At 37.0% G+C, this 72,089-nt stretch overlaps 4 protein-coding genes across 4 annotated transcripts in view; 2 read left to right on the top strand and 2 right to left on the bottom strand.

Annotated features, from left to right (window-relative positions):
• Window positions 1-2,944: 2,944 nt before the first annotated feature.
• On the bottom strand, window positions 2,945-19,809 carry LOC121407185 (aqualysin-1-like). Its single transcript, XM_041598140.1, has 8 exons — window positions 19,498-19,809; window positions 11,648-11,788; window positions 10,995-11,124; window positions 8,439-8,554; window positions 7,125-7,266; window positions 6,579-6,763; window positions 4,989-5,160; window positions 2,945-3,780 (listed from the first exon to the last, which is right to left on the bottom strand). Exons 1-8 carry the CDS (start codon window positions 19,609-19,611, stop codon window positions 3,641-3,643), a joined length of 1,140 nt encoding a protein of 379 aa, XP_041454074.1. The 5' UTR covers window positions 19,612-19,809; the 3' UTR covers window positions 2,945-3,640.
• Window positions 19,810-40,773: 20,964 nt separating this feature from the next.
• Window positions 40,774-46,910, top strand: LOC121407186 (glycogen-binding subunit 76A-like). The gene is made up of 2 exons (XM_041598141.1): window positions 40,774-40,878; window positions 41,000-46,910. The coding sequence occupies exon 2, from the start codon at window positions 41,150-41,152 to the stop codon at window positions 42,416-42,418; it is 1,269 nt and encodes a 422-aa protein (XP_041454075.1). The 5' UTR covers window positions 40,774-40,878; window positions 41,000-41,149; the 3' UTR covers window positions 42,419-46,910.
• Window positions 46,911-54,348: 7,438 nt separating this feature from the next.
• On the top strand, window positions 54,349-56,294 carry LOC121407187 (glycogen-binding subunit 76A-like). The gene has a single exon (XM_041598142.1). The coding sequence runs from the start codon at window positions 54,546-54,548 to the stop codon at window positions 55,620-55,622; it is 1,077 nt and encodes a 358-aa protein (XP_041454076.1). The 5' UTR covers window positions 54,349-54,545; the 3' UTR covers window positions 55,623-56,294.
• A 12,391-nt stretch (window positions 56,295-68,685) lies between these two features.
• Window positions 68,686-72,089, bottom strand: part of LOC121409382 (uncharacterized protein K02A2.6-like) — a 3,975-nt gene continuing 571 nt past the window's right edge. The window contains exon 1 of the mRNA XM_041601316.1: window positions 68,686-72,089. This exon is cut by the window's right edge and continues 571 nt beyond it. Coding sequence (XP_041457250.1) covers window positions 68,686-72,089 — 3,404 coding nt within the window.

The raw sequence follows: 72,089 nt of genomic DNA on the forward strand, positions 1-72,089 counted from the left end.
CAACGCGACGCATTCTAGAACACAGATGTATTAAAGATGCCCGTCAAATGACAATGAACAGCTGGAAGGTCTTTTGTCGATTATTGGGAAACTGAAATAGCAATTTCGGCTTGAGTTCTGGAGCTGATGTAGATTTACAAATACAAGGTTTGACCAGAGCTCTTTACTGTGTTGTTTTATTCACCAATATTTCCGACAGTCTTCTTGGTCGCTCTTTGCCACTCTTTGCCATGAAGGACATTTAACAATTTATTTTCCCGAATATATCGATTTTTTTCATCGATAGTCAGCATGGTTACTGGATTCCATATATCGTTTAAAACTTAAGTTTTTTATACTCCAAACCTCTTATTCCGTCAAGAGAAAAACTTTTACTTTAATTTGTCAGCGTAGTGAGAGAATTTTCTTACGTGCCAGAAATAAGGTTTCCCTAATTGATATTCATTATGGCCCAGGGTTAATGTTAAATCATACATTTTTATATATTTTATATATAATATGTATGATTTAGAATCACCTGCTTCTCAATTTTGCTGTAACTCCAAATATGAATCATGTTCCTATACAGGGCATCAACCCCCCCCCAAAAAAAAAAAAGCTGTCCCTGGAATGGTCAGAAACGCCTAGCAGTCGCTTTTGTCAAAACATCCCCGGGGGGGGGCACTTCCATTCACGAGTGGATACCATGCGCGACCATAGGGTCTCGAAAAGCACCCTAAACACGTAATTTCCATATTCTGAAAATGCACCCCTTAACAAGTATTGGCGTGTGAAACCCTACCCTTAACAAGTATTGGAAACAAAACGATACTCTTGGCAAATATTCCCTGAAATGAACCCCTAAATAAGTACAATGTTTTATTGTTACGGGTCCTTCGGTCGTCGGCTTTACCATATTTGGTTTAGTACGACCCCAGCTTCTACACCTCGCGCAAATCGGACTCTAAACACGAAGTGTTGGGGCAAAAAAGACATCCTTAATAAAATATTTTAATTTTGTTTTATCATCCCCGCAAATTCGACCCTAAACACGCAATTTTCCTAGCGAAATAGATACCCTTTTTTCATTATTTTTGTGTTTTTGACACCCTTATCACGTTACGTACGTAACGTGCCCTATCGTGAAAAAGACATCCTTTTTACGTGTTTTGGTCGCGCATATGGTATCCACTCGTCAATGTATTATAATCGGCGGCGGATCTTTTACCACCTAAGGAAGAATCGCGTTCAATGTCCATCCATAATAGATCCATTCCATTACCAATAGTTGAGCAGAAATCGACACACGCACACACCACACCCACCCTCCCCCTCACACACCATATTGATAGGCAATTTTGTTGTAAGAAAACCTTTCAATACAGGAGGCATTGCTTTGTTCAGAAACATTGACCGAGATGAGAAAAAATTATCTCATTCTTAATTCTCATTGGCAAAATTTAACCCTAACTTCGGTGGGATGGAGGTCTAAAAGAAGAGGAAAGAAGGCCCCAAAAAGCATGTTTTCCCCTGTTGGTGGTCTTTCTTCCCAATGCTCCTTTGGACAGATTTTATACTTTTCCTTTTAAATGTTCCTTTATCATGTTTATCAACAACGCTTAGATAGTTATATTCAATAAAAAAATCTTCATAATATCCTTGGTGTCAATAAATATTTGAAACTGTTATATTACAATCTGATTTGTTTTCATATTGTTCAAAAGACACTGATTGCCCATTCAATTTAAGAATGCCCTTTCACTCGTCGGTTTTTAGTTGATTTTGAAATATGCTCTTTAAAAAGTGCAATTAAGTTATCTTTTAATGATTTTGTATTTGGCATACCAGGCGGAAATTATTCTTTTAATTTTGGTATTTTATATGCTAAATATTATATACCGTCTCCTCGATGTTTAAAAGGATTTTAATCGTCTCCATTTAAAAAGATATTAAGATATTAACATGAGTTAGAAAGCATTATGAATGTTTTAACTAAATAAGTCTATTGTATGTATTGACGGATCCAGGCATATCGAACTTACTTAGTTCGTCTGATTTGTTCAATACCTATACATTATTTGTTATGTATTGTACATGCATTTTGCATTTGATTATAAAAATATGATTTGCTGAAAAATAATAGTCTTTCTTTGAATTTCTTTTCTTCTTTCTTCTGTTCCATTTCCTTCAATTTTTTTGTGTTTTGCTGACGATATTCGCGAATTTGCCGTCAGGCTATTATTAAGCATGATATGGAGCTGAGGGCACCCACACGCAACACATTCCCTTTGGCATGTATTGCACATGTTACATTTTCAAAGAATAAATGTACACAGTCAGTTGGATACTATAAGGAATTTATTAACTTTTTTGTAAAAAAAAATGATCGGTTAAAATATGAAAGTAAACTAAATTTAATTATGAACATGACCAGGGCCATTTTATCTAATGACTCATGATTTCTTACTTGCGTTCAAATCAACTCAAGAACACAATCACATTTAAAACCCGATTAGTATATGAAAATCTCACAATACAATGTATCAAAAGTAAATTTTTAGAAATTTTTACCAAAATAATTTCCTCATCTAGAGGAAAAGACTACGCGATAATGGAAACACAATTGTGTAATTTAGACGGATCGTAGCGACCGGGGTATAAATGTATAAATCAAGCGCCAAAATCACGACTACATACGATCATGAAAACATCTATCTATAATTTTCTGAAGAAAAAAATCTTGAAGTTTGATTATTCATCATTTTTCTATATCACATTCTCTTATCAAATTGCCATTAATATGAACATAATAATAAACAATTCTAGGAAGCAGAAGATAAACATCGCTAGGAAATTGTAACAATGAACAAAATAATTGTAAAAACAGATAAAATGATTAAAAAGCGAAGACATCATTTACCAGTTAAAAAAAAGACTATGAAATGCCCAACATTTCTTTTTTTTAGCATCATGTCAACTTGTTTAATATTGTGATTCGTGATGAATTACAATAAAACCCTAAATATATAGATATAAAAAAATACCATCAATAAGTATTCTGAAAGGTATCCCCATATATACATGTTAGTAACAGTAAAAAAAAATCAAAAGACAAATGATTATTTTGGAAGCCTAGTTTTGATGGGGTTATACGCGCAAGTAAACAAAATTACCTCGTTGCCTTTCTGTCATCTGATCATATCAAGAATTGTAGTGAGTGTATATTTCTATCCAACTGGCTAAAATTTTGTTTCATATAGTACACTTGTAGCCCAGAGAGGGGGGGGGGGGTCAATCTTAAAACAGACTGCTAAGCACCGCGTCCAAATATATGCCTCGATATAAAGGGTGTTAAAAGTGGTTGCTTTTTCAGCAAATTCGCCGAGGCTGAATATAAGATGATTTGAAATGAATTGGAAAAAAAACATCCAAACAAAACACTGGAAATTTGATCAAAATCGGATGAGGAATAACAAAGAGTTATGGCATTTTAAAGATTTGTAAGATCGTAAGTGGTGTATGCATTACTCGTGGTGTATCATCATTGGATTACATCATTCGTATGGTGTTTGGCTCGTCTGGTGTTTCTTTTATGGGCTGTATGGGTTGGTCCTTTAAAAGTATATAAGGGTCGCCAGTTGGAGACATCTATAGTCCACATCTAGGGAGCATAAAGGAGACGATTCGGAGAGCCAGGTCCGATATTCGTGATGACATTCTTTGTCGATTTGTTAATTACCCTCTTTTTTATTCTAGCGGGTGTTAGATTTGGCCTCTTGGCTAGACGTAGTGCTATAGCGCCTACAAGACAGTGATTAAAGGAGAAAGATAAAAATGATTACAATATAGGCCTATACAATTATGTACGGCCGTTAGAGTGGGCGGTTGAAACTAGTATGGTTCCCAGAGTGACGCCGGAATGCGACTGCTATAAGTATATAATTATCCCCGAAGTAATAGTTTCACGCCCAACTATCGAAAGCCGTTTATAATATGCTTCACATCCGTCATCGGTATTATTAAATACAACAGATGAGAAAGTGTTTTTGATTACATAACTATGAGAAATCCCAGTCTTCGAGTAAGAAATTTAATAAAATGTGATAAAGGTGAACTGCGTGTATACATGCGCACTGTATCTCCTTATAAGCCCCAACCGTCAAGCCGTAAATAGTTTCTGGGCCCCGTCTTACAAAGAGTAACGATTGATCCGATCAATCTCAAGTATATGGAAATATCATAATTCTTCCTTAGGAAATTTGCTCAATGTCCAATGAAAATAAAGAGAAACATACTGAATTTTTAAGAAAATAGTGAATGTATTAATATACATCTTTTGAAGAAAATATTTTGAAAAACTTGTAATTTTAGATGTTGATGTTGTTGGCTTTCCATAGTTGCGACCACTGGCGGCGGAAGCCAGAAAATTTAGGGGGTGTCCACCAGAAATTTTGGGATGGACACTGGTAAAAAATTTGAAAAGCGCCCCCCAAAAAGGTTTTGAACCTAAATTTTATGAGTTGTTAACCAAAATTTTTTTGACAAGCAAAAAAAAAAAAGGTCATCAACCTAAATTTTAGGGGGGGACAACACACGTTCCAGGGGGGTCCACGTGAATTTAGGGGGGACGCAGGAAAAAAGTTGACAAGCAAAAAAAAATAAATAAATAAAAAAAAATTAAAAAAAAAGGTTATCAAAACAAAATTTAGGGGGGGACCGTCCCCCCAAGTAAAATTTAGGGGGGACACGTCCCCCCGCTTCCGCCGCCTATGGTTGCGACTGATCGGATCAATCACAAATCTTATGTCAGAAGGCAGGTCTCCGTCTTACAAAGAGTTGTGATGAGTATATGATACATTATTTTGAAAACATATCGGGCAAAGTTTAACATGCAGTTTAGACGTTGGTGGTGCTGCTGACTTTCCATATACATGTAGTTGTGGGTGATTTTTTTTTTGTAATCAATCGCAACCTTCGTTGTGAGGCGGTGCGGACCCATAAGAACTCACCTGTAACATGAGGGGTAGCCATGGATGTACCGCTGATCGTTCTGGTTTCCTCTGTTCCTCCTATCCAGGTGCTTGGTATATCAACACCAGGAGCATACACATCCACACACGTACCATAGTTGGAGAAAGAAGCCTCACTGTCGTTTATGTCTGTTGCACCAACCGTTATAGCCTTCATACAAAAACATCCCACCAAAACGAATAAAGAAATACACATAGGCCTATTTGTGAACATGAGCGTCGCTCCAAACTTCAGCTTCTTTTTTTAGGGAGGGGGGAGGGGGACAACTCGTCGGCTTTCCAGCTACTCACATACTTTACCTTTTTTTGTTACAACAGGGGTGGATGCAGTTTTCGCAAATAAATTAGGTATGTTTTCAGTGATAATTGATTACTCTTATGTCCAAGTTTCATGAATCAGATCCATAAACTTTCAAAGTTATGATGGGAATTCAACAGATACCCCCATTCGGCCAAAGTTCATTGACCCTAAATGACCTTTAACCTTGGTCATGTGACATAAAACTCATGCAGGATGTTCAATGATACTTGATAAACTTTATGTCCAAGTTTCATGAACTAGGTCCATATACTTCCTAAGTTATGATGACATTTCAAAAACTTAACCTCAGGTTAAGATTTTGATGTTGATTCCTCCAACATGGTCTAAGTTAACTGACCCTAAATGACCTTAGACCTTAGTCATGTGACATGAAACTCTAATAGGAAATTCAGTAATACTTGATTAACCTTATGGCCAAGTTTCATGAACTAGGTCCATATACTTTCTAAGTTATGATGTCATTTCAAAATCTTAACCTCAGGTTAAGATTTGACGCCGCCGCCGCCGTCGGAAAAGCGGCGCCTATAGTCTCACTCTGCTATGCAGGTGAGACAAAAAACAGCATCCTTGTGAGATGTTGTGAGCTCGAATCGCGAGCTCAATCTTTTGGACATTTCATGTAATAAAACAAGAAAATTAAACGTTCCTAGCAGTTTGTCCCAGTTTGTGTGATCATGAAATAGATGTGTGTATAGCCAAGGAATTAATGCGAGCGAAAGCTGAAATTTTCAACATACCGACCAGAAAAGGAACTTTTTGAGGGATTGCATTTAGTGACTCATGAGTAGATTATATATCTCACCAATCGAATTATGCGAGCGCGAAGCACGAGCCGAAAATTTGTGATATTCCATCCTTAAAATTGAACATTCTAAGCAGTTTTCGTTTTTTTCTTTTTACCAGGAACAAAATTAAGTACTTTGATGAACAAAAATTGATGCAAACGAAGAGCGAGCCAAAATGCTTGCGATTTTCTAACCGAAAAATATAATTTTCCGTTTGAAAAAAAGGCATTTTTCCTTTGGGGAATTTTTTGTGGGCGAATGCTTCGTTGCCCATTCCCCCCCCCCCGTTCCGACACCCATCATGCCCATGTTGGAAGTTTATATCATACCACTATGTCCTAATGCTTTGCTATTAAAAAGACAATAACCCGATCAACCCTATTTAGCGCGGGCTATTTGCCCCCCTCTTGTTGAATTCGATTGCTAAATGCATGGGACCTATACTTATCAGATAGAACTCACCTCACTAACTCGAGCAGGTGAATAACCGCATGCATTGTCCGCAGAATTTCCGGCGGCTACCACGGCGGTGACGCCAGACGCGATCATTCCTCTCACTGCATCATCCACTGCAGTACTAGCTCCACCTCCAAGGGACATTGATGCCAGTGCTGGTCTGTTTCCATTTTGTGCTACATAATCACATGCTGAAAAATATGAAACATAAAAACAGAGTCCGAGCACAGTCCTACCATATCGTTACGTTATAATGAAAACATACACGGCCGCGGAAGGGTTTTTGAAAGTGTGAGGCTGACCCCCGGCTGACCATAAATTATGGAAAATTACAATCAGACAATCAGATAGTAATTTTAACGGGGTTTTTTTTGGAAACGTTTATTGCCGGTGCCGGTTCCATGGTCCTGACATAGGCCTTCTCTAACTACAAAACTTCTGGAAGACTATAGCTGTATCACTGACACGAGTTAAAAAATATTTTTGACAAACGTATACACATTTCATCATTTTTGCTCTTTATTAATCAGTTGGATATTGCGTACAAATTACCTGATATGATCCCACTCCATGACCCGGAACCAGCACAGTTAAGCACTCTCAACCCAAACAGTTGAACATTTGCTGCTACTCCGTACATACTAGCTCCTACTGTTCCCGCACAGTGGGTTCCATGGCCATTACAGTCTACTCCCTATAGAAAAGCAACAGTAAAACATGGTTAATTGCCATTATGTTCTGTGAAAAGCCATTCGATTATAAAAAATATTCATGAATATCTAACTAGATGCAATCGTTCATCCCGTTACTGTCTATATCCGATCCGCGATCACGGGGGGGATAACAAGGAGCTGAAAATTCTCTTTTTTTAGGAGGGGCATCCCAACATCAAAGGGATACTGTATTTATACGCTGGATACATAAAATGTATACATAATATACTATCACATGTGGTGATGACAGCTTATCACGATCTTTTTTTCGATGGCTATTGTAATAGTTTTGTTGTGATAATACGACTATTGAATTACAGTTGGATCGACAATCTATATCAATATGCGAGCGAGCAAAGGAAGAAAGCAAATTTCCAGTGGTTGAAAGACTGAATGGCGTGCAAGGCAAGAGACGTGTTATTATGGGAGATAAAACCTTGTATTTTTTAATGCAAAATTGGGCAAACTCAATGCCACCCATAGTAGTATCAATCATTTTGTTTCTAGAATAGGTTCAGCCATCATAACGCCTATTCTGGCATTCCAGGTACGCTCTCCACTACCCCCCCCCCCCTTAATTTAAAGTACTGTTAAACGTAGAGTAAGCCTACGCTATAATGCTGTGCCCCTTCGCTGTAGCTTTGAAACGGCGCCAGGCCCGCCGTTCTGGCATCTGACGCAAGGGGTGGCGTAATTCGCTTGGGGTAGCAGTTAAGATAATTATCTCCCCATCGAGCAGCTAACGCTGAAAGTTGCGTTGTAATGGCGCCCCTTCCAACACCTGGTGCTCGGGGTAGCGTTTACTATCTCATCCCTTCACTTCCAACGTCCGATCCCAGTATCTTCCTTGGCTATTCATTCTATACATCTACCAACGGCTTTTGCTTTTCCCTTTCCTCGCTGTTCCCCTATTCCCCCTCATTTTGTTTCAATATCGAGTTGGTCTGCAATTTACATCGCAAACCTATGAAAAAAAAAACACTTTTAAGCGAATTTTGGACTGATCATATCTTAAGAACTCTGAAAAAGGCTGACAATTCCGGCATCTCGCGCAATATAGGTTTGGTAATCAGAGATGATATTTTTTTTAAATGAGAATTTATGTTTAATGTATATTTTGATAAAACTATGTTTTAAATGCGTGCACACTTACAAAAGGCCTGCCGTCTCCGATGGAATCAAAGACAGGGGTTGCTCGACCTCCAAAGTACAAACTTTCTGGATAGATTCCTGTATCGATGACATACACGTTCACACCTGACCCATCACCTGTATAGAAAATCAAAACATGACAGATGGAGTGGCGGATCTAGCTCTTTTTCCGAGGAGGGGATTTGACCAAGGAATTTGACAAATAAAAAAAAAGGTTCACTATAAAATGAAGGAAATTTGCCAAGTAATTTGGGGTTGGCTCCGAAATGGGGGTCATTACTTGGCAGTCCAAGGGGGGTAGACCCCCTACCCCCGCCCCCCGTAGATCTGCCAGAATTATACTAATATCCAAATATTGGTATTGGCTATGCGGTTTATACCATTACTTGTCAGTATCATCCTCACAATGAAGGAAACTCCACCCTACATCACGTACATTAAAAATGTAAACGAAAGACACCTTCATGTGGTTCTTTTTAAATATAAATTCTTTCAAAGTGAAATTCCGCTTGCAGAATGACATAAAGGCCTGGTCACACCGCCCGAGCGTTGTTGGAGCGGTCGTAGAGCGGAGAGAAAAACCATCACCGCTCGTTACCGTTCACCATTTTTTATTTCGATTATCATTTTTTTTCTCGATATTTTCCCCAATTTTGTGAGCGAAATTCGACCCTCTCTCCCTACCGCTCCACGACCGCTCCAACAACGCTCGGGTGGTGTGACCGGCCTTAACCGTATATAGCAAGATCATAGGCGGAGTTCCTATACTGGCAACCAAAACGAAATTCGTACCCCTCACTTCTTCTGCTTTCAACAGCTGATTTTCCAAACTTAAGTTCCACCTCTCAAAGATGCGAACCCCAAAACCATTTAAATTCTATCTGTCCAGGATGTGCACCTCCCAATGCTCAAACCAGCTTGCACCCTTGCGTAGCAATGGAAATTTGAGAAAAGTGATCAGTTACGATCCCGGGGGGGGCACTCGACCAAAAAAGTGGTGGGGGTGTGCCGCGGGCGAGACAAAAAACGGGGGCCTTGGAGCGGGCTTATTGTAAAAAGGAGGGTCCTCGGAACGGGCTTCGGAACGACAAATGTTTGTGAAAACGGGGGTCCTTGGAACGGATCGCCAGCGTGTGAGTGCGTATGCATCCCTATGGAACGGTCATGTGTGCATGATGCAGCTAGCGCGGCCTCCGCCGGCGGAGCTCTGCGGCCGCTTTTCACCAAAATTGCGGCTCATTCAATGCGATCGGAGCGGTGTAACGAAAAATATGCGAAGCTTTGGAGCGGATTTTTCTCTTCTTTTTTCTCGATAAAAAGAAAATGCTATGCCTTGGAGCGGCTTTCTTTGTTCTTTTTCTCAACAAGGAAAAAATGCTATGCCTTGGAACGGAAATTTGAGTGTGAAAATGGGGGTCCCCTCCGCGGCACATACCCATGCATTATATACTGAGTGCCCCCCCCCCCGGGTTACGATTTGGGGACAAGAGCGACCGTCCCCTGCGAAATTTCAAATCGTGAAAAAAGGGAAACGAGGAGGGAAATAAGAGGCGAAGAGGAAAAACAAAGAAAAGGGATATTTTGGGGGTAATTTAATTGTAAGCACCCATATCTCATTCAACTGTGATAAACGGTCGTCACCTTCAGCATGTAGAACTCGCCCCCCCCCCCCCCTCGATAATAGCGAGTATTCGCAACCACTACTCAGACACTTTGTGAAACGTTGAGCGATATATTGAAAACGCTTATCAAATTAAAATGAACGACTCAGAGGTCACTTTCGAATAAGCCAGTTCGCATATAGTTCCACTCTGCGTATGATCAGAGGAAGGTCATTTATACTAAAGTGGCATGGTGGTTTAAGATATAACGAGATAAGCACTAATTTTGATGCTTTGATTATTCATGTTCTTTTGAATTGTGTTTTTCACTTACATCAACAAAACACAAAATGCGTCCACGAACGACTGGTATTTCAGTTTGCCAAGTAAATTGTGCAACATGATACAGTATGCATTCAAAGTATAGAAATGCAACACATGCCTTCATAGAGTGTTCATTTGTGCGATATTCTATAGTCACCTGGCCTATTCAATATCTTAATCATCCTGCTATGTAAGGCATGCTTACGTAATATCTTGCTTTGAAATCTGCCTATCATAATGCAAGGAATGAAAGGTCATTTGACCAAAATTGTCCATTAAATAACTATGAACTGGTCTATTGGAGGACCGGGACAGCAAATCGTCCTTAGATTCGGAGCTGACGCAAATATGTCGTTTGTCCAGGGTTAAAAAAAAGATTTTCGACAAAGGCTGCTTTGTTACGAAGAGCTTTTGACAAAAGATTCTCTCGACGTTCCAGAAAGCGTCTTTGTCGTAGTTGCGAAAATTCCCTATTATTATGACATTGCTCGTGTATGAGGTTGTTTCCATGCATGCTGTTCGAAGCACTGTATTGATACAACTATTAAATCCCCATTCCATTCTTGTTTTGGACATCTATAAATTCATTTGAATCCAAATAATAATCAGGTTATTTTTTTTGTAACAATTACCTCTAACGTCATAATCTCCCAACAATGGTAATTCCCTTTGGTCGATACGATCAAGCCCCCAGGATGCAACAGCCGTAGCATGGGCCATACCATCTTGAGATATATATTTTATCTCTTCTCGGGCCAGCAGCTGAAAACAAAATAAAGGATATTCTGTCAGTGAGAAATAGATGCCTCATCTGTCATGTTCAATTAAATTTAAAAAAAAGAAAGATTATCTGTCATGCTTATTCATTCAATGATATTCTTCAGCTTTTGTTGGGATCTGAATTAATATTAAATCATGGTTACTTAATATTAGTTTGCTACCAATCCAGGATGGAAAATCCAATTGCACTCTCCATTCCATCCTGAGAAGAGACTAGGGGCAGATAATACTTGTAGGCTTATAGTCTGCTAATTGCAGAGATATTTAGTTTGGGAGAGGATCCAGATTTTCCAAGGGGGTACGGCATTTTTCTGATAAATATTGACTAGCAAAAAAAAAAGCTTCCATCTAAAACTGAAATCATTTGGTCAGCGAAAAATTTGACCAAAAAAAGCCCTCGCTCTCACTTTCAAGGGGGGGGGGGGCACATTTGGGTAAAAGGGCATAATTAAATTGCAAATTTGGGTTATGGCTGTGGTTTAGTTTATCCTTTTCCACTATTTACCTTCTGAAGAGCTTTATCGGTGAGTTTGGCTGAAAAGCCTTTGATGGCTGTCTTGTAGGTGTGTTTGATAGACACATTGCTGAAAGTCCCGGTATTGTCTTCCATCAGAAGCTTCGTGATCACTTCTGCCTCATATCCGGGCTGAAAAGATGGAAGAATCATATTGATGTGCATTTTGAGATCAACGAAACAATATTACTGATTACTGGAAAATAAGTGATATCATAATTTTTTTAGTAAATCATCCACACAAGGCATTGTTATGTATAAATGTATTCATGGTAACGCCCTGTTAGACTATGCATGGACATAAATTATTAGAGATGGACATTCAACGCTATAATTTCTTTGATAGAACGAGATCGGTCGTCAAGTTATGTACATCTATGAGAACATACCTGTACTGACCGCACATAAATGTTGTTAGCGCTAACAGTGCACTAACAGAGGCCATGTTGCAACCAGCAATGGTGCCTAATGTTACAATTCTTTGATTAAAGGGCAAGTCCACCCCAACAAAAAGTTGATTCACATCCTGGTTGGCATGCAAATGAGACTGATGTCATCCACTCACTATTTCTTTTGTATTTTATTATATGAAATATGAAATATTCTAATTTCCTCCTCATTGTCAAGTGAAATAATAATTAATTCCACCCTCATAGATAGCATTGTTTAATACTATATGATTCAATCAAGTTGTTCCTTATTGTCAAATCTGTAGAAAATTAAAGAAATGTATAATTCAAACGATAAAAAACAAAAGAAATAGTGAGTGATGGACATCATCGTTTGACACATCCAATTGTGCATATCACAGTTTTGTGAAAAATAAGCAAAACTTTAAAATGCCATAATTTTCTTATTTTACATTCGATTTTGATGAAATTCTCAGTGTTAAACTTGTTTGATTTTTCTCTATTTATTCAAATCAACATTTTTCTGGGGTGGAATTGACCTTTAACATTGAAATGAATGTTTTGACTTAACGATCCGAAATATGTGACTGCGCTTACTGCTAGCGCTCAGTTAGGCTAACAACGTTTCTGTGCGGTCGGCACTGGTGTTCGGCGACTACCAAGGCCTATCTGATCATTTACAAAGGCACAGCTCTCCTGGGGGGTGTTTCACAAAGATTTAAGTATGACTTAGAGTCGCACTTAAATGTCTAGTTGCGCGCAGTATAAAAGGCATGACAGCATTGGTCAGATCATGCCAGGAGGACGCGCACTACTGCGTATTGATCAATAAGATTGCGCGTTGCATATCATGTACGCGTCGACATTTAAGTGCGACCTAAGTCATACTTAAATCTTTGTGAAACACCCCCTGCTTGTGATTTTGTTGGCTGATGCCCTGTGTTAGAATATGGTTTTTAATTAACATACTTTAGATTTGAAGCAACAAAATTAAACAATCGATTTTGTGACATAAAGGAGGGGGAGGTTGTGTTTTAACGTTGCGTGACGGTGTGTGGTTGAGTGCGTGCTTATTGTTCTTTGTGTGCAGCTGTCTTATTCGTTTTAATCCTATACTGGTCTGACAATCATTTTTTAATCTACTTTAGCTTTTTAAACAGGACATCGATTAAAAACAGCCTTTTGAATTGAATAATTCGATTTTCCTTTGAATGTATTTTGTGAACAAAATGAATATAGGGTCCTGTTTACTAAAATTAAGACCTTCAGCACACGCTCAGACTCAGAAGGGGGAAAAAGGTTATTTGAATCTACCAATGATAGGTTATAAGAATTGCATGTAAAACTCGAAGATTTTTTAAACAAAAGTAGTACCAACTTATACTGACCGCACAGAAATATTTAATGTTAGCGCTAACAGAGGCCTGTTACAACAGGTAATGCCGCGATGCCTAACGTTGCAACAATGAAAAATAAGCAAAACTTTAAAATTCCATAATTTTCTTATTTTACATTCGATTTTGATGAAATTCTCAGTGTTATACTCGTTTGATTTTTCTCAATTTATTCAAATCAACATTTTTCTGGGGTGGACTTGACCTTTAACATTGAAATAAATGTTTTTCCTTCACAATCAGAAAGATGTGACTGAACTTACTGTTGGCGCTCTGATAGGCTAACGACATGTCTGTGCGGTCGACACTGAAATCCTGCCGAACATAACGAAATTGATTTTGAATGAAGAAATTGCATGATACAGCGCTTTAATATTACATTCTGTCTCTCGGTGCTTAACATTGCAATTACGCCATTAATCGCATCCTTGCAAGCCCGAACACAAGTGTTTGCACTTTCTCCACTCCCTGGTGAGCATTCCAACAAGAGTTCTAAGACTCAATATAGCTCGACATACCACATAAGCTTTCGCAACCTACCGGATACCTGGGTTGAGAGCGGCAAAGTGTGGATATACGCCGTTGCCAAAGGACGCTAGGCCGCGGTGGGATTCGACACACGACCCTCTAATCGCAAAGCGAGAGTATAATTACGAACCGCTACACCGCAACGCTCCCGCAAGTATTTAAGTATATAGGCTACTTAAGTATTGGCCTACTGACTACTTATTTCAAGCGAATTGAATAAATCCTAATTTTCCGAGGAAGGCCAAAGAATTGATTTTTTGGGGTAAAATAAAAACTACTGAATACAAAATAAGAATGCGCACACTGCTGCAGGTTCGTTATTGATTATGGTTTTATCTCATTCATTCTGAATGTTTGTCGCCAAAGATACTTTCAGCTAAATACTTGCGGTATATTATTTTATTCGAAGACTGCCGATATATTTTTTATTTTAAAAAGAGTCCCTTTATACCATATTTACTTTGTTTGAATACTTTCAAGACATGGCTTTATCCAGTTTGGTATCATTTACCGTCAAAGTAAAAATTCATTAAATTCTTGGCAACTTGCTGCGCGACTTTCCACTGTAAATTTTGCGGTCTTATACATTCAACAGGAGGCCATAAAAGTTTAGGGCATTTAAAGGATTTTCGTAAATTTCTACGCTACGAACACAAAGAAATTTAACCCCAAAATTACGATTTCCCGGTGGGAAAACTATATATTTATTAAATATGCATTTAAGAGCATAATCTTGCACTCGTAAATAATCTTCATTCTGAACCACCAGTCACTTGACAGGTCCAGAAAAAAACAGCTTCTTTTATCCAAGCGATAGTCGAACTAGAGGTGGGGGAGGGAGTTTAGGTAAAACCTTTGATCTAAAACATGATACAAACTTAATTATTTTCATGCAACAAAAAGTGTTGTTTTGCACTTAAGTTCAAATGTTTTTTTAATTATGACAAAGCTAAAAATCTAAGCTTTCATATGATATAGGTTTTATAAGAAGAGGTATTTTAGATGGGTCAGCAGCCTGATTTTTACAGGCCAAGTACATTTAGCAGAAGAATACTACACTCTAATTGGTCATTGAGACCACACACCCACTCAGATCCAACGTTCCATTGATGTGGCCTGACCAAGGTAGCCTTTTGACAAGGCCTTGTGACTTTCCTCGTCAAGCAGTGGCTGAGACGAGACTAGCGGCAGCTGTTGTTCTGAAACTATCCAGCCAATCAGAACTCTGGATTTGTTGCTACTCAGAATTTTCGAAAATCTCGTCTTGCATTTTGATGAGAAAAGCTGGCCGCTGACCCATAATTTAAAGGTGCCACATATCAAGAGTGACGTTGTAAGAAAGTAGAGTTTGAGCTTTCTGATGATGTAAATAGTATTTATGCCTGAATCAGAGTTTTGTACATTCTTCAATATAAAACAGAAGAAAAATCCATTTGAGGCATCTTTTCTGGCCTAAAATGAACTTATTTATCACTTTTTTATTCAAAAGTAGTGACCAATATCTTGAAGAGTTAAAATTAACTATTTCCTGTGTTACAAATATGATAAAGTTTACTGGGGGGGGGGGTGGTTAAATTCTTTAAGTCTCACTATTCACAATATTTTACAGGGATATTCAGCCACGAAAGGACTTGGATAAATCTTGCTGTTTGCTCATTAGCATATACCTGCAGACTGACTGCCACTGAACGAGAAATTCCAGTTCAGTGCTCTGAACGCCTATTGACAAGAAAAACATGCCTATTAACAAGAAAAACATCCTTTGATCGTCGAAAGCTATTCAACCATCATGTCTCTGTCCAGATCGCTTATTCAGGTAACTACAAAAAAAACTCCGAAATCCCAACCAATCTTGTATTATTCTTCCAGCTTTTCATCTCCAGCACACCGTTCACTACCCACGTCATCATGGGTGTCGATCACGGGGGGGATGGGGGGGGATATATCCCCCCAATATTTCAAGTGGGGGGGATGGCCTGTATTATCATCCCCCCCAATAATTTAGGGTAGAAAAATTATAATAATGATGATGAAAAAATGTAAAGTTTGATCATGATGATTATAGTATGCCATCAATCAGTTTGTTTCCCTCACAATTTGTGTATATTGTTATTAAATAAAAACATTCTTTTTCAGGACTATTCGGGGACTATTAAACAGATGAGTGGAGGTTCAAGATGAAAAAGAATGAAATGTTTATGTATATGATATTTTTTAACACATGGCATAAAAGGACCCCAACGAAAAACAACTTTTGTTGATAGGGTGTTCCATCCCACCAGTGGCGAATAAATTAATTTTGATAAATCAATTAATTCAAAAGGGTGGAAAAATAAACAGGAGTAAAAGGGTGGCAAGATAAATCGTCTAAGCGGTAAGCCCGATGGTGCACGAGAAGCCATACAGTTTGAAATTTGTGCTAGTCTTAATTGGTCCGAATCTGCATTTTATCATCGCGCATTAAGAAAAAAGATACTGCCAGTCGGGTTGTATACACAAAGGCGTTGATCCTCAATAATTCTGCATGTGCCACTAAAAAATTAAATAAGATTGTAATGTTACACTGAAATCAGAAAGCGAGATTGAGATACCAACTCGATTTTGATTCATAAAATTGTGCTCAAAATGTCTGCTTTTCAGATTGGAATATAAAAATTTTCAGCTCGCGCTCGCATCATTTCTGTACCAAAAACCCATACTTTTCCTGATGAAATAAGTGAGTAGAATGTCCCGTTTTCAGTTCTAAACCTCAAAAGAACTCCTGCTTCGATTTGTAATAATCTTTTGTTGGATATATATCTTCTTCTTTATTAAAAGCGTCCAATAATCTGTCATTTTTTTCCAGATCGAAATATCAAAATTTTCAGCTCGCGCTTTGCGCTCGCATCTATTGTTCTTCTAGACAAACATCTTAATCATTGGTACCAAAAATGCATAGAATATCAAGCTTTCAGGTCAGAATATAAAGAAATTTCAGCTCGTTCTCTAGTCAGATACATGTATCTATCCTCCTCATGAGTTACTACAAACAAACCTAAACAGGTACATTTTTCCTGTTTTCATGTCATACTAAAAAATTTCAGCTCGCGCTTCGCGCTCGCATTGTTGGTGAGGGGGAGATATGTGTCTCTTTCTCATGAGTCATATATATATTTATATATATAGGCCTATATGCAGATATGTGTGTGGGTGAGTTTGTTTGTTTTGTGTGATAGAGCGCCTTTGGAACGTTGATTCATGATTTTGCCCCCCCCCATCTGAAAAATGGATCGACGCCCCTGTGTATACATCATGCTCAATAAACAGATCACTATGTACAATTGTACATGGTCCAGACAATTTTTGTCATTTTTTTCTTTCGCATGAGTTTAGAATAGGCTTACTTGTAACACAAATAAAATTTTCAAAAAAATTATAAAAGTAAAGTACACTACAACAATGAAGGAATTTCCAAGAACACCATGCATATCACCCACTCCCAAATGTCCTAACTTGTGATTTTAGTGGGGGTAATGTTGAAAGATCCCCATCCACAAGAAAATTTGTGTCAATCATCCCCCCAACCAAGAATACCGATCGACAGCCATGCACGTCATACCCCCTTTTTATTACAGGGGGGGGGGGTCTGGAACTCTTCCTGTAAATCATAATATGTTCTGTAATTTCTAGATCAAGAGTTTTTTTTGTTACCCTTATGAAAGCTACCGTTTCATTATTTTAATTGTAGATTATCGCCATGAGACACTCTTACAACCGGGAGATGGGTGTTTTAGAACTGAAGTGTAAATTCAAATTTTATTATTGATTGTGATTTTATGATTGTCATAAAAGTCCTCGATCTTTGCAGAGGGCTACTTACCGGGGAAAGTAGATCACTGTCTTATAAGTCAAGATAGACTTGTGATGGTATAGAGAAACGGGGCCCCAGACCTATCTCCCAACATTATTTTATCCTCTCTCATTTCTTTAAAACCTTGCACACCCCAAAACAAAACACATTTACATTACTCTACAACTTACACTGTAAAAGCCGTGGTGTTAAAACTGACACCAGTTGGTGTTAATAGAGGACCACACCCTGAAGTGTTAAAATTATTCCCTAGAGATTGAATCTAACACCAAAGAGTGTAAATATAACAACCAAAGGTGTTGTTATTACACCTATAGGTGTAAAACTAACACCACCAATTTAACACCGGTGTAAAACGACTGGTGTGGTCCTCTATGTACACCGGTTAGCACCACAGTTTTTGCTGTGTATAACAGGGCCGTCACCAGCTTTTTTCTAGGGGGGGGGGGTGCTTTTTATGAAAAAAAAAACACAAAAACACAAAAAACAACGTATTAACTCAATTTCATGCAGTTATATAGCCCGCCGGCCAGAATGGATATAGAAAGTACATACTGGTCAACATGCCTATTGTTCCTCAATGCAGTTTCGGTGTCTGTGTGTCTTTTTTTTTTTTTTTTTTTTGGTTCTGAAGGGGGGTGCGTTCGCACCCTCCGCACCCCCCCCCCCCTGGCGACGGCCCTGTATAATGTCATAATATTAAGACAAATTTTACCCAGTTCTCAAATTTCGAGACACTTACTATGGGACGCTTATGAACTTTCAAATGTAAAATACTTCAGTCACTTTCTTAACACTAATCAAAATTTGATATTAACAGACGTTTTCTGAAGAACTGCGTCGATATTATTGCGTCTCCCAAGCAGCTTGTTCAGTCACTTAATTGATTTTAAGACTTGAAACCACAATGAAGCACACACAACCCCCTTCATCATCGAATAATATTTTATATATATATTATTTATTTGTATATAAGTAGCACATTCTCTTAATAACTTATACACTGATTTGATTAAAAAAAAACAATTTCGTCTTCAACATGTTCAAACATTATAGAACGTTTGGTGCCTGAAGAGTAAAAGGGATGGTCCGGGCTGAAATTAGTTATATCTTAATACATAGAGTAGGATTCACTTAGCAAAATGCCGAAAATTTCATCAATATTTAGCAATATTTTGTGAAAACAGTCGTCATGAATATTCTTTAGGTGGGCTGATGATGTCACATCTCCACTTTCCGTTTTTTTTTAATGTTATTACATTTTTTCAATATTTCGTGTGAATAATAGGTCTCCCTTATAATGAAATAAGTTGCAGCAATAAATATCTAATGCACTAAATTAGTTGTCAATCAATTTTTTCTAGTTCTTGGAGGAAAAGATTTGAATACACCTAATTTCATAAAATAATATACAAAAGAACAAGTGGAGATGTGACAACATCAGCCCACCTAATGAATATTCATGACGACTGTTTTCATAAAATATTGCCAAACTTTAAAATTCAATAACTTTGTCATTTGTTATCCGATTTAGATGAAATTTTCGGCATTTTGCTTAGTGAATTCTACTCTATTTATTAAACTATAAATATTTTCAGCCCGGACCACCCCTTTTAGTTTAAGACAGGAACGGTTATGGCAGAAATTAGTCTAACTCACCTCCATCACAACTATGTAGTGATCTTTAATCGCATCTTCCACCTTATAGAATGTGGCATTTTTAGCCGTTGTTGCAACCACCAAGGCTGATAAAACCGTGAAAATTAGCTGCATCGTGCTTCCCCACCGTTCCGACTGATTCAGACCAGAAACGATACCAACCAAACCTTTCTACTGGAGAGTTCTGCAAGCGTGGGGTGTTCAGCTCGATAAATGGCGCCACCCTTTCAAGTAAGTTTATTATAATGTCCCCCAAGACTTCGGAAAGAAAGACGTCTGTGCATTGGAGCCCAGTAGGCTCAAAGAATTTTTTTATGTATTGATTACAACAATCGATAACCCGATAGTTATATAACGTCAGGATTCGTTATGGATGAGAGGATCTGTGAATAATATGTTTATCTACATGATATTACAATAGTCTGATCCCCTAACTCCAGATTTACGTGATTAAGATGCCAATAGGATCACTGGGCCGATTAAAAGATAAAGTTGTAACGTATTCGTCAGAGCAATCTCTAAACAGTCTAATTCCTTAAAAAAATGCAAGTCATATCACAATGGAGAGCTGAGAGACTTTTGTCAAAAGTTGATGGAATCTCTTGACTCTGGGCAACAACATATTTGCAATTGTTCGTCCGATGGAAATATTCGGATCATCTGCTGTCCCACTCCCAGTCTTTCGACAAAGGCCTCTCAGCTCTCCATTGTGATTTCTATTTGCTTAGTAATAGCGAAGTTATTCAAAAATACATCGATTTTCTAAACTGGTAACATGCACTCGCGTCCTTTGGCAAGGCGTTTATGTACATTTGCCGCTCTCCACTCATGTGTAGTAAATGGGTACCAGGTATGAAGGAATAGGCCAGTTCGTAGTTACTTATGGACAATTTTGGTCAAATGACCTTTCATTTCTTTCATTATGATAGGCAGATTTCAAAGCAAGATATTACGTAAGCTTGCCTTACATAGCAGGATGAAGAAATTGAATAGACCAGGTGACTAGAATAGCACAGCAATGAACAATATATGAAGGTATTTGTTGCATTCCTATATACTTTGAATGCATATCATAGCATGGGATAGCATGTTGCACAATGTTCTTGACAAACTGTGAAATACCATATTCGTGGACGCATTGTTGTTTTTGCGGATGTAAATGAAAACCACAATTCAAAAGAAAATATGAATAATCAAGACATCACAGTAGGTGCTTAGATTTTAAACCACCATGTCACTTTAGTACAAATGACCTTCCTCTCTCAGGCTGATCATGCGTATAATCTTTTGATCATCATGATCATGCGCAAAAAGGAACTACGAACTGGCTTATTCCTTGAATGCTCGAGCGTCCGATCAGGAAAGCCGTGCTAAAGCCGTAGCCGGTGTAGTATGCAGCGCTTAAAACATTTTGTATTTAGCGCGATATAAATGTAACTATGTTATTATTCTAATCATTATTATCATTATTACTATAACAAAACTTGGAGTCCAGTTTGCACAAAATGAATTACTATGTAGTCTGAGGCGGACCTCTGGTAAACTTTACGTTTGTCAAGGGCGGAAATCTCTCCCCAAAGGTAGGGGGAACAGGGGCTGGAAAATTTGACAAATTAAAAAAGGAAAAAAAGAGGTTGTCACCCCAAATGTAAGGTCGTTTCGACCAAAAAAGAAATGTGACAAGCAAATCCCCCTTGGATTTCCGCCCATGACGTTTGTCAATAAATGAATAACCTTTGTTTGAAAAAGGTATTTGCGTACTTTGCGCTCGAATTATTTGTCTCTATCTTCTTTGCAAAAATAAGACGTGCTTAAAACTTAAATCTTTACCCTTCATGAACCAAGAAAAATCAGCTTGAAGTTGATCAGTAAAAATGTTGGTGATTTTTTTTACTGCCCCCCCCCCTCCCCTCCATTGACAAAAGCTGGATCTTCCCCTGTCTTTGGTCCAGACCCCGAAAATGTAGGTTACGCATATTTACCCAGTAATTTAAAGGGCAAGTTCGCCCTGAAAAAAAAGTTTATTTTAAAAATAGAAAAAAAAGTATTGCCGAAGGTTTGAGAAAATCCATCAAAGTGAAAAAAAAAAGTTATCAGAATTTTGATTATTTTATTTGTTACGCTATATGCGTACAGCTTTCCTCCATATGGTATGGTAAAAAAGAAATCGACGAAATGTAATTTTCTCAGAAAATTGAGAACGGTTTTTAATAGCTCTATGGTTTTTACTGTACCTTTAGAATGTTAATAGAAAAATCTTTTCACACTCGTTCCTAAAAAGAAAACAAAAATAAATCATTACGAATCATTAAACAAATTGAAATAATATGCATTTTATATTACATATGGGACAGCTGCTCGTTTATCACGTCACAAATCCGAAACTGAAAATTCTAATAACTTTCTTAATCTTTAAAGAAATTATCCTAAAACCTCGTTCTTCTCCAATATTTTAAATTATTTTTTTCTGCTAATCTTACAACGAACTGTTCTTCAGGGTGAAATTCCCCTCTCCGAATCAGTCCGAGCCAGCTATTTAATCTTTCGACACACTTTTTCATAGAAAGCTCACAAATTCCAGGTTCAAAGTAGTCCTGATTTATTTTAGATCAATAGACGAATTCGTAGTTCGATCGTTCACATGATCAGAAGCACGGAATTTGAAATCAAGTGGTAGAAGTTTAAAATATTCGATGAATAAGCACCGTCCTTGATATCATGATATTCTTTTGAATGATGCTTTTTATTATTTAGAACCACTGGAAAGCATCAATGCGTCTACTGGCGACTGGTATCTTACAGCTGGTCTACATGAAGTACATTGTTAATTCATTTTTTAAAGAAAGACTTTATTATTCAATCTTTCTTCACAAATCATATAATCAGATACATTATGGCAACATAAAACTGCATCAAAAAGCAGCAAAAGTTACTAAAGTGTTTATTAAAGTGCTGTCCTAGTCACCGTTTTATGCAATTTCAGCATCCTGCAATGTCAGACATGGTTACATAATATCTTGCTTTTAAATAATCTGATTGTCCAGTAATAGAATGAATAAATTCCGAACAGACTACATCATGTTTTATAGGCCTATACAACACTTGAAATAATATCTTAAAGATGAATGAATATAAGTTGAAAATATTTGAAATATTGGGCTTGATTGGCTACTGGGGACCTGTCAGATTTTTGAGGGATGGAATAAGATAATTAGAATAATGATAATAATAATAATGATAGTAATACGAAGAAGAAGATGTAAAAGAAGGAAGAAGAAGAAGATTTTTTTTCAACAAAAATGGTAATGGTGGTCAATATTCCAGACGCTCAAGAGAATACACATGTTTAACCAGCATGTAGAGTCCATGGTTTAACTGACCATTGGAGTTTCTGAATTGGAAAAAAAATGAATTGACGTATATAAATCCGATGAAAACTGATCCTAGTTTCTTTTGTACGAGATCTTCATTGTCTGTAAAAGATTATCCGATACTGATCGGTTTGAATATCAAGGATGACCTTCAAGTGACTTAAAGCTATCAGTGACACAACATCATTCAAATAAATCGGTCGTCCTTTTTCAAGGCAACTAGACTCTGATCTAATTCTGATCTGTGTCGTTCAGTTCCAAACGAACTATCGAGCATAAGCATATGATATGCTGTCATATATCATGTTACAAGACAGATTGATCAGTTTGCCATTAGCCCGTATTTTGAACTCAGGTTTGAATTTAACTTTGGTTTAAAGTTATAGTGTGGAAAGCCAAATGTGGCACCACTCTTTGCTAGTAGATGTTCAATTTATCAACTCATTTGAAACTTAAATAATTCATAACTGTCTGGGATCGTTAACAATTTTTTTTTCTTCTTCGCGAAAGCATTAAAGGATACAACTTTAGTATATAAAAAATTCAATACAAACAACTTGGGGGGGGGTTACATAATTTTAGTAAAAAGTTAAACCGTGGTCTAAGTGCAATTTGACTTCAGAACACTGGTCACTGTGTTTGAGGAGTAAGATGTTAAATGTCTTTGGTGAGTGAGCAAAGCGATCGGTTGAAAGGAACAGTGGGTTTAAAAGCGAGAGAACCTCTCCTCTATTGAAACCCATCCTAACTTCTAAAGTATTTTAGAGTTGGGGACCTATTATCTGTAAGATAAATCGAGCCATTCTTTTTGGTTGTTTAATAATTGTGTTTACGTTCAAATTACAGTTGGACCGGGCTGGATACAGTAATGGTAATAAAAATGTGGCATAATTAATGCATTGGCAAGTACTTTAGAGCAGTTCGACATTGGGGAGCCGAATTGATGTTCTACCTATATAGGGGCGCCCAATCGGAGTTTGATATTGGTGGCGCCGAATTTATATTCGACGTAGGGGGCACCGAATCGATGTTCTACTTAGAGGCGCCCAATTGATGTTCGATAAAGTGGGGCACCGAATTGAAGTTTAACATGGGGGCGCCGAATTGATGTTTCACTTAAGGACGCCCAATTTATGTTCGACATAGGGGCGCCGAATTTATGTTTTACTTAGGCATGTTAGGGGTGCCGCATTGATGTCCGACATAGGGGGCGCCGAATTGATGCTCTACCTAGGAGTGCCGATTTGATGTTCGACATAGGAACACCAATTAGATGTTTGCCCTGAGGCGCCAAATTCATACTAAACCTCAGGAGGGGGTGGGGGCGGCGCCAAATTCATATTCGACCCTTGGGGGCGCCAATTTCATGTTTGACTGGGGGCGCCAATTTCATGTTTAATATGAGTTTGGCGCTCGCCCTCGCATCAAATGCATAGTTAATGCCCACCCTGTTCATGTTACCGAAAGTGCTTAGAAAGTCCAATTTTAGGTCAGAATATCAACAAAATTTCATCTCGCTCTTTGCGTTTGTTTAGTAAGATGACGATCGATCCTGATCATGGTTAGATAAGTGTTTAGAATGTCCAACTTTGGGTCGAAATATACAAAAAAAAAATAATCTCGCTCTTCCGTTCGCAGAAAATGTGTTGTTAGAGTAACAGGGCTCAGCCGCCATTGATGGCAGTTGCCATAATGGCAAAGTTGCAACAGCTGCAAGTCCTCTATGAAACATGCCCCAGGGGCCCGTTGCATAAAACTTTTTACCTTAGAAATCTAAAGTAGTTTTTACCAGAGTTTTTGCCCTGTGTTAAAGTCAATGTCAAAAATCAGACTAACCTTAGTTTTCAGTTTTAACCAGAGTTTTCTCAGGTAAAAAAGTTATTTGCAACAGGCCCCATGTCACAATAATTATCTCAGGGGGGGGGGGCAGGGGGCAACAATATCAAATGTCCCCCCACACTTTTTTTTAATCAGCAAAAAGGGGGAGAAGAAAAAGGCAAGTGTATCACACAAATTAAACTTGATTAAAAACAAATGCCAATATTCTTGCTCGCTCGCGTCTTTCACTCGTACTTTGTTTGAGAGAGAGAATTTGCTCCATACGCCATGTATGCCTTTCCCAAAATTTTGTCTCATTACGCCATTAACTGCGTTAAATGAAAGTTATGCACTAGAATATTTCCCCACCCATTTCCTTCAGAGGGGAACATATAATTTTCGAATCTTCCCTTCCCTCATACAAAATATATAACAAAGCATCGCTATAGTAGCACCTTTTAGGGTGTAATTTCGGAAACTTTAAAAAATATATATAAAATAATCCTAAGAGAGTAATAACCAAATTTTGATTAAGTTTAGTCTTGGCCCAAAATAAAAAATTGCTAATTTCTCTTACAAGTAAACAAAAAATAAAGAGAAAAAAAATCAAATAAACATTGAGGGAGATATCTAATTGACATACCATTATATTAACCGTAATATGTAATTGACAATAACGATAATGGTGAACTAAATTTATATGGCCCCTATCAATACACGGAATTTCGATTTACTTTGCGTAAAAGAGCTATATTTATTTACGGCATGTAAGATTAATTAACTGAAGAAAATACAGTAATATTATGACACGACTATTTATACTTGAAAACAAAACGATTTATTATTGAAGCGAATATCTATCATACAAAGCAAATAAAATGACGGATACAAAAGCATATTCAAACCACAGGTTCAATCTAACACAGCATCAGATTTTCATTTCAAGATGGTGAAGAAAAAAATATTCTGGGATTTATGGTTATAACGCTAATTCATATGTGAAGGCTTCTGTTTCTATGATGAGAGAATTTTGTATTGATATCATGGAATGATTCATAATAATATTCATAATAATCAAGATTATAACAACAATAATAATGATGATGATGATGATGGTAATAATAATGATGATGATGATAATAATAATACACTGCAAAAAATCCGGTGTTGATTTAACACCAGCCTGGAATCTTTATCTGTCCACACCAGAGAAGTATTGAAATAACACCAGTTTGGAATCAAACCGATGCTGTTTTAATACTAATTAATTGTGAAACACCTATCTGGTGTTAGACTAAAACAGAATTGGTGTTGTCTAACACTTCTCTGGTGTGGACATATATAGATTCCTGGCTGGTGTTAAATCAACATCGGAGTTTTTGCAGTGTAATAATAAAAATAAAGGAAATTAGAATAAATGTTTTTATTCGACAGTAAAAATCAATATTCGATGCAATTGCACACATATTTTGTAATTGTATCGTAAACAAAGACTATTAAAAAACCTTTGTAAATGTACTTATCCATGACTACTACATACATGTATTATACATATGTAGTCAGTGGCGCCTGTGGCGTATCTATAGGTAGCTGCACATCCGCCCAGTGCCCTCCTTTTGGGATTTTTTTTTTTGCTTTTCAAATACATATAAATAGCTGTATTAATAAGGAGGCCGAAGATGATGCGTATTGTGGGATTGGGAAATATAGAATGACCACACAGTCATGTAGGCCGCGTCTTTCCTCTATAAAACATCCTGGCGCCTGTATATCATGTAGACGACTTCGTGTACATGACGCTCTTTCTATTCAGCATGTTCAGTTTCAAGCTTTTCGAAGTTTCATTTCGTGGACCCCTAGCTCGACATGCATTGATCATTGCGCAACAGCCAGTGTTTCAACGTTGATGAGGCCAAACAAGGGGTGGCGATCCTGTGGGGGGGGGGCAGGGGGACACAGTGCCCCCACTTCTTGAATCACTGAAAGGGTGTTCCTTTTAAGCCAGAAAAATGCCCCCCCCCCTCTCGAACGTGTTCTGTGCTCCTTTTATCTGAGAAGGACAGGTTTTATGTGTTAGCAAGTGCCATTTCTCGTATCAGTACCAATTTTTAACAAATAGGCCCCTCACGAACGTGATCTGTGTCCCTTTCACCTTAGAATGCCCGTTTTATTTATTTTTAAAAATCCTTTTCTTCTCCACAGGGATTTTATTGGCAATCAAAAATTAATAGATACAGAACACAATTATTAATACAATAACTGATATAAACAATGAACTGACAATTACATGTAACAAAATAATTTTACATGCTTATGTGAACGTCAAAAATAAAGACATTTTTCAATCGAAACCATCTTTTGTCAAATCTGCGTTGTTTGAAATTTAGTTGGGCATTTTTTTTTCATTTTTGGTAATAATTGATTATTGAGGATTTAATGATACTCAAAAATGGCATTGAATTGCTTATTTTACAATCATATACATAATACAGTTTTTCTTATTGTAAAGAAACACAATTAAGTGCGCAATTGTTTTTTCCAATAAATCCGATTCATCTGAGAAATGTAAAATATCACTGGTTTTGGTCCTAATCCAGTCCTCTGTCCAAATGTGATTAACATGCCTGCACTCCGAGTATAGATACAAAACCGTTTCGATTTCTTTTGTTTTATACTGAAACTAATCTCAATTTGAAAAGTAAATCATTTGTAAATAATACACGTTATATTGAAACCAACGCAATGTTACATCAATGGTACACTGAAAACCCAATGAGCGATAAGATTCCAACCTGTTATCGTTCAGATGAAATATGCACTTCCATTTAAGAAAGCTTGTATTTTCTCTTTCGTCGTTTAAATAAAATGGAATAAATATTGGAGCGTCCTTTTTTATGTTTAGTAATAAATGATAGCACATATGGAATTAATGGTTGGGGGATTCTGTTGAATGTGGACCTTTTTTACTTCCTTGATAGAAACACACAGTGAATGATGTGAAAAAGATTTGATTGGACATCATAAAGATCCTGAAAATCTTTGAAAGGTATGAAGTGCCTTCCTTCTTCAAAGTATCGTTAATCAAACGAATAATTCAATTTTTCAATTTCAATTTATTGACTATTAAAAAGACATCAAAAATATTTACAAAAATAACATAATACAACAAATTCAAAATATAACAGGTTACAAGTTTCTTAATGGTCAGGGCCCCTAAGAAGCAAGACTGCTTATAGCCGGGGCCCTACAAATATACAAATAATATAACTGATAAAAAGGGTTATAAACAAATACACACACACATTCACACATCATCACACAATGCAAAAACACAGGAGATAGAACAGAATAGAAGATAAGACGAGATAAAAAAAGAAGATAAAATACTATTACAGGTTGGGATTTGAGTTCTTTAAATAATTGAACAAAAATGACTTTGAAAGTAACTTGAAACGTGAGAGTGTTGTGCTGCTTTTTATATCAGAATTGAGAGAATTCCATTCTTTCACCCCAATATATCTGATGGAATTGCGAATAAAATTAATTTTAGAAAAAGGAATACGATAGTTGTTTTGATGTCTAGTAGAGTAATTATGAATTTGAGAATTTGTATGAAACATTTGTGAAAAATTTTCTGGAAGGGTGCCTTTGTGAAATTTAAACATAAAAATCCATGTATTTAAACGAATTAACTCAAATAAAGGTAACACTTTGTGTTTAACAAAAAGAGGCGCACTTGGACTCATATAATGAGAATTTGTTAACAAACGAAGAGCTTTCTTTTGTAAAATAAATAATTTAGATAAATTTGATTTAAAGGTGTTACCCCAAATAATATTACAATAGTTAAGATGGGGAAATAATATAGAATAATAAATATTAAGTAATATGCTGAGGGGCAAAAAATCCTTAAGTCTGTACAAAACTCCAATACATTTTAGAACTTTGTTACAAACATTATCAATGTGTTTTTTCCATTCCAAGTTTTCTTGGATAGTGACACCTAAAAAATCAATACAATCTTTCCTTTCAATAGCAATGCCATCAATTTTAACATATTCAATATTACTTACAATTTTTTTCCTTTTGGAATGGAAGATAACATACTTTGTTTTTTCAAGATTAAGTTGCAGTTTATTACATTTGAACCACGCATTTAAGTTACATAACTCAGAATTAACTGTAAAAATCAAGTTAGGTAAATTAGAGTGAGAACATAAAACAGCAGTGTCGTCTGCAAACAAGGAGAATTTAAATATTTTTGATGAGAAAAGAATATCATTTACATATAAAATAAACAAGAGCGGTCCTAAAACTGAACCTTGTGGAATACCGACATCAATATTCATGTGATTGGATTCGACACCATCGATCACCACATATTGTTTACGATTGGATAAATAACTAGCAAACCACTGCAGTGGAATACCACGAACCCCATAATAATTAATTTTTTTCAAAAGAATGTGGTGATCGATGGTGTCAAAAGCCTTGGATAAATCCATAAATACTCCACAACAAAAGTGACCTCTATTCAATTCTTCTAAGATATAATCTGTAAAATTTAATATACTGAGTGATGTGCTAAAATCTTTACGGAAACCAAATTGGTCGTTAATAAGAATCTTGAATCTATTTAAAAAGTCATACAATCTTTTGTGCATCAGCTTTTCTAAAATTTTACTGAATACTGGTAATAAAGCCACAGGCCTATAATTTTCAATATTATCCACATTATTTTTTTATATATTGGTATTATCTTTGCAAGTTTTATACTGTCTGGCACGGTTCCTGTAATAAATGATTTATTAAACACATCACACAGAGGATGAACAAAATGATGAATACATTGTTTCACAATTTTTGGAGATATACCATCCGGTCCACATGCTTTATTAATTTTTAGAGATGATGATATTTCTATAATTTCGTTTACAGAGACTGGTTTGACAAAGAAGGAGTTGAATTGTTTATTTGGTAAAAAATCATTAAATGATTGGGTTGATACAATTGAATTTGATTTTTTTTCCTACATTGACGAAAAATGAATTAAAATATTGAGCAATATCTCTCTGAGAATCAAATTTCATGCTTCCATGAAACATTGTTTTAGGTATATTTTTTTTGTTTTTTGTTACCTAATATTGAATTTATTTGTCTCCAAGTTTTTTTCAAATCACCCTTGACATTGTCAAACAAATCTCTGTAGTGTTTTCTTTTAGAAAATCTGATAATATTGGTTAGGTTGTTTTTATACAATAAATATTTTTTCTTATGTTGATCACTGGGTCTCTTTAAGTATGTTTGAAATAACCTATGTTTACGTTTAACTGATTGCAATATTCCTTTTGTGATCCAAGGCTTTTTGTATCTCTGTTTCTTATCTACATGGTTTACCCTCATGGGCAGTGGCGTAACTACGGGGGGGGCATGGGGGGGCACGTGCCCCCCCCAATCGGCTGGCAAAAAAAAAAAAAAAAAAAAAACGGGAAAAAAGGGAGAAAAAAAGGGAGAAGAAAGAAACGTAGTGGGAAAGAAGAATTTATTGTACATTATAATGTTATATTATATCATATTATATATGTTGTGTTATATTACATAAGAATTTTTTTTTTCATAACTTTATGAAACATAATGTGCTCAGGGCCTATTTGTTAATTATTCCTGGTACTAGCATTGTCTGTTAACGAGATATACATGTATAAAAATCATGTTGTACCAAAACGTCCTGTTGTCAAGTCAATATGCACCAAATATATATCAACGCTTTTCGAGTTATTATTGTTTTATGTAGTGACATATGCTTCTTTTCATGACTACTTAAAGTGATAGCCCCATTTTAAGGTCTGCATATAAAAAAATTCCTGGTCGTGCTTACGTTCGAATTAGTGGATTGATGAGATATTATGTCTGCTCTTCATGAATTCCTGAAATCTGTCCTTAAAATGTCTCTTTTTCTAATGTAAATATCAAAAATTTTCAGCTCGCGCTTCGCGCTCGCATCATTTGTTTAGTGAAATACGTATGGTCATAGTAGATTCCTACAAACAAGCCTTAGAATGCACCTCTTCAGATCTGAATTTCCTATATTTTCAGCTCGCACTTTGCGCTACTGAGATGCGTATGATAATCATGATTACTATGACTACAAAAAAGCTCTCCATGTGTTTGAATGTGATTCTAACAAAATCAGCAATCGCTTGGCACTCGCACTGGATGACTATGGTGAGATATGTATACTCTAAAAGGATTCAAAAAAAGAAAAAGTCCTTAATATGTCCTTGTTTGGGGTCAATATATACAAAATTTTCAGCTCGCGCTTCGCGCTCGGATCATTTTGTACATGAAATACGTAAGGTCTTCGTAAATTCCTACAAACAAGCCTTAAAATGCTTCTCTTCAGGTCTGAATTTCCTAAATTTTTAGCTCACGCTTCGCGCTCGCAATATTTGATTAGTGAGATGCGTATTTTAATCATGATTACAATGACTACAATTATAGGTGTTTCATGTTTTCTAACAAAATCAGCAAGCGTTTGGCACTCAAATTAGATGCGGCATGGTGAGATATGTATTCTGTTATTTGATTTTTGAAAATAGTCCTTTAACTGTCTCTGTTTGGGGTCAATAAATACAACTTCAGCTTGCGCTTCGCGCTCGCATTGTTTGTTTAGCGAGACAGATACATTGTAATATTCATTTTTTTTAATTGCTTATTATGACCCTTTTTAGGTATGAATATCAAAAATTTTCATCTCGCGCTTCGCGCTCGCATCATTTCATCAGTGAGATACATTACATATCCGTTTAATGGCGCAGTCCTTAAAATGTCTCTATATAAGGTCAATAGGCCTATACCTGGTAATTGAGCGCGCTTTGCGCGCTCACTGAGCGACTCAAAATTTTTGCTGGTGCCCCCCCAATGCCGTGACCCACGGTACGCCACTGCTCATGGGAAAACATTTATCATAGACTTTATAAAAATTTTCAAAAAATATATTATAACATTCATTTGTATCTTCACATTTATATCCATCCAACCAATTAACAGAATCTAGTTTTTCTTTAAACATATTTACATTTGCATCATTAAACAATCTATTCTTTTTAAAGTTATTAACATGAGTATATACAGATTTATGATGCGAAATGCAAAATATAGGGAAATGGTCAGAGCAGTCACTATAAAGAATACCAATTTGCTGCTTTCTTTCTTCATTCACAGTATTAGTATAGATATTGTCAATTAAAGAAATTGTGCTATGTGTAACCCTTGTTGGTTTTGTTATTAATGGATACATATTATATGAAAACATAGTATCTAGGAAAAAGTTTGTTTTGTTGTGAATACCATAATTGATCAGATTTATATTATAATCACCCAATACATATATGTCCTTCTTCTCACATTCTAATGTATCAAACATTGTTTTTATTTTCTCAGTAAAGGGTGTGATATTAGTGTCAGGGCGACGATAAATACATCCAATTACAACTGATTTATTATTTTGAACAGTTTCAATAAACAAGGTATCAGCATACTCAGTGGATGAAGAAAGATTAGTAAGAACTGTATATTCTATATTACATTTAACATATAAGGCTACACCTCCACCTGTCTGTGTTGGTCTGCACACTTGCACTAATGAATAACCATCTATATTGAACATATCAAAATGAGTAGAAGGTTTGAACCATGTCTCAGATATTGCTATAAAACTAAATTCATGGTCAATAGATGACAAAAGTATTTGAATCTCATTAAAATTCTTGGGCAAGCTTCTGGCATTCAAATGTAACATAGAAATATCTGTTTTTGTATACTTATATTGACTGTTGAAAACATCACAGAAGGTATATTTACAATTGTTTTCATATAAAAAATAACAATCTTCATCAGATAATATACTTTCAACATCAAAGTTTTGAAATGGTAAGTTCATGTCAAATGGATTAATTTTTAATTTCAACAGCTTATCAATGTCTATACCTTTGTTAAGATTGAAAAAAGTATACACTGACCAAAGAAATTCACAGTCATCATTATAATGATTGAATGGAAAAATCCCAGATAAACAATTAGAACACAATGAAGTAATGGAAGAGGAAGAACAGTACACACACACAGCCATACACACCACACTCACTCTTTATTTAAAAAAAGCAGAATAAATGAAGACTTACTACAAATAGGTAGCATGAAACATACCACAGGCTCAAGGAGCTTTCAAGTTCAGTTTATATATATTCAGTTAAACAGGCTACAGTTTGCCAAGTTCATCTTTGCATTTAATCAATTGCTTCATTGGATTCCTATTACTTGGAGTTGGATGCTTCACTATGAACACACGACCATCCATGGTCCATGTAGACTGGACCTTTTCATGCTTCTTCGCTGCCAGTAGAAGTTCATGATTGCAAGCCGTCAGATCTTCATGAATTGTAATCCAACTTCCTTTCAACTTTCTTCGATTTCCTAGAAGTTTCTGTCTTGCGCGATATGAGGTAATCTTGACTATAATGCTGCGGCTCTTCTTGGGATCTGCAGGTTTCTTGCCGACACGACACGACTTGCCGACACGATGGCTACGGTCAATGACTTTTACTCAATTTATTCATATACAGTGCGTACCACAAAAAACGAAACCAAGATTTGGCGATCATTTATCATAACTTAATCATAAATGAAATAGACAAATGACCTACCAATTTAAAGCTTAAAATCTCCTCTTGCATCTGATATTACTTAGATTATTTCTGATTCACGCATGAGTGGGCAAAAACAATTTGAAGAAAGGATACCAAAACTAATTTGGCAGGGGTATCTGGGTTTCAAGAAGAAAACCACATTTGTGAAAAGTTCAATGTCTGCTATTTAATTTGATACCTAAATTATAGAAAATGGTCAAGAAATAAAGTTCTGGTCATTTGAAATAAGGCTTGAATTTCAATACTTTCATAAAATGAAGAGGTTCTCCAGGCTGGCGTTCAAACTCACTCGACACTCCGTTTTGTTGACGATCAGCCATGCATTAAATCTTTTGTTCACCATGCGATAGCCTCTGTGGGAAACCGGTGAAAACACGTTTATCTAATGAAATTATAAAAAACAAGCCTTATTTAAAATGACCAGAACTTTTTTATTTCTTGACCATTTTCTGTAATTGAGGTATCAAATTAAAGTGCAGATATTGAACTTTTCAAAAATGTGGTTTTCTTTTTGAAACCCAGATACCCCCAGCCAAACGAGTTTTTGGTATCCTTCCTTAAAATTGTTTTTGCTCACTCATGCGTGAATGGGGAATAACCCAAGGAATATCAGATGAAAGAGGAGATTCTAAACTTTAAATTGGTATGTCATTTGTCTATTCTATTTATGATTAAGTTATGATAAATGATCGCTACATCTCGGTTTCGTTTTTTCTGGGACGCACTGTATATAGGCAAATGCCTATTTGATATTGTTATTATTCCATAAAGGATGTAAAGATACATTACTATAAGCAAAAAACATTTCACTCTACACTTGCACGACTTTTGGCCACGATTTTGTCGTGGCAAGTCGCGCAATTTCGGGGGCACGAACTGGGAGGTTCCCGCAGTGGTAACGACTTGTTCACGCATAGTTCACGACAAGTTCACGACGAGTTCACGAATAGTTCACGAATGCGTGCCCGTCAGTGTCCACATTGACACGAACTGGCACGACGAGTTCACGCATAGTTTGCGCATAGTTTACGCACTTCCCGCATTGGCACGACGAGTTTGCGCAGTTCGGACGGTGTCGTGCTTAACTATTCGTGAACACGACGTGAGCTGTTCTTGAACTATTCGTGACAGTCGTGGCATGGCGCGCACTGCCACGCACTGGCACGCATCCTCCCGCATCGTCCCGACGAGTTCACGAACAGTTTGCGCATAGTTCACGACCCGGTTGCTAAATTTTGTCGTGACCAAAATTTTGAACATTTCAAAATTCTCGTCCCGACATGGCACGCAGTCACGACGTGTCACGACGTGTTTACGCACACTTCACGCCAGTTCACGACTAGTTTGCGCACTGGCACGACTTGAGTCGTGCCAATGCGTGACACAAAATCGTGCAAGTGTCGGGCTGGCATCACGCTGGCTTCAGGCTGGCATTATAGGTCTGTTTTGATAATCCTCGACAGTAGTGACTACCCATGTATGTCAACGTGGAGCGTTGTTGCCCAGTGGATTAGTCTTCGGACTTTGAAACAGATGGTCGTGGGTTCGAATCCCAGCCATGGCGTAATTTCCTTCAGCAAGAAACTGATCCACAATGTGCTTCACTCAACCCAGGTGAAGTAAATGGGTATCGGTAGGAAGTAATTCCTTAAAAAGCTGTGTGCGCTATGAACGCCTAGCTTAGCCGGGTAATATAGGAGCGCCTTGAGCACCTAACAGGGTGGATATGTGCGCAATGTAAATACCCTATATTTATATAAAAGAACATTGTGTTGTCTTGGCAAGGATGACGTAAGAAAGCATAGAATGTAACTATCAATTGATCCCTTTACAATTCTCCTAATCCAATAAATATTTAATGATTGACAGAGTAAATATTATGTCTATCATTTTAAACCCGCCGTTTAAATATGTTTGGGACATTTCAATCCCACAAACTTTGTCTGGTTTTTCCTCCCATACGAATTTATAAGATAATGAGTGTGATTCCTTTTCTATGTGTGAACAAGTGCCCTTTCTCGAATCAGTGCCCCTTTTTACCATAGAAAAGTGCCCTCAAGAAAGTTTTCTGTGCCCCTTTCATGCACCTGTGAGAAAAACCCGTTTTATGTGTTAACGGGTACCCTTTGAAACAAGAAAACAATATTCTCAATTTTAAATTTTACTACTTAAGAGGGAAAAACTTTAGAGATTGGAGGGGAGGGGGAGGAGCTTGAGCCCCCCCCCCCCACCTCCTTCGCCAATATTTTTTTCACGACCAAGAAAAAAGGGAAAAGGAAAGAGAGAGGAGTAAAGTACGATATTATTTTCTAGCCCCCTCAAAATTTTTTGCTCCTTACACCACTGTAAATAAGTCATTTTTTCCTTTGTTTTGAGATAGTGACCTTTTCGATAGAAGATGTGCTATTTTTTCCCTGTGCCCTCACTTTCAACTTCACTCCGCCGCCCTGGGTCCAACTGAAGATAATAATCAAACCTTAAGTGCTTTGAATTCGTAATCCTTTTCCATGGATTGTTCACATTTCGCTGCAAAAACTTTTTTTTTGACGATTATCAAAATAATAATTAAGAGCATCATTATTGTTTCCGTGAAATCTGAATAGTTCTTTTCTTGTTTGAACTTTTGATAAGTAAATTATGCGAGAAAATCAAAGTTTGAGTTGAGACCATATTTCGTTTGTGTGGACACAAGAACGAAAAATATGCATATTAGTTTTTTTCACATAGCAAAAGGTACATATAGTTATCTGGAACTAATTTGAATCGTAACAAAATATCTTTCATAAAAATAATTATATTCACTATTTTGAACTGAAACGACCTCATGTTTACATCTGCAATTGAATGAAAAGGTATTTGGTAGTAGTGTTGTCAAAGTCAAACGTTTGTTTCCAATTGATGAGACATTTACATTCTTTCAACTTATACTTCAAAAATGTATTGTAAATATGAGCACAATCCTTTTTTCATTAATAATTACAAGAAGTGCTTGTGGAATAATATATGTAGGTTCTATTACTTTTGTTATAACATATTTATTAAACACAATCTCGAATACCGTTGCAGAGGCCAACATATTGAAGAAAATTGACTTACACATTGTATTTGCGTTGAAAATCAAATCTGAGAGAAATTTTCCATCAGTTCTTAAAATATATAATGAACAAAGCGCACCCCTCAACGCCTCAACGCACCGGCTCCCTCAACATTCAAGACTTGAAACATATTACATTAGTATTCATCTTAATTTTTGTGATAATCATTATTCCAAAGGGCTTGACATGAAACATCATCAACAGTAAGGTGGGTAAGATCTGAAAAGGCCAACACTACCTGTGTCCAAAATGGGTTAGTCATTGGTATATCTAGTGTTTTAACGCTCGAACCCTAGTCATGTCTTTCGGATGGTGACGTTAAAGGTCGGTCCCAGACGTAAATAATCAAATCTGATTCATACACACTCAGCCCCCATGAATAATTGAAAAGATACGTATATGCTGTCCGCAAATATGACTGAACAATGTGAAAAGTGAATATTTCAGAACAAGAAATAAATCTTCTTATCCATGAAATTTTTAATGATTTGGAATGGATAAAAATATCAGTAACACCACCCTCACTATAAGATTGACACATTTGTTTCCTACTTATTTTATCAGGTTTGCCTTCCCATACAAAGTCGTTAAAGCATCAGTGAATGTCATTCATAATTCTGGAAAAGATAAAAACAAGTGATTCAATTTCGGTATAAAAATGGTTTTAACAATGGTTACTCTCCATAAGGGAGTCAAAGATCTCTTTTAGCCATAGTGCCATCTGACGTTTTATTTCTTTAAACTTTTCTTGATGATTTTAATCACAGCCATTATTGATAGTTCAACTGAAAAGTCTATACACAAAATATCTTTCCAAAATCCAATTCAGTATGTATGTATGTATGTACGGGAGGTTGGCACTCGGCCCAATATTATGTGGTAGGTATGTACCACTGGCAAATCATAATTAGGGGGTCCCGGAGCTGCCCGTTGTGAAAGTGGGGGTCCCTGGAACTAAATCTCTCTTTTTTTGGGGGGGGGGGAACGGGGGTAAATTTACCAAAATGTGTAGGACTTTGACGGCACATTCTGGTAATTTCTCGGATCATTCGCACAGTTGTCTGTACAAAATAAAATAGTGGAGAGATCAGTGATAGTCCAATCGTCAAATCTGTTTTTTTTTATTTGTTACCAAAATATGCGATGGCGCATCAAGTTATAACTGCACATTTATGTAACAAAATATCCTGTCATGCATAGGTGCGCTATCGGCACATTTACCAAAATATGTCGTTACAACATCCACTAGCTGCGCCACGCCGGATACCAGTGCATTCTTTGCACTTGCATTTTCATTAATTTTTTAATTATTTCGATGTTTATTTTTCTTCATATGTCTATTTAACAATCATTGTTACTGAATTGGTGTAAAATTTGTAAATGAAACTGTACATAATATTTTTATTCAAATTATTGTTTTAATTGTAAATGTAAACTTGTGGTGCTCTCCAATACCCATTTCGGGTGACATGCGGAAATAAATATCACATTGTCATTATCATCATTGTCATCACTGATCTGGGCTGAAAGAGCTATCTGAGGCTGGGCAAAACTAGCTATTGCGCCCTCTCTTTCACTCTCATTGACAGTCTATATACAAGTATTCCTGAGTGATTGTATATTTCAAGTTCGTCTGTCATTTCAGGGCCCCGTCTGACAAAGAATTGTGATCGATCCATAGAGATGTATATCTCTATGGATCGATCCGACCAATCACTACTATGGAAAGCCATCAAAGACAACATATAAAATGCAAAATGCAAAGTTTCTAGATATGAATGTATATTTATAAAGTCATTGATTTTTTTTGAGAATGTGGTGTGTACTTTAAAGAGGACATTTTGCAAATTTCCTGTAGAAAAAAATGACACTAATGGATTTCCATAGATTTACGATTGATTTGATTGGATCAATCGTTACTCTTTGTAAGAAGGTGCCCTGTTTTTTTTTTGTTTTTTTTGCCCTCTGTCTTCGCGATAGATATTCTTTTCTTTTCGTTTAATTTTGTGGGTGTTTTTTTTATATGTCTGAAGTTGTCTTAATATTTCAAACACTTTCTCTATTTCTTTGTGAACCTTCTTTTTTTTTAAAGTTGCGTTAAATTCTTAAGTTGTCTTTATTTTTGTGGTGTTTGTTTAGTTGCAACAGCATCCTATTTCAGTGTGTACCTATTTTTCTGAACTTTATTTTGGCCAAACTTTTTAAGAGTGTATATTTCCAACACTATCTCTATTTTTGTGTGAACCTATATTTATGCGATTGTCTTCATTTTATGTGTTTGTCCATATCTTTACAGCTAGACTTGTTTTTGCCGTCTCTTTGTATTTATTTCTATATGTTTGTTTATTTTTGACATATTCATATATTCCTCAAACTTTAAATTTTGGGGCTTAAGGCCGCCCGTAGATATGTCCTTTTGGGAACAGATTAAACAGAAGTCATTTAATGCATCTTGTTCCTAGATCATATCTGCCAAACTCAAATTAGTGTTAAAAAAAGTATTTGAAAATAATTGAATCATCGTGTCTGAGAAGATAGACTAAATCGTCCTTGCCCGATCTCAATTTTGTGATAATGAGTATGCTCGCGATGAAGACGTAGCGTGTTATATTTTCCTGGATATATACAGGCCCTAGGTTTTAACGAAACATTTTTCTTTGTTTTACGGGTGGTAAGATAAACAGGACACAAACAAATATTCGTACCTGTATGATATAAATGAGAATAGATCACCGCTGTTGCGAGTAACGATCTGAAAATGATCGGCTGGCATGTAGGTATTCTTGATAAGTCTGAAATACAGACTACGACTTAGATTCAACCCGAAGAGACCTTTGTGGGCTACGTGCAGAACCGCACAAAATGTGATCATAATCACGTGATCCTTGTTTCTTCAAATATTTACCCGTCTGATGTTGCTAAAGGGATGTTTCGGGCTCGGGCTGAAGATGTTTACATTTCAATAAATAGAGTAAACTTCACAGACAAAATGCTGAAACTTCGATCAAAATCGGATTACAAATGACAAAGTTATTTAATCTCAAAAATTTGCATTATTCCGATGAACAGTTCTAGGCACGTGTTCAAGAATATTCATGAGGTGGGCTGATGATGTTGGTACAATGCAATGCAATTCGACTTAAATTATGTTTAGAAAAAAAATGGGAATACAAATGCGGAGCGAAATTGTCTTAGCTGGTGAATATAGGCTTAATTTCAATTTAGAACGACTGCAATTTCTTAGATCGAGAGTAAGTTTATATATATATATATATATATATATATATATATATATATATATATATATATATATATATATATATATATATATATATATATATATATATATATACATATATATATCTGTAGCATTTGATCGTTACCAAATCTAGGTCCAATTGGCATATATTGACCTATAACAACCGTACATTTTTACCAAGAACGAGCGGTATTTACTTAGGTTTATACATTTCACACACTGTCCAACATGATAAGGACTGTAATTCGGTGGCCTGGAAGAATTATACTCTCTAATTTGCTTGACAGGAAATGTACGCAAATACCTATTACCGATATCAAGGCGCGCAAGCTGACCCAATGAGTTTTGTCAGATATACGAATTAGACCTATCCAAAATATTACAGATAAGCAAGTGAGCTCAAATTCTGACCTCAATACTTCTTATAATTACAGTAATGCCATAGACATTGTGCAGTTTGTCGGATGGTCGTTATTAGTGCACACTGAATCAAACGGGTCAAAGGAAGGTGAGTCGAAATTAGGTCATCGTTTCATGCATTTAAAAAACCTATTATCATTGGGGTTCTCTGGTGCTGAGTTCAAATTAAACAAACAACAAACAGTTCCCATCCAAGTGGTCATCATAGGAAATATTGAAATTGTAATTTGATAGGCTTTTATAACGATTTTGAAAGTAAAATTGTCATAAGAATTTAAAGACTGATTTTTTGGACAGGCCTACTACCTCTTTAGGCTTAATCCCCTCGATCTTAAGTCCAACCAACTCCTAACTGAAAATGCACTTTCTTGTTTAACTGTGTCCAATTTCTTCCCACCTGTACTTACAAAAAAACATGATGATTTCATTAATAGTTATACTGAACGTCGCGAAAAGACAACGGTCCTTAGTTTGACATTGAATTTGTACACGAGCTAGCAGCATGAGAGTCAACGTGACCTGCTTTATATTTTGCATTCTACCCCAAACATAAATTAACGCACGCACAAAGACACGCTCGATGCTTAGTCTCGAAAGCAGTTGTGTGCTGGCAGTTTGCCGCTAGATGCATCGGCAGACCGCTTTTGTACCTTCGTGATCGCAGCATCATGATCAGCCAGCTCAGCTGAGGGAAGCATCCCATTCCAGAGGTAGGATGATGTTTCGAAATTGTATACCTTTATTTTTGTTTCGTATCGTTTGAATTCATATGCCTTATCTTGCGTAATGTATTTATTCAGTTTTCATTTTCCCATTTTTGTTATTGCACAGGTCGCGACTGTCGTCTGTTCGCGATGAACATGCAAACTGCAAGTGCAACGTGAGCTACGACAATAAAATCCCGATCAGCTGTTAGAGGTCACCACGCTAGGTATTGCTCGAGACTGAAAACTTTTTATTGGAGAGTTGATTTCTATCGTAATGCCGGGCGTTTTGATTCCATTGGAAGTCATGGCGACGGTGGAGAATGAAGTTGCTGGAGATGCCTTGGATAGACAGCAGCATCTCTTCCACAACACAACTGCTGTTGACATCCCTGTCAATGGTCCAGTCAATCAACATTGCACAAAACCAGATTCGTTAACATTACAGAAATCTGATGATTGTGAGCATGTATCAACACCAGGATGCTCGCCAGTGTCTTCTCCCCTTGGGAATGGAGACATTGATGACTGGATTAATGATGGCACACCTACTAATGGCTCCGCCATGAAGTATTTTTCTCCTATTGCATCTGATGAAGCCGGAGCATGTTCATCCTCTGAAGGCACGTACACGATGTGTCCTCAAGCACATCCAGATCTTGACTGGGACGAACTATTTGCTCTAACAGATTACATGGGGGTTGCTAACAAGTCTCCGTACTTCGGTAGTAATAATAATAATAGTCTTTCTCTTGTACAAAATAACAGAAGTTTGACATCTCCCTCGAAAGTTGAAAGTGTAAGCAGTTCGTGTAGTGATCTTTTTGACGTATTCATAAATCCAGCAGCATACAGTGCAAGTGATGAAAGTGAAGAGAGGTTATCAAGTGTTGACTCGGAATCAACACTCAGTGAAACGGACAGTGATGCATCAAGTTCGAGACCTAGGAAGTCGAGCATGCGAAAGAGACCACGGACCCCACCTGGTAACCCATCTAGAAAGTCAGTCAGGTTTGCGGACGCTCTTGGGTTAGATCTTGAGACAGTTCGCCACATCCTAGAAATGGATCCTTGTCCTTCACCTCCGATGACAGTTTTACCCTTGGATTCTTCTTGCCAAACCATCTCGAAGTCCGTCCATTTATGTTTTGAGCAGCCTGGGGGTCGTCCAGACTTCCTTCAGAGGCTCTGTCAGCAGAACATCTGCCTAGAGAACGCGATGATATCCGACATGACCATCATAGGAACCATCAAGGTACGGAACCTGGACTTCTGTAAGGAAGTCCGTGTTCGTTATTCCTGGGACAACTGGGCCACCCATGCAAACATCATGGCAAGGTATGTTGCAGGTTCATGCGATGGACCGACTGATCGGTTTAGCTTTGGATTCACAATTCCTAGGAGATACGTTGGAGTTGGTGACCAGGTATTCTTTGCAGTATTTTACAAGGTTGCTAGCCAAGAATACTGGGATAACAACAACGGATTAAACTACATGCTTCTGATTGATGAAGAGGTCAAAACCAAAGGTAACCGTTGTAGATGAAGGATTAACTGGCGAAGATTTCATTCATTATGATGTTTGGAAAAACAAGTTTTGTCTCAAGGATGATTTTATGATGTCATTATTATACTGAAATAGATTCATTAAAGACCATAGTATATCAAAGTATAACGGTGCAATCACTTAAGAAATAGTTTGTGAAAATAAATATGTATGTATTTTGGGGGATATTACTTTCAATGACACTGACAAGAAATTGCCGAGCTTTAGTGTGGTCAAATCGTTTTCTTGCAGATTTGTAGGGAGGTAAATCGGAAAAGTATTAATAAGTAATCACTGAGTTTGTCTGTTAAAATCATTCATTTGAGAATTAGGGAGCACCTATATCCAGAGTCGTGTTCAAAGTTCATGTTTCGGCTCTTGAAAGTCTTCATGTGCATTTGTATAGGGCCTTTATTACACGCACTAATCTTACTTTATCATTTAACATCTTTTCGATCAAAATATTCTGAACTATATACTGAACGAAGGCATAGCCAAGTTATTCTGCGCAATCTGCGGCTTGATATTACGATCTTTGAGAGCCTATTTTTAATAATCATAAGATGAATGGCAGGTTTCTGAGTTCTGACCGTTTTTATACCAAAAAGTGTATCATCGTGAAGCCTGGTAAAAATAACTTAAGAGAAAATCAATTTTGGTGAGGGAGGTGCTATCTAGTACCCAATTGTTACTCGATGATATTTGTCTACATTGTACTTCAATCGACTACGGCATATTTTTTTTCCGGTCAAGGTCCCCATATACGGCCACCGTAGAGCAAATGTGTATTATTGTGGTATGTAATTATATAGGGTGACATTGAATCATATTTTTGTATACACTCGAATGTCTGTAGTGGGTCGTACTGATCGCTTCTTGCTACTGGAAAATAACGAAGGCCCAATTATAGAAGCTCTTGTTGGTTTGTTTTTGTCGCAAATAATTCTCTATCAATCCAAAATTTACATTTAGTACTCTCACCATCACATCAAATGCATGCTTGTTGAATAGTTAGACCTCTTCTCTGTTATACCTACCTTACAAATTTCAACGCGCTTTCTTGCCCCGGTTTCTTGCTGTCCCACGTCAAATTTATAAAGATGAAATCCAGGCACATCCTTTCAATTTCAGCATTATCACTTTCATGCACGGAGAACGCGGTAAATAATCACTACAACTGGATGCAAGACTAATGCTCAATTGAGGTCAAATCCAGCTAGTCTTTCATTTCAAACTGCAGTTGAGATGACGATTATCCCCAATCATGCTAATGTTACCCAAAACAAACCCAGAGGCCCGGTCCAGAGGTAATCATCTGTTTTAAACAGTTCGTTATGTGGAGGCCTAATCAGATATGGTTTTAATTTTTCTTTTTTCAAGGCACCGCCACATTCATCTCTCAAATTAAATATTGAATACTTTGCATCTTGTGTTAATCACACATGTACAATTTAATCTTTGTCGATTGCTATTCTTTTTCGTTTTTAGAAAATTGTTTCAGTTTTGAATTAATACGTGAGAAAATAGAAGACACGCGTAACTACTATATTATACACGTAGAGAGTTATTCTACTCCTCATTTTTTTCAGGTCCACTGCGAATTCCGGAATTCACAGAACTATAAAAAGATAAAAGTTCTATAAAGTAGGAACTATAACAAAAATGTTTTACATTTCGCTGGTTCAAGTAAATTGAGTACGTTAAGTTCAAATTGTGTAGGAGTTATCACTTTTAAATTTGTATGTGCAATAAATACTAGGCAAAATGTATTGAAATCTATTTCTAAGGTCACAGTAGATGAATACGTATTATAAGGATGCAGGGCATGCATGTATAACAGTGGACCCTATGTATCTGTTAAGGGTGATTTAACACGTCAAACAAAAGAAATTCATGGTCATTGGGTCTCACGAGGCCGATTTATTGTATTCCTGTCATCTGTTTACTAGTAATGGACTTGAAATTCATTTGCATTCATTTACTATTGCTATGTCGAACAAGCAATGTTTCGAGATGACAAGAACAAAATGTTTTAATGATAAAATGTTGATACAGTGATATGCAAGTGAGACAACGATAACACTCACTCTTGTATGAATTATATGAATTTTTTCAGATTTAACAATATTAAAGAAAAATAGTAGGTTACGCCATCGACTACCTCATTTATATCGACCTGGGCCCGGTCTCACAAAGAGGTGCGTTAGATTCAAATCATACTCGAATAATTGTGATTGATCTTTATTTGTGTATTTAAGATGTATGAATTGTATGTAAATACCAATTAAGTTTAATTTAATCTACAGTGTCTCAACTCTTTGTAAGACGGGTCCCAATATATGCATATACGTATAAATTTCTTGTGACGTTAAACAAAATTATGGAATGTCATGAATTAATTCTTATTTTACATCAGGTTTTAATGGCATTTTCAGTGCTAAAAAATATAGAGCTTGTTTAATTATATTTTTGATAAACAACCCTTTCTTTGTTGAATAACTTCAAAAGTATGCATAAAAGTTAGTAAGTAATCATGCCAATGTATTTGATCAGGTAATATTCCCCACTATATAAACTTATGTTCTAATTCTATCTTATTTTCGACCTCTATAGTCGCTCTAAATACCGAAACTACCTACTTTGACCTTTCCTTGAATTTCCTTCTCGAAACATTTTCTCGATGCAGAGTAGTAAAACTGAGTTTTGAAAAACGGGAGGGGGGGGGGCAAAGTCCAATTAATATCCCCCCTAGTTCCTGTTCATTGAATGAAATTTTAGAAATAATTATAACCCTAAGCAAGTGAACATAAAAATAGCTTGCTATCTTTTATTTGTCTCGCCCACCAGATGTGAAGGCTAGGGATCCAAATGTCGACCGTCCGTAACAAAATGTGTGACACATAACTTTGCAACAAATCACTTTTGTACCAAACTTGGATTTCACAACGAGCTTTTGATACAATTCTGTTTGCGTGCCGTCGCAAATCGCGATATTTCTATTTAGGCCTATTCCCACAAGTGGGTGAGACACAACGTCGCTTATGACCTTGTTTTTAAAGAATATTGGTTCAGAATAATGAATGAATAGATATGAAAAGATATCGCGTTGAGTACAAAGGAGGTATTGAGCGGCATACACTCTGGAATGCTCAAGCCATCCTGTCTGAAATTACAAATTGTTAATAATTCAACCATATATCCTCCGTGTTTAACACTTTTGTTAGGACTAAATCTCAGATTTTCTTTTAGATCATTACCAAGTGAGCTTTAGTTAAACTTTGTTTTGATTGGAGCGTCCATGGTCTGAGTCGATCTACTTACGAATCAATTTTAAGTTGTTTTTCTGCTCAAAACCTGTATGGAAAAAAGTTCCGATATTTTTATTGAGAGGAACTTGTTTTTATGTTTTGTATTTACTCTTTAAAAGATAACTATATTCAGTTATTTGCAAAGCACAAAATGTATTACTTTGAAACTTTCATTCATTCTTTTCTTACGAAAATTCCTGATTGAGGTTGTTTTTTATAGATTTTGTATATGCTTTTATAATTCAATTATAACCCGTTTCAGTATTTGGTTTTATTCTTGTAAATTTATCAGTTTTCGTATTTGTATTTTGGTTCACCTAGAATGATATAAATCATTTCAATTTTCGTCGTTGATATAACCTTGCTAAAAAAACAGTGTTGCGTGACGTTTTTACATTTTGTTAACCATCAAATAGTCGCACAACATTTAGTATTTTAGCAAAAAGCTATTTGTGATTAAATGAATGTTTTCGCTGTTGTGATGATATTGTGAGCACTTATGCTTTCTGTCTCTTTTAAAGAATATGTTTGGACTCTTCGTTTTCTTAAGGAATCAAGATTACGTTACACAAAGCCTAAACTCCCAAAAAGACTGATTAAAAATTTATCCAATATTGTGTAAAACGGGAACATGCAAGTTTCTTGAGTGAGATTTGTCCCAGTTACTTAATGCATGTTTTATGGATAAATTTCAACGAAACATTGGGTAGAATTTACACAATATTTGCCAGGTTGCCCAACAAACATGCATGTTCTGATGTTCCCTGTTTACCCAATGTTGGGTAAAGTGTGTTTTAGAGTGTATTATAATAAAGAATTACTTTGCGGATGACTGAAGATTGTCAAGCAAAGTACTGACTCTAATTCATATTTCCAAACACATCAAAAATGTCATGTTCATTTATTGTTAAATATTGTACATGCATTAATAGATGAAATATTTGTTTTTGCCATACACTACTTTAATTAGATTATAAGGCATATTTGATGTCAGAAATAAGGGGAAAAGGTGCGCTCAGATTGTAGCACTTCATGTGAATCAATATTATGAATCACACCTTAGCAGTATCATTCAACATGAAATATACTTTATACTGATGGGAAAACCACATTTTCGTTGTTAGTGTTTTATGTTTCCATCATTAGCACTATTATTCTAATTGTTGTCTTTATAATTATGAGTATTATGATTTTGATCAATTTTATTTTTATAATTCATTTTATTATTACTATTATTATTGTCATTATTATTATTATGTAAATTATTTTAATTTTTAGTATGATCAGCTATTCTTCATCATTATAATCATCTCTTTTTGCTATTTAAATGTTGTTAATGTGACAAATGCAATACAAGTTTTCGGCGAATAATAATTTGCGCGTTTGACGCTACGTTTAACAGGGTGAATTGTGTGTTCAAGTTTTATATTTTCAAATTACTAACGTTTTAAAAATATTTCATCATTTTTTTTCACTGAACTAAAACGCAATTGTAAGAATAACCAACTGATGTGGTATGAGAGGAAGATAGTTCGTTCTTATTTTCTTAATGGCGACTGATGTTTTTAAAAGTTTGAGTTATATCTGTTTTGACATAATGATTGTAATTTGGAAGCACATGTATGCAAACGCTGCCCATCCTTTATTCCCACTATTATCTTGTTATCAGGAATTATTATATTCAGGTTTATTTTTTAATCCCAATATACATTAGACACGAACAAGTGAACTTTCAAATGCGACTCACACGTGGTATTTTGTCATAGTCCCACGAAGCCAATCATCCTCCTTCCCTTGACATACGATAGATTTTAGTTTTAAAAAACCCCAAAACACCCCCCCCCCCCCCAACAATCCACCTATCGTGTTTATTGTGTACCAAGGCAAAGAAAAATTTTCAGATATCAGCATATCATCGCAACGTTATTTTTGTTCTGCAAACATTCGACAAAAACCTGTGTACTGTTTTTTTAAATTCAATTATTGTTCTGCTTTCCAAATATGACTGTACCTTTACAAGTAGCTGAAATATATGATACTGAATACCGTCAAAATACAAACAATAGCCATGATAACAGCTTCGTGTAAAATTTGATCACACTGCTAATAGTGCCGTGTGTAATGATGGTAGATATTATGATATAAGCGCGTGCATTTTGCAAATGTTGCATGTGTGGTTTTTGTAAGTATAGTATTATGGAATATGTTCTTTATATATGGAGTCTCTTCTGATTTTTATCGTGTTTTGTTCTTCATTTTTAGTCTCTCCACAAATATTTTACTCTATTAAGTCAAACTCCATCATGGTATTGTTGACAGGTGGAATTTTTTTAAGGTTATTGAATATGTGTACATTACGTGGAGAAGATAATAAATGTTTGTGGATTTTGCATGTGTGTGGCTTCATAAAAGAAATCAAGAAAATGATTTTGTGATAAAAAGTATATCTATAACCTATAAAATTTCAAAACCTTGTATCTCAATCGTCTACAGTGCGAATCAATAAAAAGTTTTACACTTCGAAAAAGTTCTGGGAATGGACAGATGTACAATATGGGGATAATACTTGGGCCGACGGGTTTTTGTCTCATCTATCAAATGAAAGTAAAAAATAATAAAATAATAATATGCAACATTTATATAGCGCTAAATACAAATGTTTCTAAGCGCTGCACATTATTACCCCGGCTTCAGCACGGCTACCCTGATCGGGTATGTCGACAAAATGTTGACAGAATATTATATGTGAGTAATCAGTGTCCATTTTTGTAAGGATCCACTTTCCCAAGCTTGATTATCATTAAACAAAAAAATCAAGCTGAAACCATTTCATGTTAATCACAGCTCCGTGTGAAGCAGATTATAAGAGCATCACGATGGCCTCGGTGTATGGGGAGAGGGGGGGGGGGGGTCAATGGCGCTCTATGAAGTGTTTTGGACATGGAAACAAGTAAAAATTTATAAAAGATTTCTTCAAATCAATTTTCTCAACTAAAGTCCTCTGTTCTTCATGATTAACATCTGCTTTTATTCATATAAGTATTTCCAAGCTGCATCGCTGCGCAAATGAATTTTTCAAAAGTAAAGTGGTGCTTAGCGAAACAGATTGTTTTTACAGTTATATCATGGAACTATTACAGAGTTTAATAGCTCCATGGTTATATCGTCATTTGCTTAAAGAGAACTGTACCAGTGGTTAAATGTGGAAAAAGCTTCAGAATATTACAATTATATAATTTTGCAGCATTATTTATGCAAACTTTTGTATATACGCACTGTATATTGTGTCTTTTTTGTTGGATGCCAAAAATGTACATAGTGACAGGCCGAGCTATCATTTCCTTTATATTGTTGCTGTTGTTTTCGTCATTATTATCGTCGCCGTCTTCTATCATCATGCATCGTCATCGCAATAATAATTGATCCTAATGATCATCTCATTTTGTTATAGTGTTCTTTATGATACTATCGTCAATTTTGGTCACAATTCTTGTGTTTTTATTTTTTCTCCTCGATTCTTCAATTTTATTTGGATTTTTTCATCTTTTAAACTGTTATTACTTCTACACACTAAGAAATAAAGGTTCAAAATTGAACCCCGAAAGGTTGATGCAAAATCAGCACCCTATGGGTTCAGAAATTGAATCCCTGATTTGGGGTTCAAAAATTGAACCCTGCGGTTGGGGTTCATTGTTGCACCCTGCGGGTTCAAAACTGCACCCCGAGTAGGGGTTCAATTTAAAATTTAGGGTGCAATTTTGAACCCGCAGGGTGCAACAATGAACCCCAACCGCAGGGTTCAATTTCTGAACCCATAGGGTGCTGATTTTGCATCAACCTTTCGGGGTTCAATTTTGAACCTTCAGTTAGTGTGTACTACATCTGTATTTGCTTACTCAAAATTATGTATTATGACGATGATGTTTGGCATATAGTGGTACATGATAGCGGTGATTTAGTTAATTGATTATTTGTATTGAATTTTGAAGTGAATTATTACTTTTACGTGATAAGAATGTCAATGTTATTCTATATTCTCAAAGAATTTCTCTTCAGGGCTAAAGCTATCATGTAGATTAAAGATATCTATATTTGAGTATTTTGAATCTAAGTCTGTGTGAATATTGTATTTCTTAGTTTTTGAGAAAGGTTTTAGAGGAATCCAGGGCCAAGGCTAGATGGTGATTTTGTTTGACTTTTTAGAATTTTTATTGCACGAGTCATATTTATCAGCCTGGAGGGCCCTTTTGAAAATAAAATGAAAAAACCCCTTGCGTTTGTGTTTCATGAAGCGCAGAGGGACATCAAACATTTTATACCCTCCATGTCCCGCCCTGCGACTCCTTATATGGCTATTAAAAGCACATTATAGGCCGATTTTAAATGTTTTATGGTTGAAATCGAGGCCCTGTGTTTCAGAAAAGTATTTCACTTAATATTCGAGAACTTATTGTCAGAACTTGAGTCTAGTTCATCGAGGATCGCTTTTTGGTACTATATCACTAAGAAATAAAGGTTCAAAATATTGAACCCCGAAAGGTTGATGCAAAATCAGCACCCTATATGGGTTCAAAAATTGAACCCTGCGGTTGGGGTTCATTTTTGCACCCTGCGGGTTCAAAACTGCACCTCTAGGGGTTCAATTGAAATTTAGGGGTGCAGTTTTGAACCCGCAGGGTGCAAAAATGAACCCCAACCGCAGGGTTCAATTTTTGAACCCATAGGGTGCTGCAGATTTTGCATCAACCTTTCGGGGTTCAATGTCGTACCTTTATTTCTTAGTGTGTAGGACTACAACCCTAGATATCTCTTATTGAAAAATTACCCCTACATACAAGAGCATACTTTGGACTGTTTGAAATGGTCCGCTTACCGAGAGCGTCCTCGGATTTCAGTGTGCAGGGTGTGTTTTTAGTTCATAATGCGAATTTTGATGTGTGTGCGTGCGTGCGTGTGTGTGTCCTCGTTTTAATACGTGGATAAATGCACGTGTTGGCCTATCTTAGCAGATCGAAATCAAAATGTTTTTAGGCCCAGTTGCACCTATCCTAGCACTTAAAAAAAATACTACCAAAAGTGTTACTAATGATAATATAACTGGTATTTCGAGTATTAGCATGATAAGGGTGAGTATGCGTCGAACAAAATAATTTGCGCATCATGGGCTTTAATTGTAAGGAATATAAGAGGACAATTTTACAATAAATAATGCTAATGATGGTGGACAGCTGGCAATAGACGAAACAGCAAATTATCTGTGTATGATATATTTGATTTTATTTTTATGGTATTCTATGTCATTCTACTATTCAAGTCATTCATAGAGTGGCGTAGCTAGGATTTTTTAAAGGTACTGGGGGTCCTTGCTTTTTAATGGGGAAGGGTAATGTTTTTTTTATTGGAAGGGGCAGTCCTCACAGTCACTTCTTAGATTTATTCTTATAAAACTTCATAAATATGAAATAATCTGATAAGCCCTATTTAATTTTTTTTAATTTTTTTATTTTTATTATTAATGTATTTTGTCCTGAAAATTTAACATTCTGTTCAATGTTTGTGATCCTGGACAAGATGCGTATGTAAGTAGATATACTGCCAGAGCCAAGCAGAAATTATTAATAAACGTTCTGGCCAGATCGAAAAGGAACCTTAAAGGATTGTATGCAGCTATACTCATAAAGACGATGCATATTTCAAAAAACATATAATGCGAGCGAAAAGCGCGAGCTGAAAACTTTCGACATTCCGACCTAGAAAAAAATGTCATTCTATAAGCACTTTTGTAATCATGAAAGGGATAGTTGTATAACTAAACAGCTGTTGATGCGAGTGCGAAGCGCGAGCGGAAGTGAATTTAAATTTTAGACCTAAAACGGGACACTCTATTCATGTTTAGTAAATCATAAATAGTATGGGTATCCTCCTATATTAATAACGCGAACTTGAAGCGCGAATAGAAAATTATTGCTAATCTAATCTGAAACTGGATAATTCAAGCACTATTTTAAGCACTGTGTATGAAAGTTTTGAATTGACTGTGGATCGCACTTATTAAAGGGATGGTCCGGGCTGAAAGTATTTTTAGTTTAATAGAGTAGGATTCACTGAGCAGAATGACGAAAATTCATCAAATTCGGATAACAAATAACAAAGTTATTGAATTATAAAGTTTAGCAATATTTTGTGAAAACAGTCGTCATGAATATTCATTTGGTGGACTGATGATGTCACATCTCCACTTGTTCTTTTGTATTTTATTATATGAAATGAGGTTTATTCAATTTTTTTCCTCCAAGAACTAGAAAAATTGGATTGACAACTGATTTAGTGCATAAGATAATTATTGCTGCAACTTATCTCATTATAAGGGAGACATATTATTCACACAAGTATGGTATAATGAAAAAATTATGATTTTATGTAATAACATAAAACGGAAAGTGGAGATGTGACATCATCAGCCCACTAATGAATATTCATGACGACTGTTTTTACAAAATATTGCTAAATTTTAAACTTCAATAACTTTATTATTTGTTATCGGCATTTTGCTCAGTGAATTCTACTCTATGTATTCAGATATAAATATTTTCAGCCCGTACCACCCCTTTAAGCAAGACATGTAAATGATGCTGTAACTTATATAGGCCTTACCATTTTATCCCTGCAGAATTTTGTTCGGGGGGGGGGGGCACCTGGGGGTCACACCAAATCTCTGGGGGCACGTGCCCCACACCCATAGCTACGCCCCTGCATTCATGGAATGCCGCCACAATATATTAAAGGTCAAGTTCACCCCAGAAAAAAATGATCTAAATAGAGAAAAATCAAACATGACTAATGCTGAAAGCTCCATCAAAATTGGAAGTAAAATAAGAAAGTTATTATTTTAAAGTTTCGCTTATTTTTCACAAAACAGTTCTATGCTCAATTCAGCGATATGTAAATGAGAGAGTCGATGATGTCACTCGTTCATTATTTCTTATGTTTTCTATTGTTTGCTTATTATACAATATTTCAGTTTTTACGAATTTGACAATTAGGACCCCTTGCTTGAACCACAAAATGTTAAAATAATGGAATTCCACGTGTTCAGGGAGGAATGAAAAATTGTTTCACATGACAATGATGGAAAAAACAAAATATATTTTATATTTCATATAATAAATTACAAAAGAAATAGTGAGTGGGTGATGTCATCGGTCCCCTCATTTGCATAGCGAACAGGATGTGCATACAACTTGAGAAATTAAGCGAAAATTTAAAAGGTTATAACTTTTTTATTTGTCATCCGATTTTATATAAAAAATAATAAACAATATAATACAAAAATAAAAATTAAATGCGTTTCAAAATGTGAGTGCGCATAAGTATGGGACACCATGCAGTATAGTGACGATGGTTTTTTCAGTCTGGTAGGAAGTGAATATTATGAAAACGAAATTGAATTTAGTGAAACCAAAGATATTCCTAAAAATCATTATCATGTTAAATGTGTTCGCACATATATACGTCACTAGTGTTACCCAACACCTATGTAAGCCGGGAAGTATACTACCACGGTCATTGGTATTGAGATTTTCGAGGTGCTATATGGTACAGTTACAACCCAGCAAGAGTGTCGCTGAATTTCCTCAATGACACTCTCAATGACAGTCCAGTAATCAAAGATAGTCTACACTTTACAGACGTTTGGATGAAATGTGAGTGTTGTTGAACTTGTATCAGGAGCATTCCACATATAGATCACCATTTGAAAAGGGTGGAGTAGGAACGTATACAGCGGGGAGGGTTCACCCTACTATCCAAGTCTGCATGGGAGCACATCATCACCAGCAGGTAGAAAAGTGTAATTCCTCACTCGCTCCGAGTCACAATATAATTTGATAAACATTAAAACCAGATGAAGTCATTTCCAATGATCATCGATGCAAACTGCCTATGTATCGTAGAGGGCATAGGATGTGTAGTAACAATTTTGATTTTGCGACCCCCCCCCCCCAAAAAAAAAACCCGGGTCAAAGAGGAAAGATCCGGGGGAAAGATAAACGTGAAAGAAAACGGGTGAAATATCATTTTCTGAATATTAATCAATCCATATCAAAAATTTGGTTTCCATTCCAAAGTTCAAGTCATAATGTTCGCTCGTTTAAAGGCTTTCTTGCAAATTTGTTTGGATTTTCTACCTCTCCCTTACGCCACTATCCCGGGCCACTATGACCCCCACAATTTGTAGGTAGGCCGGTAACGTATACGAAGATTTTTTTCTTTGATTCGTCTTTGAATTCCACGTCATATTTTTCGGTGAAATATGGATTTGCTATATGAGAAAAAGAAACTCTGGTCCAAGACAGTTCAGTGAGTCAGTTATCTGAGGATTTCCTTGCAAGTTGTGACCTATTTAGAACTACTGGGCACTCACATCAATATGTCAACAGCCAGTTATATGTCAACAGTGTTCTACGTCATCATAGCCGACAAAATGAACACCAATTCAAGAACATTCCCGAGCACCCGGGAAGTGGGCAGGCAGCGCAAACAACAACACGAGCATTATGCAGCACACACGGACGACACGCATCGAACAAGCTGCAGCTAGCTATATTCAGCAAGGGTTAAGCTGATACGATACGGCGATCGTGATTTCGTATTCATAGTGTTTTTGTCGGGTGCAGTTGTACGGTGGCTTCAATACACAACTGTACAGCTTGTGTTATCGTGATTATGCTGTATACTTTACTTGTGACCTGATTTATGACTGTGTGCTTCGTAATACACACCAGCACTTTATTTGATTTTTGGAGCATGTAACATTCGAAATGTCGACGGAGTCTCCCCCCGCATCGCCGAGGAAAGCCCGCAAATCGCTAGCTGAGAAGGGGCAGCATTTGGAGCCCATTAACGTGTCCAAAACAGTGAGTAGTAATTGCAACCTTCCTGGTGAATGTCGGCAAACTGGTTCTTATACTGCCAATACGAGTGATAACTTTGACTCAGAGCAACGCGATATTACAAATGCAGCTGCAGAACGAACTTGCAATAACATTCAGAATCCCTCGAATTCTGAGGGTACTTTGTATTCAGATACAGTAGATTCTCATTGTGATGAAAATGTAGAACGAGAAGAGATATTAAAGCAGGAAACTGCGTCTGCCCCACATCATGCACATGGCAATTTTAAACTTGGTGCCGACAGCGTTGATCTTGATGATACAGCTTTTAAATCTTTCAATGTAAATGTTACCCCAGATGGATTTTTATCGCCGACGTCACCGACTTCGCCCACCAGTCCAGACCCCGATGGAATACGATCACCACGGAAGTCGTCAATGCGTGACCCCAATCGACCTCGAACACCGCCGGGGACACCCTCCCGGAAGTCAGTTCGCTTTGCTGACCACCTAGGGTTGGACTTGGAGACTGTCAAAACCATATTGAGAACGGAATCACCACCTGACTTGCACGTACATGTTGACGAGGAGAAACAGACGATAAGTGCCAAGGTTCTGTCGTTGTGCTTCCAACAACCTGGTGGACAACCAGACTTCTTATCGCGGCTCAACTCCTTAAATGTCTGCCTCGAGAACGTAGTAGTCCATGAATTTACACTCATAGGCACCATCAAGGTCAGAAACCTGGGTTTCGAGAAGGAAGTCAGGATTCGACAATCGTCAGACAACTGGAGTTCTTATGTTGACACCATGGCAATGTACGTCCAGGGTTCTTGTAATGGACCTACAGATCGGTTCTCTTTTGGCCTGTCAGGACCTCGGAGTATGGCACCAGGAGCAATACTCACTTTTGCCATCTATTACAAGGTAGGGGGACAAATTTTTTGGGATAACAATGGCGGGCAGAACTACTCTCTTGTGTGTGAAGAGGTTAAAAAACTTTGACATGTTTGTTATCTTGGAGTGATAGGTCAGCTCTTTAACCAGGTGCCATGGCAACTGAGGATGCGGTTACGGAAGCTTCAAAGTGAAAAGTATCTTCCCATAATTCATGTGGTAGGATTCGCCCGGGGAATCGCTCAAGTAGTGCAAATTGATTTTGGATCAACCGTGATTAAATAGAGATTTTATTGGTGATATATTTTGATTCGATTCAGGTATTGGAAATCAACTGGCTACTAGACATAGAATGAAAAACTGGACGGGTCGAAAAAGAAGAAGATGAATTGAAGAAGAAAAAAAATCCTCATTGCCATACGAGTATTGCTAGCAACATGACTTTTGTAAGCTTGCCATTTACAAGATAATTGTTTAGGCCATCTTGTAATGAAAGACACAATCGTTTTGGATCATATTCTAAGAGTCTTCGTAATAATAAACTAAAAACGTGCAGTGCTAATTGTCTGAATTTCAACCTTGTTTGCAATATACAGTAATATACAATAATATATAATGTTCATATATTATAGGATTAGGACGTTTATATTTACTATGCAAAGCTCAAAATACTCAACAATTGTGAGTAATATTACTGACAATATAAATGAGGGAAAATGTTCATTTACCGAGCTTTGTGCTACAATGTTGTATAGTTGAACAAATTTTTATCGTATTAAAAAATACAATGTTATATTTGTTTTGACAGTCCATACACATTTCATTATCTGTATGACATGTAAAGTGTCTTGAGATAATCAGCAGAGTGGGTAGACCTATTTTAGCTGCACATGTATACAGTTCCACTCACATAAGTGTATAAATTCTAGGTTATGATCTGAGATCCATATGTCCATTCGATGCGATATTTACCTTGAAATTATCTCTTATCAAGTATAGGCCATTAGGACAAATGGGCGAAGGTCAAGGCCCGACTAATTTCTCACTCCATTGATAATTAAGAAATATTTTACCTGAGTTAAAAAAGAAAAAGTGAGCACTGTAAACGACGTGTTTACACTCGGGTTATACAAAGTATAACCAGAGTGGTGGCCTGCTAACTTCCTTTGTGACTCTTTGCTTTTCTGGGTTTTATCAGATTCAAAGAGACAAAAGAACACACCGAAAGCGATGATAAAATGTTGTGATTAATCCTTTCAGCAGTGTGCATGTAATGAGGAGATAAAAGGATCTGTGCATGCCGAATCTGGTTTATTTATTTTTTATTCTAGGAATGTGATAGAACCTGTTTTAACGTCATAATCTTGATTAATACTCGCGAAATCGCTGGAGAAATTACTAATCAGATATTACTTGCAGCTATGTGAGGGATTTCGTTTTTCGTCTTTCCTGAGAAGTGTGTAGCCTCCAGTACATGTTGCATGACATTGTTGGGTAGTATTATGTAACCAAAGATCTTATTGAAACATATTAACCTTTTACTTATCCACATTTTACGAGTCGTTCTCTTATTTGTTTTGATGTTGATATGGGTTATGTAGTACATTTTACAACTTAATCGACTGGTAATGTAAAACATCGCATTAATAAATTATTCGAGAAACTAACATAGCCAAAAACAATGACCTGATTTTTAATTTGAAAATGACTGACTATATAATAGATTTGCCAATGGTTGATGACTGTTTCCTGAATTGTTGAGAGCTTGAATGTACATGTAGATATGGAATAGTCCAGATGATGTCATATGACCTAAATACCTCGAAGATTATTACCAAAGATGTTCTAATGAGGATAACAATATTCTTAGCTCTCCCACCTGCAGAAGTCCTACCGCACAGCCATCTTTGTTTAAAATGTATCCTTCGTTTTGGTCGGGATTATCGGTATTGTCCAACCTTTTTAAAAATGCTGGCACTTCTCTGCTCTTGAAAGTTGAAGGGGTAATTACCCCCTTCGACCTTTCTTTTTTGAGGCGCTGTTGGTGATTAGGAATTACGATTACCATGATATAAACGTTGAAATTGATTAAAGTTCCTGAAATATTATTTTAGCCTTGTCTCTGCAAGTGGTCCAATACTGTGATACATGTGCAGTCATGTATTACAGTATTGAACCAATGTGAAATGTAAAATGAAAATATGACCTACCTTTGGTATGTATTTTTCAAAGATTGTGTATTGACTAGATTTCTCTCATTCATTACCATACAATATTCACTTATGTTACTGTTCTGTTTTTTCACGTGTTCATATTATTGTACTTGCCTTTAATGCTTTCACTTATCCTTATAAACGTACTTTATTTGAAAATTGAGATAGTATTGTGATTTGTATATTTTGTTCCATACATTTCATATGTCTTACAACTTTTGATAGTAACATTTTTAGTTTTGTATGTAATACATAATTTATTTACTGGAATATTTGTTAAGCAAAATATTGCTGCTGTGTTCTAGTTCTTTTACTAATCGAAATGAGAAAAATCAAATGATTATTCATCATGGGGTCAGGGGAGTAAGCTAAGTATAATTACGATCACAACACTTTCCAGACATATTTGTACATGTATAAATTAAATTATGTATGTATACTTCAGTTGATGCGATCGGGACATATTGTGGGTAACTTGTTTAAAACCCCTGCACTTATGCGTTCGTTTGACTACTGCCATGACTACATGTATATGAAAGTATTTGGTTTGATTAAAAAGTAATGTTGAATGGCTAACATTGTAACAGCAATGAAATGATGAAAAGCTCGGATCAGGAAAAATGCAAATTTTCCCCCACTGATCCATGAATGTGTCCACATTGTTACCTGTATCAATAGTAATGTGACTTTGAATAACAAAAATTAAAGGGTACAGTACATTACTGATATCGTTATTTTTCGTGATTGAAAATTATAGTTTATTTCAGCTCAAACAAAGTGCAATGCTTGATGTAATGATGGGGGGGGGGGGCTTCGAAGTCATGTTTATTCATGATTTCGGACGCGTGCCAAGGTCAGAGCCCAATTCTAATGGGCTACAAAATGGTGAGCGCCTAGTTTTGATTGCAAACTTTCAAGAAGATGATAACGATGATGATGGTAATGGATAGTGATTTGAATATTATTACAGACGTTTTTATTTTGCTATTATTTTTATCATATGTCAACAGTACCAATAGTAGTAGAAGTAGTAGTAATGGGACTTGTAGTGTTAAGTAGTAGTTTAGTTAAAGTAGTATTAGTTGAAGTAGGATTAGAGATAGTAAATGGTAAATAATTGTAACTTCTGCTGCTGCTATTCTACTACTAGTACTACTGCTGCTGCTACTTCTACTACTGCTACTAATACTACTAATAGTAGTTCTAGTACTGTATCCCAGTATTCAGTGAGATCATTATTACTATAAAGTATAAACATTATTATTTTTTCTGTCATTCACCACCATTATCATTATTACATGTAGAGTGTATCATCGAAACACACATGAATTGTTCACCAAAATATGTCAGAGTTCAGCTGTATTATATCAAATTATCATGAAACATGAATAGAGACAAACCATTTTTATGGAAGAATGCGACTAGCTTTGACGATACAAATTATTGAGGTTTTGATTATTCAATAAGTTTACATTGTACTGTTAATAGGTTTGACTGGCACAAGTCATGTTTTTTTTTAAGACATAAGCATTCAAACATCTATTTAAGGAATGCATTGAAAAGAATGTAGTTGTGTGATGCAATTTAATAAATGAAAGGATTGATGACAACTGAAGTACTCGGCGAAATATATTTTCAACAGTGTGGCGCTATTTTGTGATAATTGAAATAAAAAGGGATATCAACATTTAGATTGATTCAAAGACTATTCCTTATACGATAGTGGCAAAAATAGTTGAATATTGTGATTTTTGTGTTTGCTGTATGGGTGAGTCGTGATGTAGAGGTTCTTACTCTGGCCTTTGGTGTAGTGGTGGTTCTTGACTAGATATCGCGTTAAGGCGTTCGTTCGAATCCCATCGCAGCCGATATCATCCTTTGGCAAGGCGTCAATCCACACTTGCCTCTCTCCACCCAGGTGTTGAATGGGAATCCGGGAGATGAGATAGCCTATGCCTCGGCGGCAGCCTAGCAATTGAGTCTTGAAAGTTATGTTGGAAAAGTTCTCAGATATGTTATTTTATCCACTTTGCCGGTCCGCATATTTTTATGTATGTTTTTTCGTTCTTGAATAGGCAAAATGGAAGGTCGAAAAGTAAAAACAAATTTGTTGGGAGTGTATTAAACAGGTACATAGTGTACTGGACGTGTTTGTCAATATGAATTCCTTATTGAAAGCAGCGTCTGATCCCTGGCTAATAATGGCTACTGTTATGAAAGATAGGGCCCCTCGGGGTATTGGAAGTACATTATTTTCCAGCTTATTTCACTGTCTTTTTTTTCGTAAAAGCATGGATGCTCTAAAGGTTTAATCGGTTTAAAGACAAGCTTTAAATCATTGGTAAGTATATGGTAAAGGGTCAACAATAACCGAGTAATTGTCTAACACGGCGAGTGCAGAAGCCGTTGAAACTTGTGCAAATTTCATTACATTATCATTTAAAAAAAAACCAACATTTTTGTTTTGATCGGGCACTGGATAAGAAACCCCTCAAAAATCATCCTGTAAAACACATTTTATTCCATATCCTCCACATCTTAACTGTTATTGTTATTTTGTTTTATTGTTATAGATCATGTAAATGATGAATGCTTTTTTTCAGGGATGCCAAACGCTTTAAGAGTAGGACCGTGACCCGGAGGAGACAAAGCATTGGGGGGGGGGGGGGCACTGTATTGTTGTGAACAATGATGTGCCCCTCCAATGCTTTGTATCCTCCGGGTCACGGTCCTCCACCGGTAGGAAGCATGGAACGACGCGTCTTTAAAGGTCAAGTCCACCTCAGAAAAATGTTGATTTGAATCAATAGAGAAAAATCAGACAAGACAATGCTGAAAATTTCATCAAAATCGGATGTAAAATAAGAAAGTTATGACATTTCAAAGTTTCGCTTATTTTTAACAAAATAGTTATATGAACGGGCCAGTTATATCCAAATGAGAGAGTCGATGATGTCACTCACTATTTCTTTTGTTTTTTATTGTTTTAATTATACAATATTCAATTTTTACGAATTTGATGATTAGGACCTATTGCCTGAAGCACAAAATGTTAAAATAATGGAATTTCACGTGTTCAGGGAGGAATGAAACTTCATTTCAAATGACAATGACGAGAAAATCAAAATATTTCATATGAAATACAAAAGAAGTAGTGAGTGAGTGATGTCATCAGTTCCCTCATTTGCTTACCGACCGAGATGTACATATAACTGTTTTGTGAAATGAAGCGAAATTTTAAAATGTCATAACTTTCTAATTTTACGTCCGATTTTGATGAAATTTTCAGTGTTATGCTTGTTGATTTTTTTTCTTTTTATTCAAATCAAGTTTTTGTCTCACCTGCGAAGCTGAGTGAGACTATAGGCGCCGCTTTTCCGACGGCGACGGCGGCGGCGGCGGCGTCAACATCAAATCTTAACCTGAGGTTAAGTTTTTGAAATGACATCATAACTTAGAAAGTATATGGACCTAGTTCATGAAACTTGGCCATAAGGTTAATCAAGTATTACTGAACATCCTATTAAAGTTTCATGTCACATGACCAAGGTCAAAGGTCATTTAGGGTCAATGAACTTAGACCATGTTGGAGGAATCAACATTGAAATCTTAACCTGAGGTTAAGTTTTTGAAATGTCATCATAACTTAGAAAATATATGGATCTAGTTCATGAAACTTGGACATAAGGTCAATCAAGTATCACTGAACATCCTGCATGAGTTTCACGTCACATGACCAAGGTCAAAGGTCATTTAGGGTCAATGAACTTTGGCCGAATTGGGGATATCTGTTGAATTCCCATCATAACTTTGAAAGTTTATGGATCTGATTCATGAAACTTGGACATAATAGTAATCAAGCATCACTGAATATTTTGTGCAAGTTTCAGGCCTAATGATTAAGGTCAAAGGTCATTTAGGGTCAATGAACTTTGGCCGAATCGGGGGTATCTGTTGAATTACCATCATAACTTTGAAAGTTTATTGGTCTAGTTCATTAAACTTGGACATATGAGTAATCAAATATCACTGAACATCCTGTGCGCATTTCAGGTCACATGACCAAGGTCAAAGGTCAATGAACTTTGGCCGAATTGGGTGTATCAGTTGAATTACCATCAAAACTTTGAAACTTTATTGGTCTAGTTCATTAAACTTGGACATATGAGTAATCAAATATCACTGAACATCCTGTTCGAGTTTCAGGTCACATGATCAAGGTCAAAGGTCATGTAAGGTCAATGAACTTTGGCCATGTTGGGGTTTTTTGTTGAATAACCATCATATCTCTGTAAGTTTATTGGTCTAGTTCATAAAAAGTGGACATAAGAGTAACCATGTATCACTGAACATCTTGTGCGAGTTAGAGTAGTATTCAAAGTCAGCACTGCTGCTATATTGAACCGCGTGATGCAGGTGAGACGGCCAGAGGCATTCCACTTGTTGTTAATAAGGTAACGCGTCAGTGCATTCGCGGATAACCAGGGGAAGATTATTCCAGTATGGCCAGCGTGAGCAAAAGCCCGGCCCCATGTATTAACAGATTTGTTAACAGCTAGGGAACCAGAGTTGGATGAACGTATAGGGACCTGACAGGAGTGTATTTGTTTATTAGATTAATATTGTACTGTGGAGCAGAAACGGTAATTGCATGGAATAAAGAAGGATTTTGAAGATGATGCGATCGTTGACCTTTAACCAATGTAGAGATTTCAGAGTGGGTGTGATATGTGCTTGTTCAAGTTGTTGTTTGGATCGGATGGCCAACCGTGCTGCAGCTTTCTAGAGCTTTTGGAGTTAAGACAACTTGGTGTTGGGTCAATTGTAAAGCAATTTTGGCATTCCCGTATAATCAAGTCGTGAAGAGATCAGTGCGTGAACTAATTTTTCAGTGGCAGCTTGCGACAAATATTTCCTGGTGAACCCAATATTGCAGAGATGATACCTTATACAGTTCTACAAACGTTGGTTGTTTGATATGACATATACATTCCACAATCTAACATGACCCCTAGGTTACGACACATCTGGGACACATGAAGATATTCAATTAGAATGAATTACGATTCAGCCAGGAGTGAATGTCAGATAGACAATTCTCAAGAAGGGTGATTGCATTTATTGCATCAGCCTGATTTAGATTGAAAGAGAGATAAAGTTGGATGTCGTCGGCATAGATATGATAATTGATATTGTGGCGCCGTAATATGCCCCAAACTAATCAAGTAAATCGAAAATAAAGTGGGAACGCCCACAGAACCCTGTGGAACACCTTGAGAAAGGGGCATACTATAGATTTGCAGTCATTAATACAGACAGTCTGTGAGTGACAAGAAATATACGACTGAAACCAATCCACATTGTAGTTGGGACGATATGCAGATTGAAAGGGATCGAATAAATAATAAGTAATTTTGAATAAGAATGGCAAATTAAAAACAGGTTTGCAGTACCTCTGGATCAAGAGAGGGTTTTTTCAGAAATGGAGTGATATAGGCAACCTAGAAACAAGTGGGAATTTCAGTCTGATCAATACTTGAATTAACTATCTGTGAAATAATGGGAGCAAAAATAAAGAAAATTAGAGGGTAGGGATTGGGTCTAACTGGCATTAGGGGGGGGGGGGTAATGATTGAATCTCATCAGGATCGTTGGGATACAGAGTCTCAAATGAAGTTGCAGTGAAAGGTTGAGGACGTGATTCATCGGATGAAGAGTGTCAAAGATAGTCCGAACTTTCGTTCGGAATACAGCAGTAGGTTCATGGGAAGACGAACTGGATGAACGTCTCATGTACATGACTATTACCGTGCCCGTCAACATGACGTGACAGAGGGGTAGACTGCTTGTTTAGTTTAGTTTAGTAGAAACAAATTAATACCTTTCCCAACCCCTTAAATAAATCATCTACAATCTTCCCTATTTCATAAACGTTATATCTATTTCGTAATTATAGGTTTGAGAATCTTATTTCAATTTGATCTGATCGTCTCATGCTAAAAGAAATGATAATGGACAGGTTATATTCATGACTCGTATAGTTGTATAGGTGATCGTGCTGTGCCCAATTGCATTCTCAGACTGAAACGAAAGCCGTATTGATTAACCTATTTATCGCCTTGGTTGCGCTTTAAATGTCAGATTTAAATGAAGGTTTAAATACCTCACTACCCTGTTGAAGCTCATTACATACACACCCGACATCGCAGGATAGTAATAACACACGTACGCCTTGTCGAATTTCATTAGGGTTCTCGCTCCACAGCGCATGACGATTTCAAGAACATAGAAAATGTATTGTTGAATGCCCTTCATGACAATGAACAACCAAGAAGTCTTTGTCGAAAATTGGTGAATCAAAATAACTATTTCGTCCTTGACTCGAGACAAACGGCATAATTTGCAATTTTCGGGAAACATCAAATACATTGCCCTTAAAAGAACATTATTGCCCTCGCCTTTAGGCGAGGGCAAATTATATGACCATGCAAAACATAATAATTATATGGTCATTTTTACGGTTTTGTACATGGTTTTCGAAAAAAAAAGTGGGGGGGGGGCTTCCGCGGTCCGTGAAACTTGTTAGATATATCTTTTTAAATCTCGAGCCGTGAAAGCTGAGGGTATCAATGTTAAAATAATTAGTATCACTATTATTCTTATCATTATCATTACTATTATAATTAACACTATAATCATTTCATTAGGCGTATACTACAAGGACATCAATGATCTGTAATAGGTTTAGGTCTATAGTAATGTTTGTCACAATAATTATAATGAGGAAACTCAGATGTAAACATTAAATTAGTATCCTTTCTCACCACAATCGCATTTTGCCAATTTTTGTATATAAGTTCACCCATGGACCTATGGTTCACCATTGTTTGAAATGCATTGATGGGACTGTATAAAGCCTTTGACACTCAATGAGATGAAATGCAAGTCTGGAGGTGTGTCGGGGCTCGTCTTGTCACGTGACTGTGACGTATAGCGATGGCACACGAGCACGACGTTATTACAAATTATGTTTGGCACTTTACTGCAGTCTGCAAAATTTGGCAGTCAGCCAAACGGTTTTTTAAAAATACATAAATTTCTCGTGCAATATCATGTTTTTTTTTAATTTCATAGGGCTTATATGATATCATTAGAGGACGGATTGTGGAATGGGGTTGACACCCCCTCGCCACAACTCCTGCAAACAACACGATTCTCGATTCGAAGTTTAAAACCCTCATGTTTCGAGATGATACTATAAAATTTTAGTCATTGATTCACATTTTGGATTGTGATTATTTTAGGCATAGTTTACTGTTGTTTTATGATACTTTCATTCATTTTTTCTGACCAGGTTTCGGACTTTGAAAATTAGTAGATTATGTCAATTTTACCAACGCTTCTCGGATCCGACAAGCCCTATTTTATTCGACAGTTACCATAGGAACTGTGCTTCTCAGCCGATCAAAATAAAGGAAAGTTGTCAGATCTCACAACTCATTAGACAAAAATGCCCAAATGTTAATGAAATGCTCCCTATAAGACCTGCATGCGTCCTTAACAACGATTTTCAGAAGATTTGATCGAACGTGCAGAATACGACGTTGATCAAAGTCATTCGTTCGACTAGTCTCGTCCAATCTAGGTTAATATAATAATATGTTTATTAGAATGTTTGTGGGGGGTCAAAAACAATTTTCCAATTGTCATGGTCTCGAATTTTCATAGGTGCTGGACAAAGATAGCAGTATTTGTGAATCGGTTCTCAGAACAATTATACTGACAACAAAGTAAACGCAAATACTATTCATTGAAGTGCGCACGTACCAAACGTATCCCCATGTGCGTTCTTGAGAGCATTGTTTATGTTTTTTAGGGGCGTGGTCTTGCGTGTAAATATTGGGGATAAGTTTTATGATGCTACCGAATTATTTAGACTATGATGATTAACCATTATTACATAATTATATGAAATTTGAAATAATTGTGTCTTGTTCATTGCGGCAAGGTTGTCAGGGTTTGTTCTAAAAACTTTTTAGACTACAGGCGACGCTTTTCCGACGGCGTCGGCGTCAACATCAAATCTTAACCGAAGGTTAAGTTTTTGAAATCACATCATATCAGTTCATGAAACTTGACATAAGATTAATCAAGTATTACTGAACATCCTGCTTGTGTTTCAAGTCACATGACCAAGGTCAGAGGTCATTTAGGGTTAAAGAACTTTGGCCAAGTTGAGGGTATTTGTTGAATTGCCATCATAACTTTGAAAGTTTATGGATCTAGTTCATAACAAAACTTGACATAAGAGTAATCAAGTATCACTAAACATCCCGTGCGAGCTTTATGTCACATGACCAAGGTTAACGGTCCTTGAAGGTCAATGAACTTCGGCCATGTTGGAGGTATTTGTTGATCACCATCATAAAGCTTAAAGTTTAAACTTGGACATATTTGAGTATTCAAGTATTACTGATCATTCCATGTGAGTTTCAGGTCAGATGTTGAAAGTCAAAGGTCATTACCGGTGTGTTGGCTCAGTTGGTAGAGCGTCCGTCTGACAACCGGGAGGTCGGGGGTTCAAACCCCGGCCGCGTCAGACCAAAAGACGTTAAAAGATGGGAGTCGAAGGTCAATGAACTTCGGCCATGTTGGAGGTATTTGTTGATCACCATCATAAAGCTTAAAGTTTAAACTTGGACATATTTGAGTATTCAAGTATTACTGATCATTCCATGTGAGTTTCAGGTCAGATGTTGAAAGTCAAAGGTCATTACCGGTGTGTTGGCTCAGTTGGTAGAGCGTCCGTCTGACAACCGGGAGGTTGGGGGTTCAAACCCCGGCCGCGTCAGACCAAAAGACGTTAAAAGATGGGAGTTGCTGCTACCCTGTTTGGCGTTCAACGATTAAAGGGATAGAGCCTCGTCGATCTGTCGCTGCACGGTGGCTGCCGGGCCCACGATCAATTGGGCAAAGCAAATTTTCGGAGTATTTCATTTTATGTCTATTTCGAACAATAAATTATAGATTTGGATTCTTTTTATTAAGGTCAATGAACTTTGGCTATGTTGGGGGTAATTGTTGGCTTGCCATCATAACTTTGAACGTTTATGGACATAGTTTATGAAAAGTGGAAATAGGGGAAATCAAGTATCACTGAATAATTTTATTATCATTATTATTATTACTACTACTACTACTACTACTACTACTACTATAATATTTATCTAATGAGACGTATACTCCACGGACATCAATGTTCTGTATAGGTGTAGGTATATAGTTAACGATTGTCACAATAATTATGGGAAACTTAAACTAAAACATGTTATCCTTTCTTACCACAATCGCAAGTTGTCAGTCATTTTGCCAATTATATAATAACTCTTCATCATTGAAATGTGATGATGGCACTGTATAAAACCTTTCAGGCCACATTGTGTCAAAAGCGATATTTCATTTTAAAAAATCTCCAAAAATAAGTCTTAATGATGACACTATCCAAACTATTATTATTTGTTAGTTCGTCCAATATCCTTCAAACGCTAGACACATGAAAAGAGGTTTTTCAGCCTTTTTCGCGCTACCGTGAGGGGCTCAAACTCTGACTACAAGCAAACTTGGTTGTAGCATCATGGTTGCAGTCACTAGTACTCACTAGGTTTTGGGGCAACTAATTAAATTCCCATAAAATCCAGCATTGACAAATTACTGCTCTCCCATGGGACTGAACAGATCCATATTAGTCATGTTAGTAATCCCTCTGTATGCCCATATGAAAAAAAAAAATTGTGCAGTTATGCACCGTTGGTTTTATATGAATATTTTTCTAATCATTACATCATTTTACGGGTCGAAGGGGGAATCCCGAAACTGTTCACTTTGAAGGTGTGTGGAGGGCTCGTCTCGTCACGTGACTGTGACGTATAACGATGGCGTACAAGCACTACGTGTGTCGATCGCCTGTCTGTTTACAAATTATGTCTGGCACTTTACAGCTGCAGTCTGCAAAATTTGGCAGTGAGCCAATGAGTAAAAAAAAACTTTCTCGTGCATATTTTAGGGCTTATATGATAACATTAGAGGATAGACTGTGGAATAGGGCGGACATCCGTTCATGATTGGACGGGGGTGTGAGGCTCGGGGCTTGAAACACCAATTTCTCATGAGAGGGTAATTTTGATCATGAACAGGTACCCATGTCTAAGGAGTTTTCTCAAAATACAGACCCATGCTTAAGGATTTTCTTTACAACAATGATGACCCATTTTCCAGATGTGGAAATATACTACAGTTACTCGTGACCAGGACTACAAGAGACATTTCCGGAGCTTTTCCGGAGGCTTTTCCTGGGGATTCTTATAAGCATGAAAAGTATTTGTTTTGTTCAGAAACGGACCCAGGTCTAAGGATTATTCGGTTGAAAAATAGGACGATGTTATGTACTCCTAATTAATCTACAGTAAGTAGTAATTAAGGCACATAAATAAGCACACGTCTGATACTCTTGGTGTATGATTCCAAAGCAAGTTTATTCCGCATTGCGCCTGCGCAGCTACAATTGTGAGTCATGGTATGACATCATGAATGACATCATTATCAATATATAACATCTCTCCCCCCTTAGATTAAACATACCTTTTCAACATCCCAATTCAATTTGCAACTCAAAACTGTACCACTATTCAATTGGTTATGAAACTATATATTGAAATGTAACAATTTCTTTCAGTTCCCAGATTCAAATTTTACCTTTAAGAAACTTTTGATAATTATCAAACATTATTAAATGATATACGTCAGTCAGGAACTGAAGTTAAAATCAAAACTAATAAATTCAATGATACTTTTTGTTTCACTGAACCAAACAATTAAATCAGGAATTTTGACAAGGTCCAAAAATAGGTGAGTTTATAATCCAAGACAAGATTTTATTAAAATTATTGTTGCGTCGAAAATTACGAAAATCCATAATAGCTTGGTTTTCTACGCTCTCGTCTAGGATAATGCTTTATACCGTCATCGTGATCGACTTCAGGATTGTCTTCACGATCCGCGCGAATGTCTATCTGATCTTCATTGACATCGCGATCATCATTGTCGTTATCACGGATGATAACGTCATCTTCGTGTGTCGGGCCGGTGTCGTCGTTCGAGGTCGATGAAGTCGAGATTCGACTCCGCAATTGGTCAACATGACGTTTCCACTTCAGCGTCGAGTTATTGGTATTGACATTTACGACATAGGATACCGGACCGTTACGTTCGACTACTTTTCCGGGTAGCCATTGGTTACCTCGCCCGTAATTTCTCACAAGGACTTCTTCTCCTATCTTAAATTCGCGAAGTTTGCGAGAAGTGTGAGCGGTCTGTGAGAATTGCTTCTTCTCAACGGTTGCGTTCACATCAGGCAGAACAGAAGATATGCGAGTACGCAACTTTCGGTTCATGAGCAATTCTGCCGGTGACTGATTTGTGGTAGCTTGTGGAGTTGTACGGTAACTCAACAAGAACCTTGCTAATCTCGTCTGAAGGGGTCCACTCATTTTTCTGAGTGCTCCTTTCACAGTTTGCACTGCTCTTTCCGCGAGACCATTAGTAGCTGGGTGATATGGTGCACCTCGAATGTGATTGATTGCGTTCATTTTCATGAACATAGCGAATTCCTCACTCGTGAAACAGGGCCCATTATCCGAAACCAGCGTTTGAGGAAGACCTTGTGCCGAAAAGACTTCTCTCAGTTTGTCTATTGTCGCTTCGCTAGTCGATTTATTCGTAATGTGAAAATCTATCCACTTTGAATACGCATCTACTATTACTAGTAACATTTTTCCTTCTACTGGACCTGCGTAATCGACATGAATTCGCGACCATGGTTTACTTGGATATTCCCACTGATGTGGTGGAGCTTTCGACGGTTGTCGCTGGTGTGATTGACATTTTTCGCAAGATTTAACTTTACGCTCCAAATCTTTGTCAATCTGTGGCCACCATACGCAACTTCTCGCCATTGCTTTCATACGCACGATCCCCGGATGTGCATCATACAATTCTTCCAACATTGATTCTCGACATTTCATGGGAAGCACCGCGCGAGCTCCCCACAATATTACTCCCTCATGAACACTCAATTCATCTTTTCTATTCAAATACGGACCGAATGCCTTATCTTGTAATTCATCTATTGTAGGCCATCCTTGTAAGATGAAGTTACGGACCCGCGACAAGATCGGATCTTTGTCGGTAAGAGAACGGACGCGCGAAGGCGTTATCGGTGTCCTATCTAATGTATCCATGAGAAGTATGATATCCCCCGGGATCGGAGGATCCGGAATGGTTGATTCTAGCGGTAATCTACTAAGTGCATCAGCATTTGAATTTTTCTCTCCCGCTTTATACTTTATTTCATATTCGTATGCCGCAATTGTAATCGCCCACCGTTGGACGCGCGGAGAAGCCATCTGTGGAATGGCTTTCTTCTCGCCAAAAAGACCAAGTAACGGCTTATGATCCGTAATTATTTCGAATTTACGGCCATACAGATATTGGTGAAACCGTTTTACACCAAATACAATCGCTAGACCTTCCTTATCTAATTGCGAATATCTGCGTTCTGCAACATTCAGTGTTCGCGACGCGAACCCGATGGGTTTTTCGGTCCCATCCGAAAATCTATGTGCGAGTACGGCTCCGACACCGTACGGACTAGCGTCGCAAGCTAGTATAAGTTGCTCTTCCGGATTGTAGTGAGCTAACACTCTAGTTGAATTAAGCAACTGTTTGGCTCTCCCGAAAGCCTGTTTTTGCTCTTTACCCCACTGCCATCTTGCGTCTTTCCTCAACAACCGATGAAGAGGTTCTAGATTCGATGCAAGGTCGGGTAGAAATTTACCATAGTAATTCAGCAAGCCTAGGAACGAGCGGAGTTCCTTTACGCTCTTCGGTTCGGGCGCATTTGTAATGGCTTGCACCTTGTCCCCCGTGGGACGAAGACCCTTTTCAGTGATTGTGTGTCCGAGGTAATCAACTTCGTCTTTGAGAAACACACATTTCTCTTTCTTCAATCTTAGTCCAGCTTTCAGAAGAACATCCAGGACTGCTCTCAGGTTCTTCATGTGGGCATCTGTTGACTCTCCTGTGATGAGAAGATCATCTAGGTAGACGGCCACACCTGGTATACCGGCCAGCAATGACTCCATCGTCCGCTGAAACACAGAAGGCGCAGTTGAAACTCCAAAAGGCAGTCTCTTATATCTAAATAACCCTCTATGTGTGTTGATAGTGACGAACTCCCTGGATTTCTCAGACAGGACTAGTTGTTGATAGGCATGAGAAAGATCCAGTTTTGTGAATTTCTTTCCATTTGTAAGCCTTGCAAACAGCTCTTCTACTCTCGGGATCGGATAGGTATCCGATCGAGCTGCTGTGTTTATTGTGGTTTTATAATCCCCACAAATGCGAATGGATCCATCTCCTTTGACAACTGGGACCACTGGAGCTGCCCAGTTTGAATATTGAACTGGTTCAATTATGTCATCTGCAAGAAGGCGATCCAGCTCTTGATCCAGACGACTTCGAAGCGAAAATGGAACTGGACGGGCCTTCAAAAACTTAGGTGATGCATCGGGGTCAATATCCAGATCTACTTCTACACCTTTCAACTTTCCAAGTTCCCGTGTGAACAGTTCCGCGTAGTCTGAACACAATCTGTCTACTGCGTCATTGACCCTGACCAAGTTTATCTCCCTCCAGTCCAACTTTATTTCGTGCAGCCAATCTCGTCCCATGAGATTCGGCCCTCTGCCTCTCGCAACTATCAAAGGCAAGCGTTCCTCCTGGTTGCCCTTGGATACGGCGACTTCACATTCTCCGATAATGTCGACCAAGTGCTCGGTGTATGTACGAAGCCGCGTTATTGGTTCGCTCAGCTTAGGCCTCTCTCTGTCACTCCACTGAGAGAGCCACGTTTCCTCATTTATGAGCGTTACTGCTGAGCCCGTGTCCACTTGGAAGTTTATAGGTTTCCCTTTCACTATTAGCTGAGTCATAATCGGAGGAGGTTTAGAAGCTTTCGTCGAGTGTGAATACAGCCCGTAGCTTTCGTTTTCATCCTCCTCTCTTGTTTCGATTTGCAGAGTGCGAGATTTATTGGAGGCGGTCCGTTTCCCTTGCTGCTGGAAAACTTTTCTCTGGTCCTTCCTCTCTCCTTTCGCTCTGCATACCACGGCAAAATGTCCCTTTTTCCCGCAGTGGAAACACTCTCCGTCTTTTGCTGGACAAGCCTCTCCTTGATGCTGTCCCTTTCCGCAGCGACCGCATGAGGAATGTTTCTTGGAAACAGGGCGTTGTGACGACTTACGAT

The sequence above is a fragment of the Lytechinus variegatus genome, chromosome 2 (genome assembly GCF_018143015.1).
Source record: "Lytechinus variegatus isolate NC3 chromosome 2, Lvar_3.0, whole genome shotgun sequence".
Lineage (NCBI taxonomy): Eukaryota > Metazoa > Echinodermata > Echinoidea > Temnopleuroida > Toxopneustidae > Lytechinus > Lytechinus variegatus.

Excerpts from the sequence above, each read along its gene's own strand:
- LOC121407185 (XM_041598140.1), bottom strand. The coding sequence starts at position 19,611 with ATGCAGCTAATTTTCACGGTTTTATCAGCCTTGGTGGTTGCAACAACG. Across the intron at positions 8,555-10,994 it reads GGGAGATTATGACGTTAGAG|GTGATGGGTCAGGTGTGAAC; the intron begins GTAATTGTTACA and ends TTTTCTATACAG. Across the intron at positions 6,764-7,124 it reads ATGGAGTGGGATCATATCAG|CATGTGATTATGTAGCACAA; the intron begins GTAATTTGTACG and ends CATATTTTTCAG.
- LOC121407186 (XM_041598141.1), top strand. The coding sequence starts at position 41,150 with ATGCCGGGCGTTTTGATTCCATTGGAAGTCATGGCGACGGTGGAGAAT.
- LOC121407187 (XM_041598142.1), top strand. The coding sequence starts at position 54,546 with ATGTCGACGGAGTCTCCCCCCGCATCGCCGAGGAAAGCCCGCAAATCG.